General features: G+C 50.3%; 1 protein-coding gene across 3 annotated transcripts; it reads left to right on the top strand.

Moving 5' to 3' along the window:
• Positions 1–11,945: 11,945 nt before the first annotated feature.
• fnbp4 (formin binding protein 4) lies at positions 11,946–67,978 on the top strand. Of its 3 annotated transcripts, none has more exons than XM_086007489.1 (17): positions 11,946–12,316; positions 26,824–26,919; positions 27,741–27,871; positions 31,188–31,410; positions 42,609–42,753; positions 48,413–48,518; positions 48,708–49,043; positions 50,150–50,384; positions 51,736–51,857; positions 52,070–52,174; positions 52,849–52,982; positions 53,948–54,126; positions 56,423–56,682; positions 57,515–57,674; positions 58,484–58,719; positions 60,582–60,742; positions 67,583–67,978. In XM_086007489.1, the coding sequence occupies exons 1-17, from the start codon at positions 12,214–12,216 to the stop codon at positions 67,671–67,673; spliced, it is 2,823 nt and encodes a 940-aa protein (XP_085863615.1). In that variant the 5' UTR covers positions 11,946–12,213; the 3' UTR covers positions 67,674–67,978. The 3 variants fall into 3 exon arrangements, with proteins under 3 accessions (XP_085863615.1, XP_085863613.1, XP_085863616.1); XM_086007487.1 differs by having other exon boundaries at positions 56,354–56,682; XM_086007490.1 differs by lacking the exons at positions 11,946–12,316; positions 26,824–26,919; positions 27,741–27,871 and adding an exon at positions 29,465–29,942 and having other exon boundaries at positions 56,354–56,682.
• The last annotated feature ends 3,784 nt before the right edge of the window (positions 67,979–71,762 follow it).

Raw genomic sequence — 71,762 nt, 5'->3', positions numbered from 1 at the left:
CCATGATCTGCTTCACTAAACCTTTGGTTGCAGGCCAGCTTATAAGCTGCCTTTACTTCCCTAACCCTTACCTCCTGCTCTGTAACCTCTGAGATGAGGTGGACATTCTCTTCCCGCAGTCTCATCTCGCTATCTCTGACCTCAGTGACTTCCTGCACAAGGCGCTCTATCTCTGCCTGGAATTTTGTGACCTCTAGTGTGAGGCGTGCATTTTCTTCCCGCATCCTCATCCCACTATCTCTGGCCTCATCTACCTCCGCCTGGCATTTTCCAAACTCGGACTCCCGATTCTCGGCCTCTTTAACCTGGCCACCTATACTATAATAGGCCAGCTTACACACTGCCGCTAACATCTGCAGGGCTACCCACAGACTGAAAGCAAGAAAGGCAAGAGCGGATGCTTTCTCCAGATCCAGACCACTTATCATATCAAGAACTGCCTCCAGTCCTGCCGCAGTCGCCAATGTGTAGGGGGGCATCTTTTTCGGGGTTTACGGTAATTTACCTTCCTTTACCTGGTTTACGGTAATTTACCTGGTCAAGCAGCCTTTTGCCACTGCACCTCTGACCAATCCCAAACAGCGGTTTCGAATTGCTACACCCCACCTTCCAGTTCTGACTGAAGGACTTATAATTAATGATATATTAAAAACGGACAACTGATCTGGATGTGAGAAAGTCAAACTTTTATTAAACTAAAGAAACTATAATCAAATTTAAACTATGCCACACAAACACAGTAGTTACAGTAAATTGCTTAACAGGGGAAGGCAGACGGCAAAAATGAGGGATAAATGTCTACAATGTTAATTAAACAATCTTAGCAATTTCCCCTAAATTACCACCCCCTAACTAGGTTGCCTCGCTGAGGAGTCAGAAACCTGCTCACCTGGGGTCCAAGGAAGTAAGAGAGAGATAGCTTCTCAAGAGCTACCTTTATATCCTGTCAGCTCCTGCTGTTTGGCGCTGAAAAGGTCTGTGTGCAAAATTCACGCCCAAAGTCCGAATACACAAGAGAAAGGCTGTGATTGGCTGATTCAAAGTGGTTGGAGTGGTTTGGATGTGTCTACCTTCTGGGGCCGAAGTGTACCCGCCCACATCTGGAGTTCACCTGGGCTAAAACAAAAGGGAATCCAACTGCCCTATTGTCCAGTGATGGGTGATTCAAAAACCCATTCAATCCAAACTGTTCTCTTTCAAAAGTCCTTTTCCGGAGTTTCATTGTGTCTCAATGTGTGTAAGGGCTTTGAATAGGGCTGGATTACTGTGTAAACAGAAACCGATTGTTCTGCGGTTACTGCTCAAGTGGATAATCCCTTAAGTCAATAAACAAACATCGATTGCTTCTGAGAAGGGAAACTCCCTTTGATTGGCAGGTCTGACTGCCACTGCTTGATCCTCCCACTTACACAGACATCCACGAGCTGCAAGCTGCTTTTGTCTTTTGGCCATGCTTTCTGACACCCATTTTTTAAACCCCTTTACAATTACCAAATTCCAGGAAACAATTTTATTAATAAAGTGTACTGTCTTAAAGTGTGCGACTTTTTCCTCGAAGTTCCTCGATTCTGGTGTTGTCCAGCTGCTGTCCATCTCAACACAGCCTTTTTCAGTTCTGGGTATGCTTTTTAAAACATTTTCCAACCCAGAGACAATTCACATGACACAATTCTTCGTCCACGATGTGGACCAATATTTTCCGATCTTCAGGGATTTAGGGGATTCTGCGAACCCCTACAGGGGACACAGTCCACCATTGACCGAGCTGGCCAAGCCTGTAACAACATAGCTGCCAGTCTAGGCTTGTAGCAGGTGGTGAGAGAACCAACACGAGAGAATAACCTATTTGGCTTTGTTCTCACCAAGCTACCTGTTGCAGATGCATTTGTCCATGACGGCATTGGTAGGAGCGACAGTCCTTGTGGAGACCAAGCCCATCTTCACACTGAGGTACACTCCATTGTGTCATGTGGCACTACCACTGTGCTTAGTCAGATCGCTGAAGAACAGATCTAGCAGCTCAAAAGTGGGCATATCAGAGGCGCTGTGGGTCATCAACAGCAGAAGAATTGTATTCCACCACAATCTGTAACCTCATGGCCCAGCATATCCCTCACTCCTCCATCACCATCAAGTCAGGTAACCAACCCTGTTTCAATGAGGACTGTAGATGAGCATACTAGGAGCAGCACCAGGTGTACCTGAAAATGAGGTGCCAACATAGTGAAGCTACAACACAGGACTACGTGCATGCTAAACAGCAGAAACTGCATGCTATAGACAGAGCTAAGCGATCCCACATCCAACAGATCAGGTTAAAGCTCTGCAGTCCTTTAGCTCCATTTGCAGTTCCTCAGATAATGAGGCAGTTCGTGCAGCAAGACCTGGACACATCTAGGTTTGGGCTGATAAGTAGCAAGTAACATTTGCGTCACACAAGTGTCAGTCTATGACCATCTCCAACAAGAGCGAGCATAACCATCTCCCTATGACATTCAATGGCATTAACATCTCCGAATCCACCACCATCAACATCCTGGGAGTTCACCATTAACCAGAAACTCAACTGGATAAATCACATAAGTGCTTGACTACTAGAGCAGGTAAGAGGCTGGGTATTCTGTAGCGAGTGGTTCATCTCCTGACTCCCCAGTGCATCTCCACTACCTGCAAGGCACAAGCCAACACTCAAAAAGCTCGACACTATCCAGGAAAAAGCAGCCCGCTTGATCAGCACCCCATCCACCACCTTAAACACCCACTCCTTCCATCTCCGGAGTACCTTGGCTGCAGTGAGTACCATCTACAAGATTTCACTGCAGCACTTCGACAGCAAATCCCAAACCCACGACCTCTACAACCTCCCAAACCCGCGACCTCTACCACCTCCCAAACCCGCGACCTCTACCACCTCCCAAACCCGTGACCTCTACCATCTCCCAAACCCGCGACCTCTACCACCTCCCAAACCCACGACCTCTACCACCTCCCAAACCCACGACCTCTACCACCTCCCAAATCCACGATTTCTACCACCTCCCAAACCCACGACCTCTACAACCTCCCAAACCCGCAACCTCTACCACCTCCCAAACCCACGACCTCTACCACCTCCCAAACCCACGACCTCTACAACCTCCCAAACCCGCAACCTCTACCACCTCCCAAACCCACGACCTCTACCATCTCCCAAACCCACGACCTCTACAACCTCCCAAACCCGCAACCTCTACCACCTCCCAAACCCACGACCTCTACCATCTCCCAAACCCGCGACCTCTACCACCTCCCAAACCCACGACCTCTACCACCTCCCAAACCCACGACCTCTACCACCTCCCAAACCCGCAACCTCTACCACCTCCCAAACCCACGACCTCTACCACCTCCCAAACCCACGACCTCTACCACCTCCCAAACCCACGACCTCTACCACCTCCCAAACCCACGACCTCTACCACCTCCCAAACCCACGACCTCTACCACCTCCCAAACCCACGACCTCTACCACCTCCCAAACCCACGACCTCTACCACCTCCCAAACCCATGACCTCTACCACCTAGAAGGACAAGGACAGCTGGTGTATGGGAACACCATTACCTCCAAATTCTGCTATAAGTCACAATAAATATCGACCTTGCTAGTGGCACCTATATCCCAAGAACAAATGAAAAAGTAGGATGACAAGTTCTGTCTATATTGGGTGTAATGGTCTTCTCTGTGGATTGATACACCTGTCTAGGGGAATAATGCACACCTGTCCAGTGATGGGGAATTCACACCTGTCTGGGCAGGTGATATAAACCTGTTGGGAACGATATGATTCACACCTGTCTGGGGGGGTGACATACACCTACTGGGGAGGATGAATCATACCTGTCTTGGGGGCAATATACACCTGCCTGGGAGGAGGTTGATACACACCTATCTTGGGGGGGAGGGGGTGATACACACCTGTCTGAGTGATTCCTACTCACCTGTCTGAGTAGGTGATACACACCCATTTAGGGGGTGACAAACATCTGTGTGCGGGGGATGATACACACCTGTCTGGGAGGGCTGATAATAGCCTATCTGAGGGGGGAAATGATACACACCTGTCTGGGGTACACATCTGTCAGGAGTGTCACACACCTGCCTGGGGGGGGTGATACACACCTGTCTGTGGGGTGATTGACACCTGTCTAGTGGGGGTGATACATACCTGTCTGTGGGGTGATGCACACCTGTCTGGGCAGGTGATACACACCTGTCTAGGGGGGTGATACACACCTGTCTAGTGGGGGTGAAACACACCTGTCTAACACACCTGTCTAGGGGGGCGATACACACCTGTCTAGGGAGGGCGACACACACCTGTCTGGGGGGTGGGTGATACACATCTGTCTAGGGGGGAGATACACACCTGTCTAGGGGGGAGATACACACCTGTCTAGGGGGGAGATACACACCTGTCTAGGGGGTGATACACACCTGTCTAGGGGGGAGGTACACACCTGTCTAGGGGGTGATACACACCTCTCTAGGGGGGGTGATACACACCTGTCTAGGGGGGGAGATACACACCTGTCTAGGGGGTGATACACACCTGTCTAGCGGGGGTGATGCACACCTGTCTAGGGAGGGTGATACACACCTGTCTAGGGGGGGAGGTGATACACACCTGTCTAGCGAGGTGATACACACCTGTCTAGTGGGGGTGAAACACACCTGTCTAACACACCTGTCTAGGGGGGTGATACACACCTGTCTAGGGAGGGCGACACACACCTGTCTGGGGGGTGGGTGATACACATCTGTCTAGGGGGGAGATACACACCTGTCTAGGGGGGGAGATACACACCTGTCTAGGGGGGAGATACACACCTGTCTAGGGGGTGATACACACCTGTCTGGGGGGAGATACACACCTGTCTAGGGGGTGATACACACCTCTCTAGGGGGGGTGATACACACCTGTCTAGGGGGTGATACACACCTGTCTAAGGGGGTGATACACACCTGTCTAGGGGGTGATACACACCTGTCTAGGGGGGGAGGTGATACACACCTGTCTAGGGGGGGAGGTGATACACACCTGTCTAGCGAGGTGATACACACCTGTCTAGGGGGCTGATACACATCTGTCTAGGGGGGTGATACACATCCATCTAGGGGGGATACACACCTGTCTAGGGGGGTGATACACACCTGTCTAGGGGGGTGATACACACCAGTCTAGGGGGTGATACACACCTGTCTAGGGGGGTGATACACACCTGTCTAGGGGGAAATACACACCTGTCTAGGGGGGTGATACAAACCTGTCTAGGGGGGGAGATACACACCTGTCTAGGGGGGAGATACACACCTGTCTAGGGGGAGATACACACCTGTCTAGGGGGGTGATACAATCCTGTCTAGAGGGCGGTACACACCTGTCTAGGATGGGTGTAACACATCTGTCTAGGGGGATGATACACACCTGTCTAGGGGGGTAATACACACCTGTCTAGCGGGGAGATACACACCTGTCTGGGGGGAGATGCACACCTGTCTAGGGGGGGTGATACACACCTGTCTAGCAGGGAGATACACACCTGTCTAGGAGGGGTTATACATACCTGTCTAGGGGGGTGATAGACACCTGTCTATGGGGGAGATACACACCTGACTAGGGAGGTGATACACACCTGTCTAGGGAGGTGATACACACCTGTTTAGGGAGGTGATACACACCTGTCTAGGGGGGGTGATACACTCCTGCTTAGGGGGGTGATACACACCTGTCTGGGGGGGGGTGATACACACCTCTCTGGGGGGTGATACACACCTGTTTAGGGGAATGATACACACCTGTCTAGGGGAGGTGATAGACACCTGTCTAGGGAGGGTGAAACATACCTGTCAAGCGGGGGGTTGATACACACCTGTCTAGGGGGGCAGGTGATACACACCTGTCTAGGGAGTGATACACACCTGTCTAGATGGGTGATACACACCTGTCTAGAAGGGTGATACACACCTGTCTCGGAAAGGTAATTCACACCTGTCTAGGGAGGCTGAAACATACCTGTCAAAGGGGGGGGGGAGAGAGATACACACCTGTCTATGGTGGTGATACACACCTGTCTTTCAGGGGTGATACACACCTGTCTATGGTGGTGATACACACCTGTCTAGGGGGGCTGATACACACCTGTCTGTGGGGGGAGATACACACCAGCCCGGGGGATAGATTAAAACCTGTCTATGGGGGGTGATACACACCTGTCTGTGGGTGGTGATACATACCAGTCCGAGTGTGGAGGTGACAGACGCCTGTCTGGGATTTTGATAAACACCTGTTGTGGAGGGGTGATACACACTATGTCTGGGGGCTGGGGGGCATACACACCCACCTGGGGGGTTGAATCACACCTGTTTTGAGGGGTGATACGCAGCTTTATTGGGGGGAGGGTGATACACACCTGCCTGGGGGAGGTGATACACACTGGTCTGGGGGGGGAGATACATACCTGTCTAGGGGGGGTGATACACATCTGTCTAGGGGGGGTGATACACACCTGTCTGGGGGGGTTGATACACACCTGTCTAGGGGGGGAGATACACACCTGTCTAGGGGGGTGATACACACCTGTCTAGGGGGATGATACACACCTGTCTGGGGGGGTGATACACACCTGTCTAGGGGGTGATACACACCTGTCTGGGGGGAGATACACACCTGTCTAGGGGGTGATACACACCTCTCTAGGGGGGGTGATACACACCTGTCTAGGGGGTGATACACACCTGTCTAAGGGGGTGATACACACCTGTCTAGGGGGTGATACACACCTGTCTAGGGGGGGAGATACACACCTGTCTAGGGGGTGATACACACCTGTCTAGCGGGGGTGATGCACACCTGTCTAGGGAGGGTGATACACACCTGTCTAGGGGGGGAGGTGATACACACCTGTCTAGCGAGGTGATACACACCTGTCTAGGGGGCTGATACACATCTGTCTAGGGGGGTGATACACATCCATCTAGGGGGGATACACACCTGTCTAGGGGGGTGATACACACCTGTCTAGGGGGGTGATACACACCAGTCTAGGGGGTGATACACACCTGTCTAGGGGGCTGATACACACCTGTCTAGGGGGAGATACACACCTGTCTAGGGGGGTGATACAAACCTGTCTGGGGGGGAGATACACACCTGTCTAGGGGGGAGATACACACCTGTCTAGGGGGAGATACACACCTGTCTAGGGGGGTGATACAATCCTGTCTAGAGGGTGGTACACACCTGTCTAGGATGGGTGTAACACATCTGTCTAGGGGGATGATACACACCTGTCTAGGGGGGTGATACACACCTGTCTAGCGGGGAGATACACACCTGTCTGGGGGGAGATGCACACCTGTCTAGGGGGGGTGATACACACCTGTCTAGCAGGGAGATACACACCTGACTAGGGAGGTGATACACACCTGTCTAGGGAGGTGATACACACCTGTTTAGGGAGGTGATACACACCTGTCTAGGGGGGGTGATACACTCCTGCTTAGGGGGGTGATACACACCTGTCTAGGGGGGGGGTGGTGATACACACCTCTCTGGGGGGTGATACACACCTGTTTAGGGGAATGATACACACCTGTCTAGGGGAGGTGATAGACACCTGTCTAGGGAGGGTGAAACATACCTGTCAAGCGGGGGGTTGATACACACCTGTCTAGGGGGGCAGGTGATACACACCTGTCTAGGGAGTGATACACACCTGTCTAGATGGGTGATACACACCTGTCTAGAAGGGTGATACACACCTGTCTCGAAAGGTAATTCACACCTGTCTAGGGAGGCTGAAACATACCTGTCAAAGGGGGGGGGAGAGAGATACACACCTGTCTATGGTGGTGATACACACCTGTCTTTCAGGGGTGATACACACCTGTCTATGGTGGTGATACACACCTGTCTAGGGGGGCTGATACACACCTGTCTGTGGGGGGAGATACACACCAGCCCGGGGGTAGATTAAAACCTGTCTATGGGGGGTGATACACACCTGTCTGTGGGTGGTGATACATACCAGTCCGAGTGTGGAGGTGACAGACGCCTGTCTGGGATTTTGATAAACACCTGTTGTGGAGGGGTGATACACACTATGTCTGGGGGCTGGGGGGCATACACACCCACCTGGGGGGTTGAATCACACCTGTTTTGAGGGGTGATACGCAGCTTTATTGGGGGGAGGGTGATACACACCTGCCTGGGGGAGGTGATACACACTGGTCTGGGGGGGGAGATACATACCTGTCTAGGGGGGGTGATACACATCTGTCTAGGGGGGGTGATACACACCTGTCTGGGGGGGTTGATACACACCTGTCTAGGGGGGGAGATACACACCTGTCCAGGGGGGGTGATACACACCTGTCTAGGGGAGGGGAGATACACACCTGTCTAGGGGGGTGATACACACCTGTCTGGGGGGGTGATACACACCTGTCTAGGGGGTTACACACCTGTCTAGGGGGTAATACATACCTGTCTAGGGGGGTGATACACACCTGTCTAGGGGGTGATACATACCTGTCTTGGGGGGTGATACACACCTGTCTAGGGGTGGTGGTACACACCTGTCATGGGGGCTAATACACACCTGTCCGGGGAGGGGGTGAAACACACCTGTCAATGTTGGGGGGGGAAACGCATCTGTCTAGGGGAGGTTATACACACCTGTCTTGGGGGAGACACACACCTATCTCGGGGGAGATACACACCTGTCTAGAGGGGGGGTGATACACACCTGTCTAGTGGGGGAGATACACACCTGTCTTGGGGGATAGATTAAAACCTGTCAGGGGACGGTGATATGCACCTGTCTTGGGGGGGGAGCGGTGATACACAGCTCTCGGGGGGGGGGGGGGCTGAGAGACACCTGTTAGGCGGGGGTGGTTTATACAGACCTGTATTTGCTGGGGTGATACACACAAGGCTTGGTTGGTAATACACACTTGTCGGGGGAGGGTGTTAAGCACCTGTCTTGGGGGTGGGTGGGGGGGCTGATACACACCAGTCTGGGGGATAGATTAATACGTGTCGGGGGGGCTGATACACACCTGTCTGGGAGGGTGATGCACACCGGTCTGGGGTGTTGATAATCACCTGTTGGTGAGGGGTGATATACACCTGTCTGAGGGGGTGATATGCAGTTTTATTGGGGGGGTTGATACACACCTGTCTAGGGGGGTGATACACACCTGTCTAGGGGGGAGATACACACCTGTCTTGGGGGGGTGATACACACCTGTCTAGGGGGGTTGATACACACCTGTCTAGGGGGGGTGAATCACACCTGTCTAGGGGGGTTAATACACACCTGTCTAGGGGTGTGATACACACCTGTCTAGGGGGGTGATACACACCTGTCTAGGGGGGGTGATACACACCTGTCTAGGGGGGGTGATACACACCTGTCTAGGGGGGGTGGTACACATCTGTCTTGGCGGGATGATACACACCTGTCTAGTGGAGTTGATATACACCTGTCATGGGGGGTGATACACACCTGTCATGGGGGGTGATACACACCTGTCATGGGGGGTGATACACACCTGTCTGGGGGGGGGGGTGAATCACACCTGTCTAGGGGGGGAGATACATACCTGTCTGGGGGGGTGAAACATACCTGTCTAGGGGGTGATACACATGTGTCTGGGAAGCTTATACACACACCTGTCCATGGGGGATGACACAACACCTGGAGGGGTGGGGGTGATACACACCCGTCCGGGAGACTTACACGCACCTGTCTTGGGGGTATGATACAACATATGTTTGGGGCGGTTGATATACACCTGTCTGGGAAGTTTTTTTTATTCGTTTATGGGATGTGGGCGTTATTGCCCAACTCTAATTGTCCTTGAGAAGGTGGCAGTGAGCTGCCTTTTTGAACCGCTGCAGTCCGTGTGGTGAAGGTACTCCCACAGTGCTGTTAGGTAGGGAGTTCCAGGATTTTGACCCAGTGACGATGAAGGATCGGCGATATATTTCCAAGTCAGCATGGTGTGTTACTTGGAGGGGAACTTGGAGGTGGTGGTGTTCCCATGTGCCTGCTGCCCTTGTCCTTCTAGGTGGAAGAGGTCGCGGGTTTGGAAGGTGCTGCCGAAGAAGCCTTGGCTGCAGTGCATCTTGTAGATGGTACACACTGCAGCCATGGTACGCTGGTGGTGGAGGGAGTGAATGTTTAGGCTGGTGGATGGGGTGCCAATCAAGCGGGCTGCTTTGTCCTGGATGGTGTCGAGCTTCTTGAGTGTTGTTGGAGCTGCACTCATCCAGGCAAGTGGAGAGTATTGCATCACACTCCTTACTTGTGCCTTGTAGATAGTGGAAAGGCTTGTACACACCTGTCCGGGGAGGAGTGGGGGGGGGGGGGAGTGGTACACACCTGTCGTGGGGAATGATACACACCTGTCCCGGGGGGCTTAAACACACCTGTGTGGAGGGGTATGATGCACATCTGTCATAGGAACAGAAGTGGGCCATTCAGCCCCTTGAGCCTGCTCTGCCAGTCAATCAGATGATGGTTGATCTGTACCTCAACTCCATTAATAGAGCTTTAGCTCCATATCCCTTGATACCCTTACCTAACAAAAATATATTGATCTGTCTTGAACGCTCCAAATAGTCCCTTTTTTAACCTATATTGAATCCTCTCCTTTATTTATTTTTAGTTTCCCTTGTATCACTGGTATTTTATCCTCTTCCTCTCCTGTGAAAACGGATACAAAGTACTCAATCAATAAATGTGCCATTAACTTATCTACAACCAGATCACCTGAATCTGTCTTTAATGGGCCCACAGCTCTCTTATAAATTTATTAAAACTTTAGTTATTAGCCATTCTATTACTTGCAAGTTTTTCGGTATTCCCTTTTTGCGGCTCTTGATATTTTCTTTGTGTCGCTTTGTTTTCTCTATTTCTTGCCCTTTGAGTGTGGGGCAGAATGGCTCCGAGACACCCTAGTCCACTCCTCTATCACCCCAAACAGCCCTTCCCCTTCGCCTGGCACCTTCCCGTGCAAGCGGAGGAGGTGTAACACCTGCCCCTATACCTCCCCCCTCCCCACTGTCCAGGGCCCCAAACACCCCTTCCAGGTGAAACAGCGATTTACTTGTACTTCTCGCAATCTAGTATACTGTATTCGCTGCTCACGATGCGGTCTCCTCTACATTGGGGAGACTAAACGCAGATTGGGTGACCGCTTTGCGGAACACCTCCGTTCAGTCCGTAAGGGTGACCCCGAGCTTCCGGTCGCCTGCCATTTCAATTCACCGCTCCATTCCCACTCGGACCTCACCGTCCTTGGCCTCTTGTACTGTTCCACGGAAGCTCAACGTAAACTCGAGGAACAGCACCTCATCTTCCGATTAGGCACTCTGCAGCCTTCCGGTCTCAATATCGAGTTCAACAATTTCAGATCATAACCTCGGCCCCTATTTCATTTTTACTTATATTTTTCCACTCCTTTCCTCCCCCCCCCTTTCCTTTTGTTTCTCTCTCACACCTGGCAGCTATCTTTTGCCCTGCCAGTACACTTTACACCTAATCCCAGCCTATTACCATCTCGTCTAGCTTCTAATCTCTTTTACTTCTTTTGGTTCTTTTATTCTTTTGTCCGATCGCAGCCCTGCCTTCGATCTAGTTCCTTTTCTCTCCAGTTTTGAAGAAGGGTCAAACCCGAAACGTCAACTCAAATTTCTCTCCACGGATGTTGCCTGACCTGCTGAGTTTTTCCAGCATTTTCTGTTGTTATTTCAGACCTGAGGACAGGCCTCACAGGCCGGTATCCAAGGGCCTGACGTATGACGCACTGACGTGCGGCCAGCGCGCGCAGCTCAACCCCTGACGCGTTGGACGTGATGATCTCATCCATATTTAAATTTAATTACGCACTGACGTCATGCCGCAACCCGCTCCCGTTGGAACTGGTGGCGTCAATCCGGATTCCGAGCGGCGGCCTAGTCCGGAGCCCCAGTAGCGGCGGCTTAGTGTAGGAGCAAGAGACCGAGCAGCGGCGGCCTAGTCCGGAGCAAGAGCCCGAGCGGCGGCCTAGTCGAAAGTCCGTGTGAAGGAGCCCGAGTGGCGGCCTGGTCCGAGCTCGTGTGAAACAGGCCGAGCGGCGGCCTAGTCCGCGGCCCGAGCGGCGGCCTGGTTCGGAGGCCGGTCCGATGGGGAAGAAGACGCGGATCAACCTGCAGCAGAGTCGGCGGCGGCCCATCCTGCAGCTGGAGTCCGGCCATAAGAAGGAGGAGCGGGGCTCGGGCTCAGAGGGTGAGTTGGCCGGGCCGGGCCGGGCCGGGGAGGGGGAAGCGGTGGGCGCGGACGGTGACATCGCGGCTGAGGTTGGCGGGTGGAGGGGGACCGGCCACGGACAGAGCCGGAGTGCGAGCACTTGTAGTTATAGTAACAGCAGGAGGCCGTTCAGCCCCTCGATCCTGCTTCGCCATTCAGCTAGACCATGGCTGATCTGCAACCCCGCCTTTGCTCCATATCCCGTGATACCTATAACTAACAACCTGTTGATCTCAATTTGGAAAGCTTCAATTGCTCCCCAGGGTCCCTCGTATCTCTGTTGGGTGTCGGGCCTGTGGCTTTAGTTAGTACAGAATAAAGCTCCTTCTACACTGTCCCATCAAACACTCCCAGGACAGATATAGCACGGGGTACATACAGTGTACAGTACTGAAACAGCCCTTATCAAATTCACAAGTGACATTCTATGTGACTGACCATGGTAAATGATCTCTCCTCATGCTTCTCACTGTCTGCAGCCTCTGACACAGTTGACCACACCTTCCTCCTCCAATGCCTCTCCACCTTGGTCCAGCTAGGTGGGACTGCACTCACCTGGTTCCATTCTTATCTAAAGCAAAATACTGCAGATGCTGGAAATTGGAAATAAAAACAGAAAAGGCTGGAAATACTCAGCAAGTTAGGCAGCATCTGTGGAGAGAGCTGAGTATTTCCAGCCTTTTCTGTTTTTATTCCATTCTTGTCTATCCAGTTATAGCCAGAGAATCATCCGTAATGGCTTCTCTTCCTGCACCATGACATCTGGAGACCCTCAATGATTTATCCTTCGGGGGGCCCCCTCCAATTTCACATCTACATCATGTGAAAACACGACGTCAGGTTGCACGGGCACACTGACGCCCAGCTCCATCTCACCACCACCTCTCTCGACCACTCCACTGTCTGATTTGTCACACTGCTTGTCCAATGAGCAGGAATTTCCTCCAACTAAATACTGGGAAGACCAAAGCCATTATCTTTGGTCCCACAAACTCGGTTCCCTCGCCACCGACTCCATCCCTCTCCCTGGCACTGAGATCTGACGAAAGGTCATCGACCTGAAACGCTAACTCTGTTTCTGTCTCCACAGATGCTGTCTGACCTGAGTATTTCCAGCATTTTCTGTTTTTATTTCAGACCTTTCACAACCTTTGTGTCGTATTTGACCCCGAGATGAGCTTCTGACCGCATACATAATAAATAACAGAAAATGCTGGAAACACTCAGCAGGTCAGGCAGCATCATAGAGAGAGAAACAGAGGTAACGTTTCAGGTCGATGGCCCTTCGTCAGAACTGGAAAAGGTTAGAGAAGCAACAGATTTTTAAGCAAGTGTGGGGCAAAGAGGGGAGGAAAGAACCAAGGGAAAGTCTGTGATAGGCTGGAAGGCAGGAGAGATTAAAAGACAAAAGGAGATGGTAATGGGACAAGTTAAGAAACAAAAGATGACTGAGGTGTAAATGGCAATGGCAGAATGATCAACAGCTGCCATGTGAGATAAAAAACGGGGGGAATATAGAGGGGCCAAAGTTAGCCTGAAATTGTTGATCTCGATGTTGAGTCCAGAAGGTTGTAAAGTGCCTAATTGAAAGATGAGGTGCTGTTCCTCGAGCTTACGTTGAGCTTCATTGGAACAGTGTAATAGGCCGAGGACAGAGAGATCAGAGTGGGAGTGAAGCAGTGAATTAAAGTGACAGGCGACCGGAAGCTCGGGGTCACACTTATGGACTGAACGGAGGTGTTCTGCAAAGTGGTCGCCCAATCTGCGTTTGGTCTCTCCAATGTAGAGGAGACCGCATCGTGAGCAGCGAATACAGTATACTAGATTGCTAGAAACATAAAAGATCGGAGCAGGAGTAGGCCATTCGGCCCCTCGAGCCTGCTCCGCCATTCAATGAGATCATGGCTGATCATCCAAATTCAGTACCCTGTCCCTGCCTTCTCCCCATATCCCTTGATCCTTTTAGCATTAAGAAATATATCCAACTCCTTCTTGAATATATTTAATGAATTGGCCTCCGCTGCCTTCTGTGGCAGAGAATTCCACAGGTTCACCACTCTCTGGGTGAAGAAATTCCTCCTCATCTCAGTCCTAAATGGCTTCCCCCTTAATCCTTAGACTATGACCCCTAGTTCTGGACTCCCGGCCATCGGGAACATCCTTCCTGCATCTAGTCTGTCCAGGCCTGACAGAATTTTATAGGTTTCGATGAGATCCCCTCTAAATCTTCTAAATTCCAGTGAGTACAAGCCCAATCGACCCAATCTCTCCTCATCCGTCATTTCTGCCATCCCAGGTATCAGCCTGGTGAATCTTTGCTGCACTCCTTCCATGGCAAGAACATCCTTCCTCAGATAAGGTGACCAAAACTGCACACAATACTCAAGGTGCGGTCTCACCAAGGCCCTGTACAACTGCAGCAAGACATCCTTGTTCCTGTACTCGAACCCTCTTGCTACGAAGGCCAACATACCATTTGCCTTCTTAACCGCCTGCTGCACCTGCATGCTTACCTTCAGCGACTGGTGCACAAGAACACCCAGGTCTCTTTGCACTTCCCCTTCTCCCAATCTATTGCCATTCAAATAATCTGCCTTCCTGTTTTTGCCACCAAAGTGGATAACCTCATATTTATCCACATTATAGTGCATTGGGCAGAAACATGGCAAATCACCCAACCTGTCCAAATCGTACTGGAGTTTCACGACATCCTCCTCACAGCACACACGCCCACCCAGCATTGTGTCGTCTGCAAATTTGGAGATATTATATCCAATTCCCTCGTCCCGATCATTAATATATATTGTGAACAGCTGGGGTCCTAGGACCGATCCTTGCGGTACCCCACTAGTCACTGCCTGCCACTCGGAAAATGACCCGTTTATTCCAACTCTTTGCTTTCTATCCAAGTCAATACCTTGCCCCCAATCCCATGTGCCTTAATTTTGCAAGCTAATCTCTTATGCGGGACCTTATCGAAAGCCTTCTGAAAGTCCAAATACACCACATCCACTGGTTCTCCCTTATCTATTTTACCAGTTACATCCTCAAAAAATTCCAGTAGATTAGTCAAGCACGATTTACCTTTTGTAAATCCATGTTGACTTTGTGCGATCCTGCCACTGTTTTCCAAGTGCTCTGCTATTACATCTTTTATAATGGACTCTCGCATTTTCCCCACTACCAATGTCAGGCTTACCGGTCTATAATTCCCCGCTTTTTCTCTACCACCTTTTTTGAATAGTGGGGTAACATTATGGGAACTGTTCCAGAGTCGATCGAGTTCTGGAAGATGACCAGCAATGCATCTACTATTTCTAGGGTCACTTCCTTAAGTACCCTAAGATGTAGATTATCAGGCCCTGGGGATTTATTGGCCTTCAATCCCGTCAATTTTCCTAACACCATTTCCCTACAAATACTGATTTCTTTCAGTTCCTCCCTCTCATTAGTCCCTATGTTCCCCGACATCTCTGGGAGGTTATTTGTGTCTTCCTTTGTGAAGACAGAACCAAAATATGTATTTAATTGGTCTGCCATTTCTTTGTTCCCCATTATAAATTCCCCTGATTCTGACTGCAAGGGACCTACGCTTGACTTCACCAATCTTTTTCTCTTCACATATCTATAAAAGGTTTTACAGTCAGTCTTTATGTTCCCTGCAAGCTTACTCTCATATTCTATTTCCCCCTCTTAATTAATCCCTTTGTCCTCCTTTGCTGAACCCTAAACTGCTCCCAATCCTCAAGTAGTACAAGTAAATCGCTGTTTCACCTGGAAGGAGTGTTTGGGGCCCTGGACAGGGGGGGAGGTAAAAGGTAACAATCTTTTGGATGAGACATTTAACCGAGGCCCCCTCAGATGGATGTAAAGATCCCATGGCACTACTTCGAAGAGTCCTCCCCGGTTTTCTGGCCAATATTTAACCCTCGGCAATCATCACTAAAAAGAAAAACCGGGAGTTCTCCTTGTGTCCTGGCCAACATTATCCCCCAACCTTACTGTGCTGTCATGTTCCTTACATTACAACAGTAACTACACTTCAAAGGTATTTCATTGGCTGTAAAGCACGCTAGCATGTCCCGAGGGCTGAAAGTCACTGTATAAATGCACGTTCTTTCCTTAAACGGTAAACACTGCCCAACAAATCTTTTCTGTGAATTTCCTTGGGCCAGTCAGGCTCCAACAATCACCATGGCGTTAGTCTTGCACACCAGTGGTGAACCAAAGCCCATGCATCATCTTTTCTGAAGACTGGGAGTATGTTACTTGGGAGTTTAAATGAAGCCTGAGACAGGGAGATTTATTCCGTTAGAGCAGAGAAGGTTAAGGGGAGACCTAATCGAGGTATTCAAAATTATGAGGGGTTTTGATGGAGCAAGTAGGGAGGAACAGTTTCTTCTGGCAAGTGGATCGGTAAGCAGAGGTCATTGATTTAAAATAATTGGCAAAAGTAGAGGAGAAATGAGAATTTTTTCTCCACATGGAGGAGGGTTATGATCTGGAACGCACTACATGAAAGCATGGCGGAAGCAGATTCCATAGGAAATTTCGAAAGGCAATTGGACATGTCCTTGAAGAGGACTAATTTGCAGGATTATGGGGGGAAAACTGGTGTATGGAACTAAATCGGGCAGCTCTTGCAAAGATCTGGCACAGGCTGGATGGCCACCTTCTGTGCTGTAAGATTCTATAACTTACCTGAAGCTGTGAATGTACCTGGCATCAGGCACAGAGGAGTCATTTGAAATACTGAACTGGAGTTTGAATGCAGTTGCGTTCACTCCCTCATTATTGGATGGCAGCATTCTAAGATGAGGATAGATAGCCTCAATCATTTGATGTGAATTGACAGCATAAAAATAGCCACAAGTCAGCACCGAATGGGGTGACACTCTGACACAATGAGGAGCAGTCTTCTGAGATTGGAGATATTGGGTGAGGCAGAGTTGGGGGCTTTACAAGCTTAACCTGCCATGGGAGTGTTTGATGGGACAGTGTAGAGGAACATTTGACATCAAACCACACAGAGATGTTAAGACAGAAAGAGGTAGATGACGTGTCACCCTGCAGTAGGTGCTGAAGTCTCTGGAGTGGCTACACGGGTTGCAGTAAATGTATATGGGACCATTCTGAAACTGTTTACAGTCTGGGAGAAAATCTTTGGCTGGGGTTCTGAACTTAGACTGACTGACTCCCTCTGGTACCCAATGTAATCTTTCCAGTGGATATCATCAGGGAATTGCTCGACGATAGTATCACATGAGAACATAAGAAGTAGGAGCGGGGGTAGGCTATTCAGCCCCTCAAGCCTATTCCGCCATTCAATAAGATCATGGCTGATCTTCTATCACAGTGCCAGAGGTAAGCAGTGTTCCACTCGGGTATAGTGGACAGGGGCTGGTTTCCTTGTAAGCGGCGACATCCTCCAACCTGCAGTGATGGTATCTGAGTCACTAACCCCTCAGCGAGGACACATTGTGTACTGACGCAGGGGTCCCTCACTGATTTATGCGATGACCGGCCCCTGAAATTGGCAGGAAAATGAACCCATCCATAGTATATTCAGAACAACTAGGAGTTATTTTAAGGCTGTAAGTTGTGACTGACCATGGTAGATTATCTCTCCACAACCTCCAGCAGCTTTCCTGCTCCATTGGATTCTCCTGGCGTGCTTGCAGTCATGCAAGCCCAGACACGGCCAGTAGATCTCCAGCAGTGGCTGCTCTCTCTGTCACCACACCATCACCCTGGAATCTCTCGTCAGCCCCTTCCTCTTTGTCTACATGCTGCACCTTGGTGATGTAATTTGCAGGCATAGGGGGCCGATGATGATTCACTCCTCTCGCTCCATCAATTCTCTCAACTGCCTCTTTGCTGTCAGACTGCCCATCCAGTATCAGGTCCCAGATAAGTTAAAATTTGCAGCTCTTAACTGGGAAGCCCAAAGCCGCTCCCTTGTCCCACTCCCTTGTCCCACTCCCCCGTCACACAGCCAAGGCTATGGACCAAGAGCTGGAAAGTGGGATTAGGCTGGATCGCTCTCTTAAGCCGGCACAGACACGATGGGTCGAATGGCCGCCTCCTGTGTGGTAAATGTTTGATTCTATGATTCACACTCATGGCCTGAACCAGGCCATTCATGATTTTGGTGCCACATTCGACCCAGAGCTAACTTTAACCCTACATCCTATCCATCACCAATATTGCTTATTGCGCCTCCACAATGTTGCTCACCTCTTCTCTCCTTGCTGACTTTCCGTCCTCCATGAGATCTGATGTATCCTTCCCCACACCACGTCCAGTTGTTCATCACCAAAAGAAGCTCCTTTCCCTGTCTCAAGCACTCCCTCCATATCCTCTTCCCCACCCTATCTCTGCAGTCTCCTCCAGCTCTATATTGCTTCCCAAATGCTCTGTCTCGTTCCAGCCTTCTATGCACCATTCCCTCCCTTCACCATTAGGCTGCTGATGCACTATCAATTGCTACAAAAGACTGGAGATTGAGAAAGTAATAAACAGGCTTTTATTACCAAAGAACAGAGCATGCCTCTTGTGGTTGCCTGGTATCCAAAAGGGCTGGAGGCTTCTGAGCAGCGACCTTTATACCCAGCCATGAGGGTGGAGCCAGGGGCGGAGTCAGCTGAGGCATGCACAGACAAGTACAACAATATGCAAGAGTGAACAACAGTACTAACAGTGAACAACAATACTAACAACAGTGGTTTACCACATTCACCCCTTGTTTAGAATTGAGTCCGGCGGGGTGAAGTGCACTAAAAATTCGTGTACTGAAGTCTATCAGGAGGCCTTGTAAGCCGTCCTGAGCGTCGCAGCAGCGGCGGTGATGGTGCAGCATCCAATGGTGAACCCGGTGTCTCGTTCAGAGGAGGTGTAGCAGGTGGCGGACCCTGGGGCTGCTGCATGCCGTCTACAGGGGTCAGAGCATGGGTAATGGGAGGTAGCAATGGTGGTCTCTCAGAGGCACCCGAAGGTGCGAGGTCTCGTGCGGGGACTGTGTCCTGGGGGTAGGCAGGAGTAGCGGTGGGTGGCGAAGAGGGTGTTTCAGGAGCACCTGCAGGTGCGAGGTCTCGAATGGAGACTGTGTCCTCCCGCCCGTCCGGGTACACCACGTAAGCATACTGCGGGTTGGCGTGGAGGAGGCTCACCCTCTCGACCAGGGGGTCCGCCTTATGGGTCCTCACGTGCTTCCGCAGTAGGACGGGACCTGGAGAAGTCAGCCATGTTGGTAGCGAAATCCCCGACGTGGACTTCCTGGGGAAGGAGAACATTCTCTCGTGAGGAGTGGCATTGGTGGGTGTACAGAGCAGCGACCGAATGGAATGGAGCGCCGCAGGGAGGACCTCCTGCCAGCGGGAGGTCGGAAGGCCCTTAGATTTTAAGTTTAAAAGGACTGCCTTCCAGACTGTCGCATTCTCCCTTTCCACCTGGCCGTTACCCCGGGGGTTGTAGCTGGTGGTCCTGCTTGTAGCAATGCCTCTCGCGAGCAGGTACTGCCGAAGTTCGTCGCTCATAAAAGATGAGCCCCTGTCGCTATGGATATAGCTAGGGAAACCGAACAAGGCGAAGAGGTCATTCAGACATTTAATGACCGTGGTACTGGTCATGTCCGAGCAAGGGATGGCAAACGGGAAACGGGAGTACTCATCAATTATATTGAGGAAGTACACATTGCGGTCAGAGGAGGGGAGGGGCCCTTTAAAATCGATGCTCAGCCGCTCGAAGGGGCGCGTGGCTTTGATCAGGCTCGCTCTGTCTGGCCTATAAAAATGCGGCTTGCACTCGGCACAGATCTGGCAGTTCCTGGTCATGGTCCTGACCTCCTCGATGGAGTAGGGCAGGTTACGGGATTTGATAAAATGGAAGAACCTGGTGACCCCCGGGTGGCAGAGGTCATTGTGGAGGGTCTGTAGCCTATCAACCTGCGCGTTGGCGCACGTACCACGTGATAGGGCATCTGGGGGCTCATTGAGTTTCCCGGGCCGGTACAAGATATCGTAATTGTAGGTGGAGAGTTCGATTCTCCACCTTAAGATCTTGTCATTCTTGATTTTGCCCCGCTGCTTATTATGAAACATAAAAGCCACTGAACGCTGGTCAGTGAGCAGGGTAAATCGTTTTCCGGCCAGGTAATGCCGCCAATGTCGCACGGCTTCCACAATGGCCTGGGCCTCCTTTTCGACAGAGGAGTGTCGAATCTCGGGGCCCTGGAGGGTCCTTGAGAAAAAGGCCACGGGTCTCCCCGCCTGGTTAAGGGTTGCAGCTAGGGCAAAGTCGGATGCGTCGCTCTCCACTTGAAAAGGAAGGGACTCATCCACAGCGTGCATTGTGGCCTTCGCAATGTCTCCTTTTATGAGAGTGAAGGCTGCACAGGCCTCTGCTGTCAGGGGGAAGGAGGCGGACTTGATGAGGGGTCGGGCTTTATCCGCATAGTTGGGCACCCACTGAGCATAGTAAGAGAAAAACCCCAGGCATCTCTTCAGTGCTTTCTGGCAGTGGGGGAGGGGGAGCTCCATAAGGGGGCGCATTCTATCGGGGTCTGGGCCGATGACTCCGTTCTCCACTACGCAGCCAAGAATAGCGAGGCGCGTAGTACGAAACATACATTTGTCTTTGTTGTATGTGAGATTCAGCCGCTGGGCCGTCCGGAGGAATTTCTCTAGATTAACGTCGTGGCCGCAGATGGTGACGTTGTCTAGATATGGGAAAGTGGCCTGGAGCGCGTTCTGGTCAACCATCCGGTCCATCTCCCGTTGGAAGACAGAAACTCCGTTGGTGACGCCGAAGGGAACTCTGAGAAAGTGATAGAGCCGACCGTCAGCTTCAAAAGCTGTGTACTGGCGGTCCTCAGCCCTGATGGGGAGCTGGTGGTATGCCGACTTCAGATCAATCGTCGAGAACACCCGGTATTGTGCTATCTGATTGACCATGTCAGATATGCGGGGGAGTGGGTATGCATCTAGTTGGGTGTAGCGATTGATCGTCTGGCTGTAGTCAATAACTAGGCGCTGTTTTTCGCCAGTCTTCACTACCACCACTTGTGCTCGCCATGGGCTGGTGCTACTTTCAATAATCCCTTCCTTCAGGAGTCTCGCTACCTCGGATTTAATGAAGCTCCTATCCCCAACACTGTAACGCCTGCTTTTGGTAGCGATGGGCTTACAGTCGCGGGTGAGGTTAGCGAACAAGGAGGGGGGGGGAACTTTAAGGGTGGAGAGGCTGCAAATGGTGCACGGCGGGCGATTTAAAAGCTGCTGGCTGCAGACTGTGAGTGGGGGGAGGGGTCCGTCATACGCTAATGTGACACTCTTAAGGTGGCACTGAAAATCCAACCCCAGTAGAACGGCAGCGCAGAGATGGGGCAGGACCAGAAGTTTAAAATTTTTGTATTCTGTGCCCCTTACTGAAAGGGTCACTACACAGTAGCCACCGACGTCCGCTGACTGGGCTTTGGAAGCCAAAGAGATCCGATGGCGCGTCGGCAGGACCGGGAGAGAGTAACTGCGCACCGTGTCGGGGTGGATAAAGCTCTCCGTGCTCCCGCTGTCAAAAAGGCAGGTAGTGGCGCGGCCGTTTACCGTAATATCCATCATGGACCTGGACAGTTGATGAGGGAGAGATTGGTCCAGCGTCACGGAGGCCAGCGTATGGTCGAGCGAGTCGATGTGGTCGTCAGATGAGGCGGTGGTTGAGTCCGGCTCCCCCGTGGTTGAAGTCGGAGGCGTCCAAGATGGCGGACAAAATGGCGGCGCCCACGGTCCCGATCCCCACGCGGCTGGGGGAGCCCAAGATGGCGGACAAGATGGCTGCGCCCACGGTTCGCACGCAGCGCTGCTGGCGTTAGCGGTCTTCCCTTTGCAGGCGCTAACGTAGTGACCTTTCTTCCCGCAGCCGGAGCAGGTAGCATTCTTCGCGGGGCAGCGTGCTCTAGGGTGTTTAGCTTGGCCACAAAAATAGCATTTTTGTGCCTTGGACATCGCTGCAGCAGTCGGAGGTGGCGGTCCCATGGCCCAAGATTGCGGCGTCCACGGCGCGGGGCGATGAGGGGAGAAAGCGTCCATATTTCTGTGGGCCGCGTCGAGCGAGAGCGCGAGGGACACTGCCTTTGTCAGGTCTATTTCACCCTTCTCCAGCAGCCTCTGCCGGGAGTAGTCGGACCTTAGACCCGCAACGAAAGCGTCTCGTATCAATCCCTCCGCATGTGCCGCGGCCGATACTTCCTTGCAGTCGCAGCCGCGTCCGAGTACCCGCAGTGCCCGTAGGAAGGCTTCCACCGATTCCCCGGGCTGCTGTCTGCGAGATCTTAAAAGGTGCCTGGCATAGACCGTGTTAACCGGGCGTGCATACTGCCCTTTCAGTAGGTCGATAGCCGCCGCGTAGGTCGGCGCATCTTGGATTAAAGTATAGACTTGGTGGCTCACCTTCGAGGCCAGGATTTTCAGTTTATTTTCATCAAGAGTCACGGTCGAGGCTTCCAGATACGCCTCAAAGCAACGCAGCCATTGTGCGAATTTAGTCGACGAACCCGCTTCTTGGGGGTCTAGGTCCAGGCATGTTGGTCTGAGGGCTCGCAGCAGCGCCTGCTGCTCAGCGTTTTGCGCCATCGGTTGATCGGCATCCGCAGCCAACATTTAACTTTGGTAATAAAATTGATGCACTATCAATTGCTACAAAAGACTGGAGATTGAGAAAGTAATAAACAGGCTTTTATTACCAAAGAACAGAGCATGCCTCTTGTGGTTGCCTGGTATCCAAAAGGGCTGGAGGCTTCTGAGCAGCGACCTTTATACCCAGCCATGAGGGTGGAGCCAGGGGCGGAGTCAGCTGAGGCATGCACAGACAAGTACAACAATATGCAAGAGTGAACAACAGTACTAACAGTGAACAACAATACTAACAACAGTGGTTTACCACAGCTGCTTTGCACCTAATCTTTAGAACTCCATCCCCAAACCCCTCTCCACCATTTTAAAAACTCCTTATCAAACCAAGCTTTGTTCACTCATTCTAACCCCTCTCTATGCATCAGTATCCATTCATTACTCCTATCGGTAGAACCATGGAATGGTTACAGCACAGAACGAGGCTATTCAGCCCATTGAGCCGGTGCCAGCTCTCTGCAAGAGCACTTCAGCTAGTCCCACTCCCCCACCCTTTTCCTGTAGCCCTACAAAAATGTTTTCCTTCAGGTAATTATCCAATTCCCTTTGGAAAGCTACGATTGAATCTGCCTCCACCACCCTTTCAGGCAGTACATTCCACATCCCAACTACTCGCTGTGTGAAAACGTTTTCCTCATGTCGCCTTTGGTTCTTCTGCCAATCACCTTAAATCTGTGTCCTCTGGTTCTCAACCCTTCTGCCAATGGGAACAGTTTCTCTCTATCTACTCTGTCTGGACCCCTCATGATTTTGAACACCTCCATCAAATCTCTTCTCAACCTTCTGTGCTCTAAGGAGAACAACCCCAGCTTCTCCAGTCTATCCACATAACTGAAGTCCCTCATCCCTGGAACCATCCTTGTAAATCTTTTCTGCATCCTCTCTAAGGCCTTCACATCCTTCCTAAAGTTCGGTGCCCAGAATTGGACACAATACTCCAGTTGAGGCCGAACCAGTGTTTTATAAAGGTTCATCATAACTTCCTTGCTTCTGTACTCTATGCCTCTATTTATGAAGTCCAGGATCCCGTATGCTTTTTTAACTGCTTTCTCAACCTGCCCTGCCACCTTCAACGATTTGTGCACATATAGCCCCAGGTCTCTCTGTTCATGCACCCCCTTTAGGATTGTACCCTTTAGTTTATATTGCCTCTCCTCATTCTTCCTACTGAAATGTATCAATTTACACTTTTCTGTGTTAAATTTAATCTGCCACGTGTCCACCCATTCCACCAGTCTGTCTAGCCTCTTGAAGTCTATCACTATCCTCCTCACTGTTCACTATATTTCCAAGTTTTGTGTCATCTGCAAATTTTGAAATTGTGCCCTGTACACCCAAGTCCAAGTCATTAATATATCGAGAAAAGCAGTGGTCCTAGTACCGACCCCTGGGGAACACCACCATGTACCTTCCTCCAGTCCGAAAAACAACCGTTCACCACTACTCTCTGTTTCCTGTCACTTACCCAATTCCGTACCCATGCTGCCACTGTCCCTTTTATTCCATGGGCTTCAACTTTGCTGGCAAGCCCATTATGTGGCACTTTATCAAATGCCTTTTGGAAATCCATGTACATCACATCAACTGCATTGCCCTCATTAACCCTCTCTGTTACCTCATTAAAAAACTCAATCAGGTTAGTTAAACACGATTTGCCTTTAACAAATCCATGCTGGCTTTCTTTAATTAATCCACACTTGTCCAAGTGACTGCTAATTTTGTCTCTGATTATTGTTTCTAAAAGCTTCCCCACTACTGAGGTTAAACTGACCGGCCTGTAGTTGCTGGGTTTAATCTTTACACCCTTTTGAACAAGGGTGAAACATTTACAATTCTCCAGTCCTCTGGCACCACTCCCATATCTAAGGAGGATTGGAAGATTATGGCCAGTACCTCCGCGATTTCCACCCTTGCCTCCCTCCGCATCCTAGGATACATCCTATCTGGTCCTGCTAACTTATCTACTTTAAGTATAGCCAACCTTTCTAGTACCTCCTCTCCAATTTTTATCCCATCCAGTATCTCCACTGCCTCCTCTTTCACTATGACTTTGGCAGCACCTTCTTCCTTGGTGAAGACAGATGCAAAGTACTCATTTAGTACCTCAGCCTCCATGCGTAGGTCTGCTTTTTGGTCCCAATCGGCCCCACCCCTGCTCTTACTACCCGTTTACTATTTATATGCCTGTAGAAGACTTTTGGATTATCTTTTATGTTAGCTGCCATTCTATTCTCATACCCTCTCTGCCCCTCTTATTTTCTTTTTCCCTTCCCCTCTGAACTTTCTGTATTCAGCCTGGTTCTCACTTGTATTCTCAACCTGACATCTGTCATATGCCCCCTGTTTCTGCTTCATCTTACTCTCTTTAATCATCCAGGGAGCTCTGGCTTTGATTGCCCTACCTCTTTCCCCCCCCTTGTGAGAATGTACCTCGACTGTATCCGAACCATCTCCTCTTGACAGGCAGCCCACTTTGCGATTACAGTTTTGCCTGCCAATCTTTGATTTGAATTTACCCTGGCCAGATCCGTTCTCAACCCGCTGAAATTGGCCCTCCTCCAATGAAGTATTTTTACTCTAGATTGCTCTGTGACACACTGTGGGGTGTTTTTGTTACATTAAAAGTGCTATATAAATGCATGTTGGTCAGTTCATTGGTAATTTATTTAGCCATTTTAAGCTCCTTGCGCATTGTTTAATCGTGCCCAAGTACACACAATGTCTAAGGCCTTCAGATTCTAGTCTAGCCTATAATTCACTACTATTCTATGTACAAACCCACCTAAACTCCTTGATTATATTCCAGTAACTCACTCTTGGGTATCTGTTCGATATAAAATGCATGCATATGGTGTGAGTTTTCACTGGTTTATTGTTACCTTGTAGTAGTCCAGATCCCATCGTTGCTGTTCCTTAAATTGATATCTTTTGTTCGTGCTCCCAGCTTTTATCTCTCCCAGAAGTGACTGATGTTAGCATTTGCTGGAGCATCCTCCTGTTCCTATATGGCCCCGCACTGCTGATGGTGCAGGGGGGAATTGTTCTGGTAGTGCTGTGATTGATGGACTCCTGGCAGCTGAGCAACCTAAAGCTAAGCTGTGGCCCATGTATACATGAGAGCATCATGGGTTTCTCTTCCCCTTTGGTCCCTGGGCTGTGTGACAACTCCCGAGGCGAGACTGAACCCCGGTGGGACTGGTAGTTACAATCTCACATTGCTGCCAGTTATTCATTTCAAGTGTATTTGCTTTACAAACAATTGTCTCTGCCCCATGTTTGAGTACTTGTGTTAATACCCAGTATCAAATTGTGAGAGTCTGAACTGGTTTCACTGACAGATGATCAAAATCAACAGACATGGTTCTGTGTGCCCCTTGAGAGAACAGTCCAAGTTTCAGGGAAAGGCTGCTGGGTTGCAGCTTTTGGTTTGCCCACGTTTCTAAAGCCCCCAATCGTGTGTGCCTCTCCTTGCTGACTTTATATCAACTCTGTGCCCATGTCATACTGTTCTGCACCTGTATTCTCATGAATGGCAGGTAGTGACCTTGTGTGTTGGTGAACATATGCTGGATCTGCACTCTTTGTGCTTCTGTTCCATGATTGTTTGATTCTCCCCCAGTTCCACCCTTCACCGAAGCATCTGGACATGGAGCCGGGTGGGGTGGGGGCGATTCGGGATCATGACGGGTGGGAGCGATAAGCAAACCGATTTAATTATCATGTGTTCTGGAGCCATTCTGTTTCTCGATTTTAGTACTGTGACTCCCTTGTAGTTGTTTATTATACATACTTCCTTCTCTGCAGATGAGCAGGAGGATGGATCCGATCAATTGTTTGTTAATTCAACTTCGAACAGTACAAACAATGGGACAGCAAAGGAATCTACAGTCCGGACTACAGGTAACTGCTTCCTGATTTCACTCCTGAACAGCCTCGCTCTAATTTTAAGATTGTGCAACCTTGTTCTATATTCCTCCACTAAAGGAAATTGTTTCTCTCTCTCTACCGTATTAAATTATTTTTAGCCTATAATCATCTTAAACACCTCGATCAGATCACCCCTCAATCTTCTGTACTCAAGGGAATACAAGCCAGGTTTATGCAACATGTCCTCATAATTTAACCCTTTTAGCCCTGTTAGCATTCTGGTGAATCTGCACTGCACCCCCTCCAAGAGCAATACATCCTTCGAGATGTAGTGTCCAAAACTGAATGCAGTACTCTTGATGGGGCCTGACCCAGGCTCTATACAACTGAAGCATAACTTCCACCCCTTTTGTATTCCAGCCTCCTTGAGGTAAAGGCCAACATTCCTTTGTAATTACTTTTTGTACCTGTTTGTGGCTTCCGTACATGGACATCTAAATCCCCCACAGCTTCTGGCCTCTCGCCATTGAGAAAATGCTTGGATTTATCTTTCTTAGGTCCAAACTGGATGAGCTCACATGCCCACATTGAACTCCATTTTTCTGCAGTTTTGACCACTCACTCAATCGATCAGTGTCCGTTGCAACTTTCTGCTCCCATCCACACAACTTGCTGTCCCTCCGAACTCGGCGGGGGGGCGGTGAGCTGCTTGGTATGAGCTGTTGGCAGGGCGTTGTTGCCGAGTTATTTTGAGCAGGGGTGAAGTGCAGGTGGTATCACTGCTGGGGGATGTGAGAGGAGGAGGAGCGGGATGACAGCTGTTTAATGAGTTATCATGACTTGCACTCTTGCAGGTGGGCTGGGCTTACTGGGAGCTTACACAGACAGCGATGATGAGGACAGCCCTGACGCTGAGCCACAGGAGGCAGAGCCACAGCCCAGCAAGCCTGCAGACATCGACAGCACGTTGGCCAACTTCATGGCGGTGAGGATTAGATTGGCCTTATCTCCCCTTCCTCTCCCCATCCCCCAGCGCTGCCCGCGCCTCCCCTTCCCCCACCCCCAGCACTGACCGCGCCTCCCCTTCCTCTCCCCATCCCCCACCCCCAGCGCCGCCTGCGCCTCCCCTTCTCCCCATCCCCCACCCCCAGCACGGCCCGCACCTCCCCTTCCTTCCTCTCCCCATCCCCATCCCCCAGCACTGCCCGCGTCGCCCCTTCCTCTCCCCATCCCCCAGCACTGCCCGCGTCGCCCCATCCCCCACCCCAGCGCTGCCCGCGCCTCCCCTTCCCATCCCCCACCCCAGCGCTGCCCGTGCCTCCCCTTCCTCTCCCCATCCCAGCGCTGCCCGTGCCTCCCCTTCCCATCCCCCACCCCAGCGCTGCCCGCGCCTCCCCTTCCTCTCCCCATCCCAGCGCTGCCCGCGCCTCCCCTTCCTCTCCCCATCCCCCACGCCCAGCGCTGCCCGCGCCTCCCCATCCCCCAGCGCCGCCCGCGCCTCCCCTTCCTCTCCCCATCCCCCCACCCAGCGCCGCCCGCGCCTCCCCTCCCCTCCCCACCCCAGCACCGCCCGCGCCTCCCCTTCCTCTCCCCATCCCCCCACCCAGCGCTGCCCGCGCCTCTCCTTCCCCTCCCCATCCCCCACCCCCAGCGCCTCCCCTTCCTCTCCGCATCCCCCACGCCCAGCGCTGCCCGCGCCTCCCCTTCCTCTCCGCATCCCCCACGCCCAGCGCTGCCCGCGCCTCCCCTTCCTCTCCCCACCCCCACCCCCAGCGCCTCCCCTTCCTCTCCCCATCCCCCAGCACCGCCCGCGCCTCCCCTTCCTCGCCCCATCCCCCACCCCCAGCGCCTCCCCTTCCTCTCCCCATCCCCCACCCCCAGCGCCGCCCGCGCCTCCCCTTCCTCTCCCCATCCCCCACCCCCAGCGCCTCCCCTTCCTCTCCCCATCCCCCACCCCCAGCGCCTCCCCTTCCTCTCCCCATCCCCCACCCCCAGCGCCGCCCGCGCCTCCCCTTCCTCTCCCCATCCCCCAGCGCCGCCCGCGCCTCCCCTTCCTCTCCCCATCCCCCACCCCCAGCGCCGCCCGCGCCTCCCCTTCCTCTCCCCATCCCCCACCCCCAGCGCCTCCCCTTCCTCGCCCCATCCCCCACCCCCAGCGCTGCCCGCGCTTCCCCTTCATCTCCCCATCCCCCACCCCCAGCACGGCCCGCGCCTCCCCTTCCTTCCTCTCCCCATCCCCCAGCACTGCCCGCGTCGCCCCTTCCTCTCCCCATCCCCCAGCACTGCCCGCGTCGCCCCATCCCCCACCCCCAGCACTGCCCGCGCCTCCCCTTCCTCTCCCCGCCTGCCCTTCCTCTCCCCATCCCCCCACCCAGCGCTGCCCGCGCTTCCTCTCCCCATCCCCCACCCCAGCGCCGCCCGCGCCTCCCCTTCTTCTCCCCATCCCCCGCCGCCCGCGCCTCCCCTTCCTTTCCCCATCCCCCACCCCCAGCGCTGCCCGCGCCTCCCCTTCTTCTCCCCATCCCCCGCCGCCCGCGCCTCCCCTTCCTTTCCCCATCCCCCACCCCCAGCGCTGCCCGCGCCTCCCCTTCCTCTCTCCACCCCCCACGCCCCGCACTGCCCACAGCTGCCCTTCCTTTCTCCATCACCCATCACCACCATGCTGCCCCTGACGACGACTCTCTCCCTTTCCCCTCCCGTGCTGTCCGGGGCTCTCCCCTCCCACAATTCTGGAGATTGCCTGCTCCAGGTAGATTTTATGCCTTCTATAATGAGAGAACTATGTACAGGCAAATGAGTCACTGTTTGTTGTAAACCCTTGACCGTGTGCACACCAATTCATTAGATTGCTAATTATATACCACTGTCTGTGATTCTTCAATTACTTTTGTACTCCGCCAGTGCAGGAATCTGGTCATTGTCTTGTAACAGTCGGCCCTGGAACAAAGTCGCCTCTGTGCTAAACACCTGGCCGGTTTACATTTGTGCCAGAGGCTTGCGAATGGATGTGAAAGAAATGCCTCTGGTGGTTTTTCTGTAATTTAGCCCACACGAAGGTAAGGGATATTGCTGTTGGCAGGTAGAGGAGGTGGTTTACGTTTACCTGGGGTCCTCCATCAGTAACCATCGCACCCCACACCAGGTTGGAGTATCATGTGATGGGTTCACCCACCGTTCCAGCATTTCCCGTTACTTCAGATTCCTGGCATTCGTCGTCTTCCTTTTGATCTGGTAAATCTGTGCTTTCTGGATCCTCCGCACATCCTGGTCACAAATCACCCACCAGAGCAGTTTCAATAAATCTGCACATTGAGCCAAGTCTGTGTGTTGAAATGTGGTCTTTAGGGTTACTTGAAGTATCGGCTCCTCTGGTTTGCACAGGAGGTCTCTTGAATGTGCAGGGTGGTGCTATCAGGCCTGGCTCCCTGCTTGACCCCTTGGGCACTGTTCTACGACGCATTGTGTGATTTAAGAACTTGTTAACTCTCAAATTGGTAAAATGTATTTGGGAGCGACAAGCATGCCCTGCGGATGAATGCGCGGGAAGGGAGTGGGTAAAAGAAATGATTAATGCAAATGACACTTTCTCTTGTCTGTTGGCCATAGTGCCCCTTGGCTAGTGAAAGGAAAATATCCCGGGTTCCTAATCCTGCTTGCTATCTAGTGACTCCTTTACATAGCATTGTGAGCTTCTCACTCTATTCTTGGTGACCCTATCACTTGTGCATTCATTGTTCCCTCGTGTGCCTCGGCTGTCCTGTGGAGTTGGAATGTATACCCTAGGTTAAATTGTTTTTGTATTTATGACTCCTTATCGCATCTCCCAAACATCTGGCAGCGCTTCATATCCAGTGAATTACTTAGAAACGCAGCAGCTGGTCTGTAGTTGAAAGTGGCCGTCACCTTGGGTCATCAGTTAAACTTTGTTTTTTGGTGTTGTGAGGGTAGAGTTTTGGCCATCCTGCTCTACGAATAGTGCAGCTCTCTGAGTACTTGTGAAGCATCGGCTTAAACTGGAACTCAAACCCTCGGCCTTCAAGACCAGAACTGCAAGTGTGGCTGACTGACTCTGGCTGTATCGCCCATGCATAAACCAACCTTCTCAATTTGTACACTGACTCCTGGTTATGCTGCAGCTCCCAGGTCAGGGCACCAGGATTCTCTATACAGGCCTGTGTGGTCTGGTTGTTGGGTGCAGATTGAACAGTTTGTGTGATTGAGTCCTCAAGGCATCACTGGCTTATACATGAGCTCAATCTATGCTCGGTCTAAGTGCCATGTTTGTGTTCCTTTAAACACAGGAGATAGATGCAATTACAGCGCCCTTGCCCGTTTCTGAATCCATGGCTACTCCCACTCAGTCACCAGTGCCGGCACCCACACCTCCGCGGCCAGAACCCAAACCGGTGCCAAATGCTCAGAAACTTGCAAACAACCACAACGGCACTGAGGTGAATGCCACAATGGAGGGCGGTACCATGGCAGCTGATTGGCACTACGATACACAGTACTCACTGGCTGGAGGTATGTGTTTGATTGGTACTATATATGGTACTCACTGGAGGTGTGATAGATTGGTACTATGTGCAGTACTCACTAGCTGTAGCTATGTGTTCATCATAGAATCGTACAGCACAGAAAGAAGCCATTTGGCCCATTGTAGCTTTGCCGGCTCTTTGAAAGAGCTCTCCAATTTAGTCCCACACCCCAGCTCTCCCCCCCCATAACCCTGCAGATAAGTCCTCTTCAAGTACGTGTCCAATTGCCTTCTGAAAGTTCTTATGGAAATCGAGTCCACCACCCTTTCAGGCAGTGCAATATGATCTGAGCAACCATGTGGAAAAAAAAATTCTCCTCATTTCCCCTCTAGTTCTTTTGCCAATTATTTTAAATCTGTGACCTCTGGTTACCGACCCGCTTCCCAGAGGAAACAGTTGCTCCCTACTTGCTCTCTCAAAACCCTTCATAATTTTGAATTCCTCTATTAGGTCTCCCCTTAAACTTCCCTGCTCTAAGAGCAATCCCAGCTTCTCCAATCTCTCTACATAACTGAAGTCCCTCACGAGGCCTAACCAATGATTTGCAAAGGTTTAGCATGGCTGCCTTGTTTTTGTATTCAGTGTCCCTATTCACAGAACCAAGTATCCCATATGCTTTCTTAACCGCCTTAAGAACTTACCCAGTCATTTTCAAAGATTTGTGAATATGCACTTCTAGGTCCCTCCGGTTTTTGCACCCCTCAAAATAGTCCCATTTAGATTATACTGTACCTCCCAAAGTGCATCACTTCACACTTATCCACATTAAATTGGATTTGCCATGTGTCTGCCCATTTCACCAGTCTGTCGATGTCCTCCTGAAGCCTGCTACTATCCTGCTCACTATTTACTACATTGTCAAGTTTTATGTCATCCACAAACTTTGCAATTGTACTCCCTATACCCATGTCCAGGCCATTTACATATAACAAGAAAAGCAATGGCCCGAATACCGACCCGTGAGAACCCCACTGCATACTAATCTCCAGTCAGAAAAACATCCGTTCACCACTACTGTCTGCCTCCTATCTCTTAGCCAATTACTTACCAAGTTACCACCATCCTTTTAATACCATGTGCTTCTGTTTTCCGAATAAGTCTGTTGTGTAGTTCTTTATCCAATGCCTTTTGAAAGTCCATTCATAGAACATCTACTGCACTACCTTCATCAATCCTCTCTCTTACTTCATCAAAGAACTAGGTCTGATTAGTCACACGATTTGCCAACAAATCCATACTGTCTGTTCTTATTAACCCATGCTTTTCCAAGTGATAATTAATTTTGTCCTTGACCGTGGCCTATTAGTTTTCCCACCACTGACGTTAAGACTAATTGGCTTGTAGTTACCAGGTTTATCCCCCCCTCATTTTTTGAACAGTCCTCGGGCACCACTCCCACATCCAAGTAGGATTGAAAGGTTGTGGTCAAAGCATCTGCTATTTCAACCCTAGCTTCCATCAGCAACCTAGGGTGCCTCCCATCTAGACCGGGTCACTTTGAGTGATGCCAACCTATTTAGCACCTCCTTTCTATCTATTTTTATCCTATCCAATATCTTTACTCCCCCCCCCCCCCACAATCTACTGCGACATTAATTTTATCCTCCTCTTCAGTGAAGACAGATGCAAAATACTTAATTTCGTAGCTCAGACATGCCCTCAGCCGCCACAAGAAGATTTCCTTTTTTTGTCCCTACCCATTGTTCCTTTAACTATCCTTTTTACTTTTTATGTTTATAAGCAATTTTTGGGTTCTCTCTTATGTTACTCGCTAATCATTTTTCATGGTCTCTTTTTGCCCTCCTTATATCCTTTTTACCCCTGCAATTTTTGTATTCTACCTGGTTTTTGACTGTATTCTGATCTGACATTTGTCTCAGATCTTTTCCTGTTTTATTTTAACCTCTATTTCCTGTGTCATTCAGGAAGCTCTAGCTTTGGATGCCCCATCTTTTCTCCTTTTGATAATATGCTTGGTTTTTACCCACCTTGAAGGCCTGTCATTGCCCATTAATTACACAAATTAGGATTGTATTCCCATGAATTTAGAAGGTGAAATTTAAGGGGTGACCTGATCGAAGTTTTCAAGATATTAAGGGGAACAGATAGGGTAGATAGAGAGAAACTATTTCCGCTGGTTGGGGATTCTAGGACTAGGGGACATCGTCTAAAAATTAGAGCCAGACCTTTCAGGAGTGAAATTAGGAAACACTTCTCCACACAAAGGGTGGTAGAAGTTTGGAACTCTCTTCCGCAAACGGCAATTGATGCTTGATCAATTGTTAATTTTAAATCTGAGATTGAGAGCTTTTTAGTACCAAAGGTATTAAGGGATATGGGCCAAAGGTGGGTATATGGGGTTAGGCCACAGATCAGCCATGATCTCATTGATGGGGCATCCAAAGCTAGAGCTTCCTGAATGACTGACAAAGGAAATGGAGATTAAAATAAAACAGGAAAAGATTTATGACAAATGTCAGATCAGAATACAGTCGAAAACCAGGCAGAATAGGCTCGAGGGGCTGAATGGCCTACTCCTGTTCCTATGTCATTGCCCATTGCCAATCTTTGTTTCCAGTCCACCTTGCTCTATCCCTTCTCAAATCACTGAAATCGGCTCTTTTCCAGTTTGGTATTTTCACCTTTGGTTTTTCTTTGTCCCTTTCCATAACTACTTTAAACGTAATTATATTATCATTATTACCGAGATGTGTTCTCCACTTGCCCTACTTTATGCCCCAGAACTAGATCCAGCACTGCTTCCTTCCTCATTGGGCTAGAAACGTAATGATTAAGAACATAAGAATTAGGAGCAAGAGCAGGTCATACGGCCCTTTGAGTCTGCTCTGCCATTCAGTAAGATCAGGGCTGATCTTCGACCTCAACTCCACCTTCCCACCTGATCCCCATATCCCTTGATTCCCCTACAGTCTAAAAATCTCTTGTTATTCATTCACAGGATGTGTCATTGCTCTCGGGGCTGCTCTCTCGCCACTTTATACTCTCGGGGCCGCATGCACTCGCCGCTTTATACTCGGGGCAGCTCACTCGCGCTCTCGCCGCTTTATACTCTCGGGGCAGCTCACTGGCTCTCTCGCCGCTTTACACTCTCTGGGCCGCTCGCTCTCTCGCCGTTTTATACTCTCGGGCCGCTCGCTCGCTCTCTCCGCTTTATACTTTCGTGCCTCTCACCGCTTTATACTCTCGGGCAAGCTCACTGGCTCTCTCGCCGCTTTATACTCTCGCACTCTCGCCGCTTTAAAATCTCAGGGCCGCTCGCTCGCTCTCGCCGCTTTATACTCTCGGGACCGCTCGCTCGCTCTCGCCGCTTTATACTCTCAGGACCGCTCGCTCGCTCTCGCCGCTTTATACTCTCGGGGCCGCTCGCTCGCTCTCGCCGCTTTATACTCTCGGGGCCGCTCGCTCGCTCTCGCCGCTTTATACACTCTGGGCCGCTCGCTCGCTCTCGCCGCTTTATACTCTCGGGGCCGCTCGCTCGCTCTCGCCGCTTTATACTCTCGGGGCCGCTCGCTCGCTCTCGCCGCTTTATACTCTCGGGGCCGCTCGCTCGCTCTCGCCGCTTTATACTCTCGGGGCCGCTCGCTCGCTCTCGCCGCTTTATACTCTCGGGGCCGCTCGCTCGCTCTCGCCGCTTTATACTCTCGGGGCCGCTCGCTCGCTCTCGCCGCTTTATACTCGGGGCCGCTCGCTCGCTCTCGCCGCTTTATACTCTCGGGGCCGCTCGTGCTCTCGCCGCTTTATACTCTCGGGCCGCTCGCTCTCGCCGCTTTATACTCTCGGGGCCGCTCGCGCTCTCGCCGCTTTATACTCTCGGGGGCCGCTCGCGCTCTCGCCGCTTTATACTCTGGGTCGCTCGCGCTCTCGCCGCTTTATACTCTCGGGGCCGCTCGCGCTCCCGCCGCTTTATACTCTGTCCGTTCGCGCTCTCGCCGCTTTATACTCTGGGGCCGCTTGCGCTCCCGCCGCTTTATGCTCCCGGGGCCGCTCGCGCTCTCGCCGCTCTATACTCTCGGGCCGCTCACGCTCTCGCCGCTTTATACTCCCGGGGCCGCTCGCGCTCTCGCCGCTTTATACTCCCGGGGCCGCTCGCGCTCTCGCCGCTTTATACTCTCGGGCCGCTCACGCTCTCGCCGCTTTATACTCTCGGGGCCGCTCGCGCTCTCGCCGCTCTATACTCTCGGGCCGCTCACGCTCTCACCGCTTTATACTCCCGGGGCCGCTCGCGCTCTCGCCGCTTTATATTCTCGGGGCCGCTCGCGCTCTCGCCGCTCTATACTCTCGGGCCGCTCACGCTCTCACCGCTTTATACTCCCGGGGCCGCTCGCGCTCTCGCCGCTTTATATTCTCGGGGCCGCTCGCGCTCTCGCCGCTTTATACTCTCGGGCCGCTCACGCTCTCACCGCTTTATACTCTCGGGGCCGCTCGCGCTCTCGCCGCTTTATACTCTCGGGGCCGCTCGCGCTCTCGCCGCTTTATACTCTGGGGCCGCTCGCGCTCTCGCCGCTTTATACTCTCGGGGCCGCTCGCGCTCTCGCCGCTTTATACTCTCGGGCCGCTCGCGCTCTCGCCGCTTTATACTCTCGGGGCCGCTCGCGCTCTCGCCGCTTTATACTCTCGGGGCCGCTCGCGCTCCCGCCGCTTTATACTCTCGGGGCCGCTCGCGCTCCCACCGCTTTATACTCTCGGGGCTGCTCGCGCTCTCGCCGCTTTATACTCTCGGGGCCGCTCGCGCTCTCGCCGCTTTATACTCTGGCCGTTCGCGCTCTCGCCGCTTTATACTCTCGGGGCCGCTCGCGCTCCCGCCGCTTTATACTCTGGCCGTTCGCGCTCTCGCCGCTTTATACTCTCGGGGCCGCTCGCTCGCTCTCGCCGCTTTATACTCTCGGGGCCGCTCGCTCGCTCTCGCCGCTTTATACTCGGGGCCGCTCGCTCGCTCTCGCCGCTTTATACTCTCGGGCCGCTCACGCTCTCACCGCTTTATACTCTCGGGGCCGCTCGCGCTCTCGCCGCTTTATACTCTCGGGGCCGCTCGCGCTCTCGCCGCTTTATACTCTGGGGCCGCTCGCGCTCTCGCCGCTTTATACTCTCGGGGCCGCTCGCGCTCTCGCCGCTTTATACTCTCGGGCCGCTCGCGCTCTCGCCGCTTTATACTCTCGGGGCCGCTCGCGCTCTCGCCGCTTTATACTCTCGGGGCCGCTCGCGCTCCCGCCGCTTTATACTCTCGGGGCCGCTCGCGCTCCCACCGCTTTATACTCTCGGGGCTGCTCGCGCTCTCGCCGCTTTATACTCTCGGGGCCGCTCGCGCTCTCGCCGCTTTATACTCTGGCCGTTCGCGCTCTCGCCGCTTTATACTCTCGGGGCCGCTCGCGCTCCCGCCGCTTTATACTCTGGCCGTTCGCGCTCTCGCCGCTTTATACTCTGGGGCCGCTCGCGCTCCCGCTGCTTTATACTCTCGGGGCCGCTCGCGCTCTCGCCGCTTTATACTCTGGCCGTTCGCGCTCTCGCCGCTTTATACTCTCGGGGCCGCTCGCGCTCCCGCCGCTTTATACTCCCGGGGCCGCTCGAGCTCTCGCCGCTTTATACTCTCAGGGCCGCTCGCGCTCTCGCCGCTTTATACTCTCGGGGCCGCTCGCGCTCTCGCCGCTTTATACTCTGGCCGGTCGTGCTCTCGCCGCTTTATACTCTCGGGGCCGCTCGCGCTCCCGCCGCTTTATACTCTGGCCGTTCGCGCTCTCGCCGCTTTATACTCTGGGGCCGCTCGCGCTCCCGCCGCTTTATACTCTCGGGGCCGCTCGCGCTCTCGCCGCTTTATACTCTGGCCGTTCGCGCTCTCGCCGCTTTATACTCTCGGGGCCGCTCGCGCTCCCGCCGCTTTATACTCCCGGGGCCGCTCGAGCTCTCGCCGCTTTATACTCTCAGGGCCGCTCGCTCGCTCTCTCGCCGCTTTATACTCTCGGGCCGTTCGCGCTCTCGCCGCTTTATACTCTCGGCCGTTCGCGCTCTCGCCGCTTTATACTCTCGGGGCCGCTCTCGCCGCTTTATACTCTCGGGCCGTTCGCGCTCTCGCCGCTTTATACTCTCGGCCGTTCGCGCTCTCGCCGCTTTATACTCTCGGGCCGTTCGCGCTCTTGCCGCTTTATACTCTCAGCCGTTCGCGCTCTCGCCGCTTTATACTCTCGGCCGTTCGCGCTCTCGCCGCTTTATACTCTCGGGGCCGCTCGCTCGCTCTCTCGCTGCTTTATATTCTCGGGGCCGCTCTCTCGCTGCTTTATACACTCGGGGCCGCTCGCTCGCACTCTCGCTGCTTTATACTCTCGGGGCCGCTCGCTCTCTCGCTGCTTTATACTCTCGGGGTCGCTCGCGCTCTCGCTGCTTTATACTCTCTGGGCCGCTCGCTCGTGCTCTCGCTGCTTTCTACTCTCGGGGCCGCTCGCTCGTGCTCTCGCTGCTTTATACACTCTGGGCCGCTCGCTCGTGCTCTCGCTGCTTTATACACTCGGGGCCGCTCGCTCGTGCTCTCGCTGCTTTATACTCTCGGGGCCGCTCGCTCGCTCTCGCTGCTTTATACTCTCGGGGCCGCTCGCTCGCTGCTTTATACTCTCGGGGCCGCTCGCGCGCGCTCTCGCTGCTTTATACTCTCGGGGCCGCTCGCTCGCTCTCTCGCTGCTTTATACTCTCGGGGCCGCTCGCTCGCTCTCTCGCTGCTTTATACTCTCGGGGCCGCTCGCGCGCGCTCTCGCTGCTTTATACTCTCGGGGCCGCTTGCTCGCTCTCTCGCTGCTTTATACTCTCGGGGCCGCTCGCTCGCGCTCTCGCTGCTTTATACTCTCGGGGCCGCTCGCTCGCGCTCTCGCTGCTTTATACTCTCGGGGCCGCTCGCTCGCTCTCTCGCTGCTTTATACTCTCGGGGCCGCTCGCTCGCGCTCTCGCTGCTTTATACTCTCGGGGCCGCTCGCTCGTGCTCTCGCTGCTTTATACTCTCGGGGCCGCTCGCTCGCTCTCTCGCTGCTTTATACTCTCGGGGCCGCTCTCTCGCTCCCTCGCTGCTTTATACTCTCGGGGCCGCTCTCTCGCTGCTTTATACTCTCTGGGCCGCTCGCTCGCTCTCTCGCTGCTTTATACTCTCGGGGCCGCCCGCTCGCGCTCTCGCTGCTTTATACTCTCGGGGCCGCCCGCTCGCTCTCTCGCTGCTTTATACTCTCGGGGCCGCTCGCTCGCTCTCGCTGCTTTATACTCTCGGGGCCGCTCGCTTGCTCTCTCGCTGCTTTATACTCTCGGGGCCGCCCGCTCGCTCTCTCGCTGCTTTATACTCTCGGGGCCGCCCGCTCGCTCTCTCGCTGCTTTATACTCTCGGGGCCGCCCGCTCGCTCTCTCGCTGCTTTATACTCTCGGGGCCGCTTGCTCGCTCTCGCTGCTTTATACTCTCGGGGCCGCTCGCTTGCTCTCGCTGCTTTATACTCTCGGGGCCGCTCGCGCGCGCTCTCGCTGCTTTATACTCTCGGGGCCGCTCGCTCGCTCTCTCGCTGCTTTATACTCTCGGGGCCGCTCGCTCGCTCTCTCGCTGCTTTATACTCTCGGGGCCGCTCGCGCGCGCTCTCGCTGCTTTATACTCTCGGGGCCGCTTGCTCGCTCTCTCGCTGCTTTATACTCTCGGGGCCGCTCGCTCGCGCTCTCGCTGCTTTATACTCTCGGGGCCGCTCGCTCGCGCTCTTGCTGCTTTATACTCTCGGGGCCGCTCGCTCGCTCTCTCGCTGCTTTATACTCTCGGGGCCGCTCGCTCGCGCTCTCGCTGCTTTATACTCTCGGGGCCGCTCGCTCGTGCTCTCGCTGCTTTATACTCTCGGGGCCGCTCGCTCGCTCTCTCGCTGCTTTATACTCTCGGGGCCGCTCTCTCGCTCCCTCGCTGCTTTATACTCTCGGGGCCGCTCGCTCGCTCTCTCGCTGCTTTATACTCTCTGGGCCGCTCGCTCGCTCTCTCGCTGCTTTATACTCTCGGGGCCGCCCGCTCGCTCTCTCGCTGCTTTATACTCTCGGGGCCGCCCGCTCGCTCTCTCGCTGCTTTATACTCTCGGGGCCGCCCGCTCGCTCTCTCGCTGCTTTATACTCTCGGGGCCGCTCGCTCGCTCTCGCTGCTTTATACTCTCGGGGCCGCTCGCTTGCTCTCGCTGCTTTATACTCTCGGGGCCTCTCGCTCGCTCTCTCGCTGCTTTTATACTCTCGGGGCCGCCCGCTCGCGCTCTCGCTGCTTTATACTCTCGGGGCCGCTCGCTCGCGCTCTCGCTGCTTTATACTCTCGGGGCCGCTCGCTCTCGCTGCTTTATACTCTCGGGGCCGCTCGCTCGCTCTCGCTGCTTTATACTCTCGGGGCCGCTCGCTCGCTCTCGCTGCTTTATACTCTCGGGGCCGCCCGCTCGCTCTCTCGCTGCTTTATACTCTCGGGGCCGCCCGCTCGCTCTCTCGCTGCTTTATACTCGGGGCCGCCCGCTCGCTCTCTCGCTGCTTTATACTCTCGGGGCCGCCCGCTCGCGCTCTCGCTGCTTTATACTCTCGGGGCCGCCCGCTCGCTCTCTCGCTGCTTTATACTCTCGGGGCCGCCCGCTCGCGCTCTCGCTGCTTTATACTCTCGGGGCCGCTCGCTTGCGCTCTCGCTGCTTTATACTCTCGGGGCCGCTCGCGCGCTCTCTCGCTGCTTTATACTCTCGGGGCCGCTCGCTCGCTCTCTCGCTGCTTTATACTCTCGGGGCCGCCCGCTCGCGCTCTCGCTGCTTTATACTCTCGGGGCCGCCCGCTCGCTCTCTCGCTGCTTTATACTCTCGGGGCCGCTCGCTCTCTCGCTGCTTTATACTCTCGGGGCCGCTCGCTCGCTGCTTTATACTCTCTGACCAGCAAAAGTGAAATTTAGCCCACTAACGGGAACAGTGTGGCATATTTATTAGTTACGCAGAGAGATGCAGAATCAAGTCAAAGTTTGGCGAACGTCGCACATCAACAGCCGTGGTGCTTGTAGATTAAAAGGGGGCAATCTCTGGGTAACCTAATGGATAACTGCAGCTCTCATTGTGGTACTGTGCTGTAGTTCCTGTGTTCGATTCTTGGTCTATACTGGGTTAGCCGGGGCAGGACTGGGTGGACACTAATTGCCACAATATGCCCCTTGGCTAGAGAGAGAGAGAAAAGAGGGGAAAAATATTAGTCAGGGTTCCTGCTCTTGATCCATGTCCAGTGCCTCCTGCCAAAAAGTACCTGTATGTATGGACAGGGCTGGTGTTAACGATTTCACATGTCCACTAGATCGTTTGTTGGGTTCAGTATCATTGGTCACTCCCATAAGTGGAACTCGCAACCCCTCCCATCTGGAGAGCACCTTTACAGCCCAGTGACCCAAGGATTGTAACAATTGACCGCCTGTGTCTACTGGATACTATAATCTTGCATGTGACACCACACGCATTCTCATTTTCAGAAGCTGCACTGAAAAGGGCCAAGCTGAGACCAGATTTGTGAACCAACAAACCAGTTTATTTTACCTGAAGTATACAAACGAACAAAACCGCTTTCTGTTTCCTACCACAAATACAAAAGCAAAATATTGCGGATGCTGGAAATCTGAAATAAAAACAGAAAATGCTGGCAATACTCAGCAGATATTCCACAGATGCTGCCTGACCTGCTGAGTATTTCCAGCATTTTGTTTTTATTTCTGTTTCCTACTGCTCCAAACACCATAACCAAACAACAAATATGCAGCTGTGCCCCAAGCAAGCCAGCAGTCCCTGAACTAACTGGCACCTTTTCTCTTGCCCATTGTCTCAAAGCTAATAGGATATATAAAAGTAAACAGTGTTTGATGGCTATAATGGTTGGTCCATCTGATGTTCCCTGTGAAATGTCAAAACAGGCTTAGCCTCTGAGTTATTCCCTTTTGACCAAACCTGAATTTGATATAAACTAAACTAAAATCACATCCAGGCCCCACAGGCAAAATGTTGGAGTTGGACTTGGACATGATGCCCATCATGGGTGAACAGCTTCCCAACACTCAGTCTAGATTCACATAATGAATGCCCACTTGGATAAAGGCCCCAGAGGGCTATAGGGTCCCATTAAGACGCAGCTCCTTTGGGAGAGATGGGGAAAAACATAGGAACAGGAGTAGGCCATTCAGCCCCTTGAGCCAGTTCCGCCATTCAATTAGATCATAGCTAATCCGTATCTCGATTCCAACTACCCACCTTGGTTCTGTAACCCTTAATACCCTTGTCTAACAAAAATGATCAATTTTGGATTTTAAATTTTCAATTGATCCCTAGTCTCGACTGCTTTTTGGGGAAGAGAGTCCCAGATTTCCATTACTCTGTGTGTGAAGTGCTTCCTGACACCACCCCTGAACAGCTGAGCTCTTTTAAGGTTATGGCCCCTTGTTCTGGACTCTCACCAGAGGAAATAGCTGCTTCTCTATCTACCCTATCAAATCCTTTAATCATCTTAAACGTCTCATTAGTCTTCTTTACTTGAGAGAATACAAGCCTAGTCTATGCAGCCTGTCCTCATAATTTAACCCTTTTAGCCTGGAATCATTCCGGTGGATCTGTGCTGCACCCCTCCAAGGCCACATATCCTTCCTGATGTGCGGTGTTCTCCAGATGGGGTCTAATGGAGCTCTGTACAACTGAATATAACTTCCACCCCTTGAGAGAAAGGCCAGTATTCCAGGAGCATTTACATAGTTTTTGTACCTATCCACTAGTTTTTAGTGATTTCTGTACATGGACCTCTAAATATCTCTGATCATCCACAGTTCCGAGCTTCTCCCCATTTAGAAAATACTCCGATCTGCTCCCATCTACACTAACTGCCACCTAACTAGGTGTTGTCAGTAAACTTGGGTATACAGCTCTCTATTCTTTCATCTAAGTCGTTGATAAATATAGTGAAAAGCTGGGCCCCAGTGCAGATTCCTGGGGAACGCCACTAATCATCTCCTGCCAATTGGAGTACATACCTATTTTCCCATCTGTCTCCTACCTCTTAACCAATCCCTACCCACGGGTTAGACCAGCTTCCCCTACCCGCTGGAGGACTGTGTGTGCTGGGGGTGGGTGGGCTTTGTCCTTGACATGAGTGTGAGTGTAACGAATGCGGTCCTTGTCTCTCATTGTACAGTTAACGTGGAGATGGGCGACTGGCAGGAGGTGTGGGACGAGAACACCGGCTGCTACTATTACTGGAGCATTCAAACCAACGAAGTGACGTGGGAGCTGCCCCAGTACCTGGCCACTCAGCTTCAAGGACTGCAATACCAGGACAGGTGGGTGCTCAACCACAGCGGCTCGAGACACACTCTCTCCGAGCACACCTGTTAATACGCGTTCTGGTGCTGTCTTGTGCAGTGATACTTGTTGACACAAGCGGGTGGTTTTTGATTGCCGGTTGGTTTGCATTATATAAAATTGCATTCATTTAAAAAAAAAATGAAAATAAAAGATAAACTTGAAAATTGGAACTTGCTGTAAGTTCAGTTTCCTCGCCCTCCCCAACTGCACCCACCTTGGTGAGATTAACCAAGGGAGACAGAGCCTGGTTGCACACCAGAGTATTTAGGATTATTTGAGACATCTCAATGGTACGGGCTTGTCCTTGCAGGGTGGGGCAAACTGCAGACATTGCATGAGTTAACGCCAAGCTCCAGGAGTGTAATTGTGTGATGTTTGAGCCCATACAGTACTTGGGCACGTGCTGTGATTTGAATGCGCATGGCCTCGGTCAGAATCCAATGTTTCAGTTGTGTGGAATGCATGGAAATGCACACTTGACAGTTGTTGTTTACATCCGTTTATATCTTCCATGAGAGAAAGTTAAAACCATATTAATGGAGAAGACCCAGCAGTGGCAAAACCGTGGCCCAAGTTGAGGCCGTTGAAACTAAAGGACAGAGGGAGTCAAGCATGCGAGTACGTGCAAGAGGAGTGAGGTATCTGGGCCGGGCAGGGGCTGTGCCTCCTCGGCTCAGCTGTTGGTGTCAGGAGTCTCTGAAATATAGTGCTGATTTTACACAGTGATTCTAACCAAACAAACCGTCTGCGATGTCTCCAATCCTAGTAAAGTGTGAAAAGCGAAGGGCTGTCACGTCAGAGGTCCGACACCTCGATTTGCACGAGCAGGGGGTGATACGGCCAGTGACTCGTCGCTGGGTAGTGCAAGTGGTGATCTTACACCTACCTGTGTCATTTCCTGTACCTGTTTACTGTTGAGAGCATGCAAAAGGTAACGGATTGGTGTTCTGACATTATACACACAGGTTTTTAATTAAGTATTGCAACACGATATAATTTTTAGGCGATTTATAATTTTGTTACAATGCTGGAGTCACCGAGCCTGGGAATTGGTTTGGCTCCATTTAACACGGAAGTGGATCATTCCATTCCCCCCCCCCCCCCCCGACTCCAGTGTCAATTTGGGGGGAGGTGGACGGATGGATGGCAATAGTATGAGGTAGAAACTTGGAGGAGATTGGAGTACCAGTGCGCTCAACTGGCCTGTTAAATCTGGCACTGGTATAAACATAGCTCAGGATCTCCTCCACGGAGCAGACCCCTAAGTGCTGATGTAAAGGGGAGCAGTATCAAGGATACTCTTAGATTAGCATGTTAATAGAGGTATTCAGAGTACTAGAACTAGAACATTACAGGACAATTCTTCAACTTGGTACATCAACGTTGAGATATTTGACCCTGGTATTCCAGTGACACAGGTTTATATTTCCTATACAATTTAGCATTTATATTTCCCACTTTCCCCCATTTAAAAGTAAGCCACTCACTAATGTACTGATTTTGCTATTTTCTTTTAAACACTGATCCTGACTACCTGTTTGCCCCAGAGGAGAGTGTGTAGAAAGGTTATGTCCAATTTTACACAGTAATCTAAGATTAGCCATTCTATATATGCACTGTACAGGAGTAATGGATAGCGTGGAGAGGGTCTCAAGACAGTGACACGAGGAGAGGGGCTCACATTTGAACCTGCAGTGTAAAATGCTCCTAGTAATACATATCATCTATTATCTGAGCTAACAGAGAAGAGAAGGCTGAGGGGTGATCTGATGGGGGTCTTTAAAATTATGAAGTGGTTTGATTGGGTAGATGTAGAGACGATGTTTCCAGTTGTGGGGATGACCAAAACTAGGGACCATAATTATGAGAGTCACTAATAAATCCAAAAAAGAATTCAGGAGAAACGTCTTTACCCAGAGAGTGGTTAAAATGTGGAACTTGCTACCACATGGAGTATTTGAGGTGAGTCACAGCGAGAGAGTCATGAAAGAGGCCCATCGCGTCCGCGCCGGCCATCAAGCCCTGTCTAATCTAATCCCATTTTCCAGCATTTGGTCCGTAGCCTTGTATGCTATGGCATTTCAAGTGCTCATCCAAATGCTTCTTGAATGTTGAGGGTTCCTGCCTCTACCACCCTTTCAGGCAATGAGTTCCAGATTCCAACCACCCTCTGGATGAAAAAGTTTTTCCTCAAATCCCCTCTAAACCTCCTGCCCCTTACCTTGAATCTATGCCCCCTTGTTATTGACCCCTCTACTAAGGGGAAAAGTTCCTTTCTATCTACCCTATCTATGCCCCTCATAATTTTGTACACCTCAATCAGGTCCCCCCTCAGCCTTCTCTGCTCCAAGGAAAACAACCCCAGCCTGTCCAGTCTTTCTTCATAGCTGAAGCGCTCCAGCCCAGGTAACATCCTGGTGAATCTCCTCTGCACCCTCTCCAAAGCAATCACATTCTTCCTATAGTGTGGCGACCAGAACTGCACACAGTATTCCAGCTGTGGCCTAACCAGCGTTTTGTACAGCTCCATCATAACCTCCCTGCTCTTGCCTTCATTAGCCGAGGCATAGAATATAAGTATCCCATATGCCTTTTTAACCACCACATCCACCTGTTCTGCCTTCAGGGATCTATGTACATGCACACCAAGGTCCCTCTGATCCTCTGTCTTTCCTAGGGTCTTACCATTCATTGTGTATTCCCTTGCCTTGTTAGTCCTCCCAAAATGCATCACCTCACACTTTTTTAATGCATTTAAGGGAAAGCTAGATAAGTACATGAGGGAGCTAGGAATAGACAGATATGCTCATTCGTTAAGGTGCCGCATAAGAGGTTGCTACACAAGATTAGGGCTCATGGGATTGGGTGTAATAGCATAGATTGGTTAACGGACAGAAAACACAGCGTAGGAATAAATGGGTCATTTTTGGGTTGGCAGGCTGTAACTGGTGGAGTGCCGCAAGGATCAGTGCTTGGGCCTCTGCTATTCACAATCTAGATCAACTATGAGGGGATAAAGTGTAATGTATCCAAGTTTGCTGACGATACAAAGCTAGGTGAAAAAGTGAGCTGTTAGGATGTAAAGTGGCTGCAAAGGGATATAGACAGGTTAAGTGGTTGGGCAAGAAGGTGGCAGATGGAGTAAAATATGGGGAAGTGTGAAATTATTCACTTTGGTAGGATTAATTAATGGAAAAGCAGAATTTTTTTTAAATGTGAGACTAGTAACAGGGATCTGGGTGTCCTTGTACACAAATCACAAAGTTAACAATCGGGTGCAGCAATAATTCGGAAGGCAAATAGTATGTTAGCCTTTATTGCAAGGGGGTTGGAGTATAAGAGTAAGGAAGTCTTGCTACAATTATACAGGGCCTTGGTGAGAGCACACCTGGAGTACTGGGTGCAGGTTTGGTCTCCTTACCCAAGGAAGGATGTACTCGCCTCAGAGGCGGTGCAACAAACATTCACTAGATTGATTCCTGGGATAAGATGATGTCCTATGAAGAGAGATTGAGTAGAATGGCCCTATATTCTCTGGCGGGGTTGGCCATTTAGGACTGGGATGAGGAGAAATTTCTTCACTCAGAGGGTGGTGAATCTTTGGACTTCTCTACACCAGAGCGCTGTGGAGGCTCAGTCGATGAGTATATTCAAGACTCAGATCGATAGATTTTTGGGTACTGAGGGAATCAAGAGATAGGGCAGGAAAGTGGAGTTGGTGTAGAAATTCAGCCATGATCTTATTGAATGGCAGAGCTGGCTCGAAGGACCGTATAGTCTACTCCTCCTATTTCTCATGTTCTAATAGGTTAGGTGAAGTAGAGTGGGCTAGGCGCGTGTGGAGCATAAACACCATCGTGGGCCGAATGGCCTGTTTCTGTGCTGTAAATTTTATGTAGCACATGGGAGCAGAGAGATCCTGGGTATAATCCCGATTCACACAGATGAACCGTATGGGTCTACAGTGTCCCTTCAAGTGAGAGCTGCCGTTTGATTGAAGTAGAGAGGCAACACTCTGTACGTGTTGTGTAGAGATTCCAGATAGTGGGGTTTGAAGTTAAGGCAATTATCTCATTGCGCGTGCAGGTTGGAGGGTCTTTGCCTGAGCTCTGAAATAAGATAACCGCCTGCGACATTGCCTTCGGCTAAGTGTATTTTCTTTGTACATAATGTGGGACAGCTGTGCAGTTTCTAAAGGACACGTGCTGAGACTTTATGCTCACCACTGTTAACGCTGTAGGGTTAGTTTAACAGCTGATTTCTGGGAAATCGCTATATCCCTGTGTACATTAATCAAAATATTACAGGGCAAGAGGGAAATGAGAATTGGAGATATGAGTACAATTGTTTTAATTTTAAAGTGTTGGAGTAGGGGGAATAAACCCAAAAAGCAAAGAACGAGGATAACCAAAACCTTGGGGACGCTGTTTAAAAAGATCGTCAGGAGATGAGGTTTAAGGTCAATGGTGGGAGTCGCAGTAGCTTTAAGTGTGCCTTAACTAGGCCCACAGTCAGCTTACAGCTCCAGTGCCTCGTGTGCTGCAGTACCTCCCATCATACAGCTCCATATTAAGTTTCCTGTTCTGTGTTGGAGCAGCGTGCGGGCTGGTGTGTGGTAGGATTTATTTACAGTGAGGGCCTCGTGTAATGTCAGGATGCTCCTTTGTAGCTGTGGGGCTCCCTGGAACGAGTGGTGCCACGGGATCTTTGACAGTTTCCACTCATGAGAACATAAGAACGGGAGTAAACCATTCAGCCCCTCGAGCCTTTTTCTGCCATGGCTGATCTATATCTTAACTCCATCTACCCGCCCTTGCTCCATGTCCCTTAATACCCTTGCCTAACAAAAATGTATCACTCAATTTTAAATTTTTCAATTGACCCACAGCCTCAACAGCTTTTTGTGGTGGAGGGGTGCGGGTAAGGAAAGAGTTCCAGATTTCTACTACCCTTTGTATGAAGTGCTTTCTGACATCACCACTGAATAACCTAGCTCTAACCATTCAAGACTGAGATCGATGGACATGGGGAATTGAGGAATATGGGGATAGGGTGGGAGAGTGGAGTTGCTGTAGAAGTTCAGCCATGATCTTATTGAATGGCAGAGCAGGCCAGAAGGGTTGTATGGCCTACTCCTGCTCAAGGTTGTGCCCCCTTGTTCTGGATTCCCCCACCAGAGGAATCGTTTCTCTCTATCAACCCGATCAACTCCTTTGATCATCTTAAACACCTCAATTAGCTCACCCCTTAATCCCCTACATTCAAGGGAGTACAAGCCTAATCTATGCAACCTGTATTCATAATTAGTCCCTTTCAGCCGCACTATCATTCTGGTGATTCTGCGATGCACCCCCTCCAAGGCCAATATATTCTTCCTTGAGTGCAGTACTCCAGATGAGGTCTGACCAGAGCTTTAAATAACTAACATAACTTCCACACTTGAAAGCAGAAACTGAGCTGTGTGGGGCTTTGCCTACACCATGTATAGGGAACAATCTAGTCCCTTCAACTGTCATGTAAAACACATCGTGCGGGGGGGGGCGGGAAGGCCATTCAGTTTTGGGAACGCGCGTTGCTGCAGAGCCTTTGACCAGCCCAGGGAGGAGACGCATGTTACTGTGTGTTGTCTTTCAGCTCCGTGACCCTGTCCGCTGGCGAGGTGGAGAGTAGCTATCAGCACACGGGCGTCTATCACCATGACCAAACTGTGGCAAAGCCAGACAGCAGAAACCTGAAGAAGGTAGGGGTGAAATAAGGTGATATCTGTTGCTTTTCTGCCGGGAAAAGGGGCAACAAAAATAAAATTCTTGTGTGGAAGACTGCATTTATTTCAATGGGGGCCGCTGATGTACAGGTAACTTTGATTCGCGGCCGTGCCGGCTCCTGTGGGTGTCATGTCTCTCTAACCTGCTCTTTTCTGCTTCTGAAGGAAGTTAACGAGAGTGTGTTTGCACTGGCCTGCGAGAAGGAGGAACGCTCGGGTGTTGCCGCGTCTCTGCTGGCTCCGCTCATCCCCGAGGAGGTGAAGAAAGCAGAGGAAAAGTGGCGAAAGAAGTTGATTTGCCAGGAAGAACAGGAGGAGGCGGGTGAGGAGGACGACGGCGGGAACAGCAGCAGTGTGCACGTGGAGGAAACGCCACAAGAGGATCGCCAGAGCTTGAACCTTTCCCAGGAGAGCGCGGAGGACGAGGAAGAGGAGGGGGTGGAGAAAGAAGAAGAGGAGGAGTATACGCGGGAACTGGAGCTGGTGCTAGAGAGAAAGAAGGTGAGATTATAACTGGGAGCGGATTGTCTCCTTCAACTAGTGCAGTGCTCTCGTAAGTGCTTGAGGGTTTTGCTTCGGATAAACCTTGTGACCATCGCACTTCATGGATGCAAAACCCTCTAGAAAAAGAGAGAGAGACTGGGTGCTTGTGATCAGCAGCACTAAACTTACATTTCTAGTTTGCACAGTTCCCTCACAAAGCAATTGGGTGATAATCTGAGACTGTGCTTACTTAACAACAAATTACCCCCCAGTGACAGCATTGTGCATCTTGGCACGCGCTCCTATCCTTGCAGGAAGAAGGGTCACCCGAGTTACAATTCGCAATGCCGCGAAGGATCCGCTAGCAATACTTTTTTAATTTTTGGGGGAGCAGAATGATTTGAACAATACAATGTGTGCTATAAGCTGGCCGCTGGAACCAAGGATAATGAACGGCTGAGAAGGACCAAATGCGCAGTTGTGCCGTGTTGGTGTTTATTCAGTGTATTGGTAACCCATACACTGGGCAAAATCACACTTGTGCTGATTCAGCCCCAGCATAAAGCTGCTCTGAGCTGGTGCTCACACCAAGGCCCAGAACGCCTGGGGTGGGAAGTGACGCCGAAGAAGATCCTTCACTTTGGTAACTACAAAATACACCCGGGGGGGGAAAAAGCAAATAAAGAGGCAGTGGCACTCTTGTGTAATACAGGAAACTTTGATTTATCCGGAGGTTGTATGTCCGGAAACCTCGATCTAACGGCAGAAATCAGCAGCCGTTTTGGTTAGGTTTTTTTTCTTCTAGCATTTTTTTTTTTTTTTTTTTTTAAACAGTCAGGCTCTGGAAAGCGTCTCTAGCTTAGCAACAGCTTCAGAGATGCTTCCAAGGTACGGGCCGAGTGTTTACAAGCTGTTGCTAAGCAACAGTGTTTGTCATCAGATACGGAGATGAAATCCTCTGTATCCTTCAACATTAGCGCTGGTCTATCCGGAAGTTTTGATAGATCGGCAGCAGCTCGGTCCCGTCGGTGCCGGATATCGCGAAGTTTCCTGTACTGTTTTATCTGCTGTTTATATCCACGCCGCTTTGTGTTACGATGCTGACTCGGTCCGTGTGTTCACAGGCAGAGCTGCGTGCGCTGGAGGAGGGCGATGCCAGCTTGGCTGGGTCTAGTCCACGCTCTGATTGCAGCCAGACTTTAGTGCAGGAGGGGCAGGTGTCTGAGAGCAGCAAGCACATCCACAGGAAAGGGAAGTGGCAGGCACTGGCTCGCACATTCAGTCCTGAGCCTGCCGGCCGCGCTTCAGATAACCCGGAGCGTGACACCGCCCCGGAGGGAGTGCTCTGTGCTGAAACTGGTAAGTGATTGGAGAAGCTTCATCTCGAGGGTCTTGTCCCTGTCCAGACTATCAATCTTTGTTTTTTGCATCCGGGAAGTGTGCGGCACTGGTAAGGCCGCATTCGTACCCCCTCCCTAGTTGCCCTGAGAAGATGATGGGCCTTCATTTGTTTGTACATATACGTGTCTTCTTGGGCCTCTCCAGAGGCATTAAGACTGGACTGGCTAGCCGTGGCAAGTACAGACATTCGAGAACCAGCTCAGTTTTATGCTCGTCTGGCAGCTTTTATGGTCAAGTTCACAACCCATGACCCTGGGATTGCTTGTCTGGTACCAGAACCACGACACTACCGTATCCATAATGTGCAAGCCGAACATGTTCTGAGAGGCTAAATGGCTTGTAGTGAAGAAAACACATTGTGTTCACAATGTGTGAAGCTTCCTCTACACTGTCCCATCAAACACTCCCAGGACAGGTACAGCACGGGTTAGATACAGAGTAAAGCTCCCTCTACACTGTCCCCATCAAACACTCCCAGGACAGGTACAGCACGGGTTAGATACAGAGTAAAGCTCCCTCTACACTGTCCCATCAAACGCTCCCAGGACAAGTACAGCACGGGTTAGATAGATACACCGTCCCATCAAACACTCCCAGGGCAGGTACAGCACGGGTTAGATACAGAGTAAAGCTCCCTCTACACTGTCCCATCAAACGCTCCCAGGACAGGTACAGCACAGGTTAGATAGATACACCGTCCCATCAAACACTCCCAGGACAGGTACAGCATGGGTTAGATACAGAGTAAAGCTCCCTCTACTTTGTCCCATCAAACACTCCCAGGACAGGTACAGAACGGGTTAGATACAGAGTAAAGCTCCCTCGACACTGTCCCATCAAATACTCCCAGGGCAGGTACGCCATGGGTTAGATATGGAGTAAAGATGAGTACATTGGATGCTCTAATGCCATATTTACATTCTTCACACCAGCTTTCGTAGCTATCGTGAGTGAGACTGACTATTTGTACCAAGTAAAAAGCATTTCCGTCCTGCCCAAGAGAACTAGGCTGAAGTCACCCAATCTTGCTTCACTCAGCTCCTGCAGCCAGCAGGGAATTGCACAGGAACCACAATGTAGTAAATTATTTTGACAACTATGGTTTACAGTTAAATACAGAGGGAAATTGTTGCAAGTTGGGCCAGGACAACTTGAGATTGAGAGTAAATGTTGAGTGTCATGTGTGACTGTCGTAACCGGGTGTTGTATAATTTCAGTCACCCGCTTTATTTTCCTATTCTACCTCACCCATCCCAAGGAAGAGTTCGGATAATTTCAACCTTGCATTGTAAATCATTTTTCTTTGCAGCTCCTGAAAAGCCGATCATTGATCCTGAGGAAAGTGACATGGATCTTGAAGGGTCTACGGAAAAGCAAACGGCTGCACCAAAACATCCTCCAGAAGAAAAGGATGACCGTGGTGAACTGAAGGTGGGAAGGCCATTGTCCAGGCTGTGCTGGCATTTCTGTCTTGTTTTGCAATGTTGAGCATGCACTGGAACGTTTTCTAGGAATAGCATGGCTCGGTATGCTAGGACATTTTCGGTGAGCGCTGTGGGGGTGGGATGGTCTTGGGGAGGGGGGATGCGGTTTTGGGTGCACAGTCATTTGAACATTGATGCTGACTCCAAATCTTCTATCAGTTTCAGATTGCTGAACTGGCAAACACTCTCTCCAGTAAACTGGAATTCCTGGGAATTAGCAGACAGTCTATCTCCAACTTCCACTTCCTGCTGCTCCAGATCGAGGTTTGAGACTGACTCATTTCATTCCACACTAAGTCTGTAGTGATGTTTGAGGACTGGGAGGGAGAGCTTTGTCTTTAATCGCTATGATATTGGACAGGTTTCGTTTTTGAGCCTCTTTTCCTATCCACGTTACTGTCTGCACTGTCGCCATCCAGAGCTGCCTCTGCGCCCTTATTGCTATGTCTGCCAGCAGGTCTAAATGGGGCCTTATGCCCCTGCCGCTATGTCAAATGATAGGCCCACCCTCGCGTCGGGACAATGGGCCTACCAGCTCACCCGCTCACATCCCTACGCCCAGTTTAGACAATGGGCCTACCCACCCGCCCCGTGTTGGACTATGAGCCTACTTGCCCACCTCTTCTCCATGTCGGATGATGGGCCTACCTGCCCCCTCTGTCTGCTGGTGGACCCACCGGGCCCCCCGTGTCCTTGTTCCATCTGCCAATGGGTCTCCCTGGCACTCCACGGCCTCAGAGCAGTGTGCATGTTGAGTCAGTGACATGCCTCAGGACTGATTGAGCATCTCCTACTCAAGGGGTGAGTTTTTACCAAAAGGTGGGTGATTTTGGCTGTGATCTTTTTTCCTTTACACAAACTTGTGTTGTAGTGACTCTAGGTGCTCTGTTCAGTTTAGTGGCCTTCCATCCTTTAATAACATCTCTCTTGGGTTTCAGACTCGAATATCAGACTGGCGAGAAGGAGCACTGAATGGCCAATACCTCAAACGCAAACTGCAGGAAGCTGATTTACAGATTAAACACTATGAATCTAATGCATCCCCAAAAGGCTGGTCCTGCCATTGGGACAGGTACGCACTCTTCTACTTTTTCACCTTTCACCTTTGACACGTGACAACCGAACTGTGACCCCCCCCCCTCCCCATCTCCACATGACGACGTGGCAACAGTAGTTGCAGACTGCCAGCTCACTAAACTGCTAATTTGGTAACACTCCTCCCGCATGTGTTCAAATCCCAAAAGCAAAACAGAAATCATTGGACCAGCCTAAAATGTAACCCACAAAATTTGGCAATTTCTCATGCTGAGGTTTGAGTGTTGGAGTTGAACAGATAGACTACTCATATAATTGTGCTGAGTAAGGGAGTAACGATAAAAGGGGAAAGGGGCGGGAGAGAGAGAGAGAGTGCGCATGCAAGAAATGTCTGCGCTTTGCTGGAAATTTCTGGGATGGAATTCCTGAACCGACCACACAAGAGAAAGAGGGAAGGTGCCTCCTGCAGCAGCTGCGAGAGAAGACGAAGGTTATTGCCGGAAGCACAGGTCAGAATTATTTTATTTTCTCTCTTATTACAGTTTACTGCATCTATAAAATATGTAAATGTGTTTTCATATATTTTTTTTAAAAATTACTGTTTTATTTTTCAGCTTGAAGAATATTTTTGCACTAATTCCTTCCTTGTTTGCTTCTAGATTAAAAGGGATGTCTGAGTTGCCGTCAGATACCCTGCTCAGTGCCACCGTTGTTATCGGGCAGCCGTTTTCACCCACCGAAAACAATGATAATTGGGCCAAAATTTGTAACACTTTCGTTTTTAAAAGGCACGATATATAAAACAAAACAAACAAAAATCCAAACCAAAATTGAATCATGAGGTTTTCTGTTTGACCTCTGCTTTCCTAGACTGCTAGGAGCAGGAGGTGCCAAACCTCCTGTCGGCAAAAAAAAGCTCACCTGTTTTTTTTTTCGCCTCTGGCAGGGTCCACCTGCTGCCGCCCCCCCTGTACTAAGTGTCTCCTTTCTGTCACGCCGTAGGGAGCACCGGCGCTATTTCTATCTCAATGAGCAGACGGGCCAGTCGCAGTGGGAGTTCCCGGACGTGGACGAGGAGGAGGAAGCGGCCGAGTGCGCCTCGAGGCTGAATGTTGGCAAGAGTGTGTTCTCCGCCAGTGCTCCAGTGAAAGAGAGCGCGGGCGCCCCGAGTGATCCTGCAGGTGAGGGGTTTTGCTGCTGGCTCTGTCTGTACCTGTGGAGCAGCAATCCACGTTCCTTTCAAACTTCTGGGCCTTAGTCACCTGTCGGTTCCCGCTCCTGTGGAGTTGGCGGTGGATTGCAGGTTACCCCAGGTTGGGAGCGATGGGCTGACTGCAGTAGGTGATATTCTTCAGTATCTGGCTCTGGAATCGTTCTCCATACGTCAAGTGATCAGCTGGTTTAGAAAGAATCGCTTGAGTGGTGTCGGTTGAGCAGGCGTGGGAGGGGTGTGGCTTTAGACTTCGGTCTAGATTCCTCTGTTTAAAGAGCAGGCTGGGTTTCCTGGGTGGGTGCTGTATAAGTGCAGGTAGTTTGGGGGAGGAGAGCCTCTGGGAGGAGCAAGAAAATTCAGGCTTCTCCTTTAAGACACTGCTTAAAGTCTACCTATTTGACCAACCTTTGACCTGTCCTAATGTCTCCTTTGGCTTGCTGTCAGTTTTTTGTCTGACTCCTGTGGAAGCGCCTTGGGGTGTTCTACTGCGAGAAAGGCTCAATATAAATGCAAATTGTTGAACAGATTAATGAGCTACATGAGCCTCTTTAAAAACTCTCAAACACTCTAAAGCCCACCTAGCTACCAGCCAGATAACGAGCAGCAAGTCCCAGAAGACGACTGTAGCCTAAGCCCCTCATGTAAGCATGCAGGTGCAGCAGGCGGTTAAGAAGGCAAATGGTATGTTGGCCTTCGTAGCAAGAGGGTTTGAGTACAGGAACAAGGATGTCTTGCTGCAGTTGTACAGGGCCTTGGTGAGACCGCACCTTGAGTATTGTGTGCAGTTTTGGTCACCATACCTGAGGAAGGACGTTCTTGCCATGGAGGGAGTGCAGCGAAGATTCACCAGGCTGATACCTGGGATGGCAGGAATGACGTATGAGGAGAGATTGTGTCGATTGGGCTTATACTCACTGGAGTTTAGAAGATTGAGGGGGGATCTCATCGAGACCTATAAAATTCTGTCAGGTCTGGACAGACTAGATGCAGGAAGGATGTTTCTGATGGCCGGGGAGTCCAGAACCAGGGGTCATAGTCTAAGGATAAGGGGTAAGCCATTTAGGACTGAAATGAGGAGGAATTTCTTCACCCAGAGAGTGGTGAACCTGTGGAATTCTCTGCCACAGAGGGCGGTGGAGGCCAGTTCATTAAGTATATTCAAGAAAGAGTTGGATATGTTTCTTGAGGCTGAAGGGATCAAGGGATATGGGGAAAAGGCAGGGATATGGGGAAAAGGCGGGGACAGGGTACTGAGTTTGGATGATCAGCCATGATCACATTGAATGGCGGAGCAGGCTCGAAGGGCTGAATGGCCTACTCCTGCTCCTATCTTCTATGTTTCTATGTAGTGGCAGTCTTGAGTTTTTTCCCCTATCGAATCTCTGCATTTATTCTGTCCTTTTATTCGGCCTCTCAAAACATCCCAAACCACTTCCCAGGTGATGCATTACTCTCCAGTGCAGGGACTGTCACACAGCCCAAATATAAGAGCCATTTTCCTTCAGGTCTGTTTCAGTGGACTCGCAGGTGTCTGGTAAAGGGAGTCTCCCTGCAACGGTAGACTGTGCATTCTGTGTCTGTCGCTTTCTCTGTGTTGCTCGCTCGGTCTCTGTGTCTGTAAGCGGTCCAATCCCTTGTGTGGTGCTTTGCACAAGGCTCTGAAAAGCACAGCATGGCACCCGCAAGATGGGAGCTGGAGCTCGCCCCAAATTTTACAATAAATTACATTTTAAATGAGACAATTCTTCTGTCCCTGCCATCTCCCCAAGTGAAGGCAAGTCACTCATGCAGTGCCCAGATCTGAACACCAGAAACATTGAGTTAGAGGCATGTGTGGCAGTGGGAAGCGATGGTGTTTGAGGGATTACAGTGACATGCTGAATTTAGTATACAGGGGTATGGGATGTTCAGGCAGGGCGGGAATCGGTGGAGAGGATGGGGAAACTGGGTTAAGCAGACTTGGAGCCCTCAAGGGGACAGAATGGCCTTTCTGTTGCTTCTCAGGAATTCCTGGAAAGTATGTATGTGAATGGTTGCTGAACAATGCTTGTCATTCCTACTGTGGACATTGGGCTGTTGCCACCCAAGCCCAGTTGGGTCGCCAGTGTGGCAGTAACTCGCATTGTATGCACTAACACTCTTTCATTTCAGTTCATTCTGTGTAATATTACTCTGCCTGTTCTGCTTACAATCAGGTCCCGTGCATATGGAGCTATGTACTAGCCAAGCTTCTGTTCTTCAGCCAATCAATGTTGCTTCTGTAGGAAACAGTGCCCAGCCTCCCCTCCCCCCTCAACCCCCCCTCCCACTGGACCTTCCTCCCCCGCCCCCACCCCCACCTTCCTCCCCCCCTCCCCCGCCCCCGCCTCCTCCCCCTCCAAATGATGACGGAGACATACAGGAAGTGGAGATGGAAGTGGAGAGCAAGGAGCCGCCAGCGCCAGGGACTGAAGAGGATTGTTTGGAAAGAGCCCTTCTCCCCATCATCCCAGTTACAACAGTCCCGCCCCCAGCAGTAAAGAAGGTGAGATTGGAGCGGTGGTACCGTTTTTTTTTTTTTTTAAAAAGGAAAGCCGTACCCCTCCCTACCAAGGCTCAGCTGGTCATGGCAGTGAGTGGCTGAAACGTATAGGCGGTCTTTTATATGGACGGATGCTATAGCAGTGAGCTCTTTCGACAGGCACCAGAGAATAGATTACTGCCTTGTACAGCATCGTGTTACTGAGTGATCACAGATCCTGATTTCAAAGCCCAGCTCCAATTGGCTTTCCAATTTGGTATGGGTCAGTTTCTGAAGAGGCTGGAGCAGCTCTCGGGCATCTGATCCCTGTTCTGTGGTGAGTTGGCTAATCTCAGTTGGCCTGGTGAATAGGGCGCTGCAATTGGATCGCGTGCAGTATGTTAGCAAACACTACTGAGATGGCCTGAGTAGGGTCGTGCAGCGCACCACAGACTGTGTGCTATCCTGTGCACAACCCATTGCACGCCAAGGAACGCAGCACGGGCCATGCACTGTCCTATACATAAGCCAAGGAGCTCCGCACAGCCTGTGTGCTATCCTGTGCACAACCCATTGCATGCCAAGGAACACAGCATGGGCCATGCACTGTCCTGCATATAACCTTGTCTGGCTAAAGAAGCTGTTATATGCACAGGATATGAGCGTGAAACATACACTGGACTCTTGTGTTCTGTTACTTCCTAGGAATGTGTTTTGGAATCCCCCATGCATGTTGAGCACCATTGGTGCGGATGGGCTCCATAGAGCAGTTGTCACTCAGTAATGATTGTGTGTGTAAATTAGATGGACAAGGTCTTTCTGGAATGCCTACAAAACAGAACTGGTTATCTTTCAGAGTAACTCTGCTTCAGCTGCACCTCTGAACACGTCAGCCCCAAGTCAGACTGCCAAAACCAGCAAGAGGAAGGCAGCAGTGCTGGCGTCTGCACCAATGCCACGCACCGTCACCATTGGGAGCAGTCCTGTCCTCTACACTCAGTCAGCCATGATTCCAGGTAAAAGGGATGCATGGTGGCATCTGGTGTTTATTGAAGGATGGCACATGGGGCACTCTGGCAGTGGGACTGAATGGGCGGGGCTTTACAACAACAACTGCTCTAGTAATTTTCAGGCCGTATAGTGCTTTGGCACGTCACAAGGTTGTGAAAGCTGCTATATAAATGCATGATTGTTATTTAAACTGCGCATCTAAATGAGAGAGAGGTTCAGGTGGGAAACGAGAGTCAGAGTGTGATTGGTTGTTTTGCTAGGTTTGCGAATTTATCTGTACTTTGTACACTGGCAGAACCGAGACCGAGAAGAGTGTTGCATGGACTCTGCCTTCTACTCTGCTACTAGGAGTCTGTGTGGGTGGATGTGTGTCTGTCCCGCTGCGCGTGCACCCCCACCCCTCTGCCAGCCCCGCTCGCCCCGACCCCTCAATTGTGTTGTGGCCTTTGCGTAGGGTTCTCGGAGGGCCCTGGGGCTGTCTGCGGCACCAGGTGGGAGGGGTGCTTCATGCCATTTGAACTTTGGGTGAATTTCTACCGTTCTCATTCGTGTATCTGTTTAACTGTGGTGTGTACTACAAGAACGGGAACTGCTCAAATAAGAACCTGTCTTGTATGCGTGGCCTGTTTTGTCCACATAGGAGGTATTGCATCACGTGATGGGTGCCCTCTGTATAAGCATGGGGCTGTAATTTAATCCCACTTTGGGTGGCACTCATTAACCATGCGCACTTTGCTCTCGGGGTTAGCGGTGACCTTTGATCTATAGTGAACGAGGCTAACTGAATGCTCTTTCCCCTTTTGTCGAGCTGCAGGTCCCCAGATGCTGGCCACGATGGTACCCGTTCCTCCCATACACCAGGCTGTGCCTGCACCGACACCCCCTCTGCTGCCCACGCCAGCCAACGCAGTGCAGGCACCATACGCTATTCCACAACACCAAGTGCCAGTCGCCCAAGCAAACCCACCACCCCTTAACATGCCGGAGATACTGCCGACTGGCACGGCGGCCCAAGCAGTGGAGAAGAGCAAGAGAGTGAAGAAAGACAAGGTAGAGTGTGGCTCGCTGTGTGTGTCTGTCTCTGGGTTCTTGCCATGTGTGTGTCTCTATATCTATATATTCTGCCTCTGGCAAATATATTTCTGCTGAGCTGGGACCCAGGTTGACACTGCCCAGCGACCATGCTCCTGAGGCGTTTGTACCTAAGTGCCTTGGGTGGCAGTCCGCAGCCACCTCCCATTCCGATCGCTCCCAGCTCTTAGGAGTTGCACTTTCCGTGTGCTTTCATTTCTTCTGGGGTGTGTGCTGGGAGCTGTGATGAGATGGTGACTTGGGGAACGGGCCACTTCCAGTTGGGGGCCTCTTCACAATTCCTGTGAATTACTGACCCCAGGGATTGGTGACTGATAGTGGAGGTGATTTCTGTCTCTATATTGGCTGGCTGGCTCCATTTGCAGAAAACTAAGCAAGCTCTTATTTCTCCACCACCCCCCGGACTGGTGCTTTAGCATGCGCTCAGATTTTCCAGCAGCCATAATTGCTGGTGGCCAGGAGCCCCAGGAATGCATGCAAATAAGGGTCAGGTGGCATCATTTAGACTCTGCCCCCATCCCCCCCTGACTGCTGCCAGTTCATACTCACACCCACCTCCATGGGTGGTACTAGTTTGGAGGCAGCCATTTGGTGCAATATTTAATGGGAAACCCAGCTGGTGTTGGGAACTTTTGGAGACATTTTTCTTGCTGTACCTTTTGAGGGTTTTTTTCCCCACAGTGAAGGATTTGAAAGGACTTGTCATTGCTGCTGCAGGTTCTAAACTCGCGTTGATTGCTGCCCCAGTGTTGCTTCTCTCTGCCGCACACAAAATGGACCTTCCCTTTAAGCTGTCGCTGCATGCCCTTCAAATATGGCCACGCCACCCATTTTCCTGCACCTAAACCAGCAAGCTGCCCAAGAAACGGGTTTTGCGCCGGCAGCTCACCGACCGCAGCTTAACAAAGTTTCTGGAATTGGCATACTAATTGTTTCCAAGTTCCTCCGGTAAATTGGATTGGTGTCCTATTCTCCCCCCATCCCCCACAGCTGCCGTTTACTGCTCTGGCATCAAAACCACCCCCATTGGTGCGTCATGGCACATGTTGTATTTGCTGATGGTTCTGAACCACTGCACTGGAGCCTGGAATATCCCAACTGCAGAAAATGTTCTCCCTGCCAACCGGAATAGAAATGCTGTCATTTAACTAAAGTTGAAATATCTAATGGTAAAAGTACTCTTGTCATCCCCCAATGCCTGCCTGTTTATCCACTGAGTAACAAGACCAGGATGGTCCCGGGCTCTGCGCCTCATTGACTCTGGGCAGCAGTAGGTGATACAGTTGCCCTTGGCATCACTTAGAGGGAAGAAATCAGTACAGAGAGAGTAACTATTACTGATTCCTACCTACAGTCCTCCCCACCTGGGAGTATAATAACACTTTAGTCCTGATCCTTAGCCACAGTTCTTCCTGCCGAGCATAGTAACTGTGTTAGAGGATTTAACGTGAGGAGACGTATGCCACTGATCATCTATCTGTACCAGCAGTGCTATGTTGACCATTTTTCAAGTAATTAAGAGTATGGTTTGGTGAGATCAGTGAGCTAGATTGTACAGTAGTCTCTTCCTTTTCACCCTTCCAACTATCACATTTTCTAGGCCAATCTTGTTCACATCCTTGTTTGCCCCTATTGTATTATTTAATCGAAATGGCACACCCACGGTAATGGTTGCCATTTTCAGTGAGTGGCCTTGTAGCACTGGGTGCTGACACTTGCTTTTTGCCTCTGATCAGGGATAGCTCCATCATATGGCTGTGTTCAGGGCCGGGGTTCTGTGTTCAGGGTGCCTTATCTTCTAAACACTCTTTCTCTTTCAGAATAAGAAGAGTAAAACAAAGATGCCATCACTGGTGAAAAAGTGGCAGAGCATTCAGCGGGAGTTGGACGAGGATGAACACTCCAGCTCCAGCGAAGATGAACAGAGGGGGATTTTGGCACACAAACGGATTGAGGAGTGGAAGCAGCAACAGTTGGTCAGGTGAGCACACCGCTCTTAGGGACTCTGGAACCCGCACCCAGTTTGAAAGACTTTATACACCATTGGTCACAAGTAGTGCAGGACACATCTGGGGAGCAGAGCAGTCATGGAAACAGGAATTAGAATCATAGAATGGTTACAGCACAGAAGGAGGCCATTCGGTCCGTTGAGCCCATGCTGTCTCTCTACAAGAGCACTTCAGCTAGTCCCACTCCCCTGCCCTTTCCCCGTAGCCCTGCAATTTTTTTTCCTTCAGGTACTTATCCAATTCCCTTTTGAAAGCCACGATTGAGTCTGCCTCGACCACCCTTTCAGGCAGTGCATTCCAGATCCTAACCACTCGCTGCGTAAAAAAAGTTTTTCCTCATGTTACCTTTGGTTCTTCTGCCAATCACCTTAAATCTGTGTCCTCTGGTTCTCGACCCTTCCGCCAATGGGAACAGTTTCTCTCTCTCTACTCTGTCTGGACCTCTCATGATTTTCAACACCTCTATCAAATCTCCTCTCAACCTTCCCTGCTCTAAGGAGAACAACCCCAGCGTCTCGTCTAGCCACGTAACTGAAGTCCCTCATCCCTGGAACCATTCTTGTAAATCTTTTCTGTATACTCTCTAAAGGCCTTCACATCCTTCCTGAAGTGTGGCGCCCAGAATTGGGGACAATCCTCCAGTTGAGGTCGGACCAGTGTTTTATAAAGGTTTATCGTAACTTCCTTGCTTTTGTACTCTATGCCTCTATTTATGAAGCCCACGGTGGCCAGTCACTCAGAGGCTGTCCACTCGGCCTTCAGTGCTTCGACTACCTTGCAGTTGAATCCCTCCAGAATTTGGGCATGGAAGGAAAACATCTCGGCATTTACAACACACAAAGTATTCCGTCCTCATGCAACTTCAAATTTTTAAAACTTCAAACTACTACAAAAGTTTCTCTGAGTTGTTTGAAAGTCTCTAAGTTGGTTAAACGTTAGAAATGTATAAACATTTCAAAGCTGTTGAAAAGTTTCTCCGAGCTGACTTAAAAAAAATTGTGCATTGTTTAAAAATTGCTCTGATTTGGTCCAGGCTTCTCAGAGTTGAAACATTTCTGAATTGATTGCAAACTTTGATTTGGTTACAAGTTTCTGGGTTATTTAACAGTCAGGTGGGAAAGTGGGCATGGGGCCAAAGGGGATCAACTTCCAGTCGACTGGCTTAGCTGCATTGCAAGAGAGTGTGTGCCGCCTTCGATAGTAGCCCAGTAGCATCGAGACATACGGCCGCTGAAGAATGAGAAATGGGCAGCATTGGGAGCGGTCATTATTTGAAGATCTGGCACAGGAGAATTTAAAGGGGCAACGTCTGAGCTAAGTGAAATGAAAAGGGAAGCACCATAGTTAGAGCGTTGTAAAGAGGGAGAGGGAGTCAAATGATACCAAGAATGAAAGAAGGCACAAGAAATTGGTGCTTCGTCACTGGAACAGAAGGCTGGGGAAGAGCTAATAGAGTATACACACAAACTAAAGAGTGAAAGATTGGTTCCACTTGTTGGTGAATCGGTAACATAAGAACTAGGAGCAGGAGTAAGCCAATTGGCCCCTCGAGCCTGCTCCGCCATTCAATAAGATCATGGCTGATCTGATCCTAACCGCCAATCTACTATCACAGAACCATCTCCTGAATCTAACAGAATTAGACACACGAAATAGGAGCAGGATCAGGTTACACGGCCCCTGGGCCCGCTCCGCTACCCGCAGGGCCATGACCGATCTGAACCTAGACTCATGTCCAAATTCCTGCCTGCTCCCCGTAACCCTTAATTCCCTTTACTTCTAGGAAACTGTCTATTTCTGTTTTAAATTTATGTAATGATGTAGCTTCTACAGCTTTTTGGGGCAGCATATTCCATGGACCTACCACCCTCTGAGTGAAGTAGTTCCTCCTCATCTCAGTTTTGAAAGAGCAGCCCCTTATTCTAAGACTATGCCCCCTAGTTCTAGTTTCACCCATCATCGGGAACATCCTCCCCGCATCCACCCGATCCAACCCCTTCACAATCTTATGTTTCAATAAGATCGCCTCTCATTCTTCTGAACTCCAATGAGTAGAGTCCCAATCTTCTCAACCTCTCCTCATATGTCCATCCCCTCATCCCCGGGATTAACCGAGTGAACCTTCTTTGTACTGACTCGAGAGCAAGTATGTCTTTTCTTAAGTATGGACACCAAAACTATATGCAGTATTCCAGGTGCGGTCTCACCAATACCTTGTACAACTGAAGCAATACCTCCCTATTTTTATATTCTATCCCCCTAGCAATGAAAGCCAACATTCCATTGGCCTTCTTAATCACTTGCTGCACCTGCATACTAACCTTTTGAGTTTCGTGCACCAGGACCCCCTTTGTACTTCAGTACTTTCCAGTTTCTTGCCATTAAGATAATAACTTGCTCTACGATTTTTCCTGCCAAAGTGCATAACCTCACACTTTCCAGTATTGTATTCCATCTGCCAAATCTCTGCCCACTTACTTAGCCTGTCTATATCCCCTTGCAGGTTTTTTATGTCCTCCTCACTCACTACTTTCCCTCCCATCTTAGTATCATCTGCAAACTTTGATATGTTACACTCGGTCCCCCCCCCTATAGCCGCCTGTTTGTCCAGTGTTGGGATATTCTTCGTGTCCTCTACTGTAAAGACTGATACAAAATACTCATTCAGTGTTTTTGCCATCTCCATATTTCCCACCATTAATTTCCCGGTCTCATCCTCTAAGGGACCAACATTTACTTTAGCCACCCTTTTTTTCTTTTTATATAACTATGAAAACTCTTACTATCTGTTTTTATATTTTTTGCTAATTTACTTTCATAATCTATCTTCCCTTAATCAATCTTTTTGTTATTTTTTGCTGTCTTTTAAAGTTTTCCCAATCCTCTATCCTCCCACTAGATTTGGCTACCTTATATGCCCTTGTTTTTAGTCGAATACTATCCTTAATTTCTTTACTTAGCCACGGATGGCTGTCTTTTCTTTTACACCCTTCTCAGTGGAATATATATTTTTTGGAAGTTGTAAAATAACTCCTTAAATGTACACCACTGATCATGTATCGTCTTACCCTTTAATCTATTTTCCCAATCCACTCTACTCAATTCCCCTCTCATACCTTCATAGTCTCCTTTATTCAAGCTTAGCACGCTTGTTTGAGATCCAACCTTCTCACCCCCTAATTGACTATGGAATTCAACCATGTTATGGTCACTCATTCCAAGGGGATCCTTTACTAGGACATTTTTAATTAATCCTGTCTCGTTACACAGGACCAGATCTAAGGTTGCTTGCCCCCTGGTCGGTTCAGTTACATACTGCTCAAGAAACCCATCCCTAATACACTCAATGAACTCATCCTGAAGGCAGCCCTGCCCAATTTGATTTGTCCAATTAATATGATAGTTAAAATCCCCCATAATTATAGATGTTCCCTTATTACAAGCCTCAACTATTTCCTGATTGATACTCCGTCCAACAGAGTTGCAACTGTTCGGAGGCCTATAGACTACGCCCACTAGTGTTTTTTTCCCCTTATTATTCCTTACCTCCACCCAAACTGTTTCATTATCCTGATCGTTTGACCCAATATCATTTCTCTGTATTAGTGATTCCTTCCTTTATTAACATAGCCACCCCACCTCCCCTTCCTTCCTGCCTGTCCTTCCTGATCGTTAAATAACCTGGTATGTTTAATTCCCAGGCATTGTCACCCTGCAGCCATGTTTCTGTAATGGCCACAAGATCATACCCATATGTAGTTATTTGTGCCATTAACTCGTCTATTTTGTTACGAATGCTACGTGCATTCAGATAGAGAACTTTCAAATATGTTTTGTGACACTTAGTTCCTGCTTTTGCCCTTTTTATTACTTTACCTTTTACTCCATACCTTCTGCCCCTTCCTGACACGCTCTGGTTTTTAATTTTCCCCACTGCTACCTAAGTCTATGACCTTCTCTGTTGTCATTTTTATTATTTGCTCTCTAGGAACCTCCCCCCCCCCCGCCACTAGTTAGTTTAAAGCCCTCTCTACAGCCCTAGTTATATGATCCGCCAGGACTCTAGTCCCAGCACTGGCCAAGTGAAGCCTGTCCCAACGGAACAGCTCCCTCCTGCCCCAGTACTGGTGCCAGTGTCCCAGGAAGCAAAACCCATTTCTCCCACACCAGTCTTTGAGCCACGCATTTAACTCTCTAATTTTATTTGTCCTAGCCAAATTCGCTCGTGGCTCAGGTAATAATTCAGAGATTATTACCCTTGAGGTTCTGTTTTTTAATTTGACCCCTAGCTGCTCATACTCCTTTAACAGAACCGGCTTCCTTGTCCTATCTACGTCGTTTGTACCAACATGGACCACGACAACTGGATCCACCCCCTCCCACTGCAAGTTTCTTTCCAGCCCAGAGGAGATGTCCTTAACCCTGGCACCGTGTAGGCAACACAGCCTTCGGGACTCTCGCTCTCTGCTGCAGAGAACTCTATCTACCCCCCTAATAATAATATCCCCTACCACTACAACATTTTTATTTACTCCCCCCTCTTGAATGGCCCCCCGTTCCATGGTGCTGTGGCCAGGTTGCTCATCCTCCCTGCAGTCCCTGCTCCTGTCCCCACAGGGAGTAAGAACCTCGAACCTGTTGGACAAGAGCAAGGGCTGCGGCTCCTACAGCTCTACCTCCTGGATCCCCGTACCTGCCTCACTCGTAGTCACACCGTCCTCACAGAAACCCCACAGTGCAGATAGAGGCCATTTCGGCCCATCAAGCCTGCACCGACACATATCCCACCCGATCCCCGTAACCCCTACACCAACACATGTCCCACCCTAGCCCCACGTCTTTAATCCCCCTAACACTAAGGGTCAATTTATCATAGCCAATCAACCTAACCGCACATCTTTGGACTGTGGGAGGAAACCGGAGCACCCGGAGGAAACCCACGCAAACACGGGGAGAATGCGCTAACTCCACACAGACGGTCACCCGAGGCCGGATTCGAACCCGGGTCCCTGGCGCTGTGAGGCAACAGTGCTAACCACTATGCCACCGTGCTGTCCCTGACCATGGGCTACATCTGAATTAATTAACTTCATAGGTGTGACCACCTCCTTATACAGAGTCCAGGTACTTCTCCCCCTCCCTGATGTGTTGCAGTGTCTGAAGCTCAGACTCCAGCTCATCAACACGGAGCTGGAGTTCCTGTAGCAGCAGACACTTGTCACAGACGTAATCACCGTGAGCCTCAATGGGGTTCACCGGCTCCCACATCTCGCAACAGTAACACATCACCTGCTCCATTCTATGTAATTAATTACATTTTTTATTGTTAGTTATGGACGCCCTCTGCCCGATTTTAGATGCTAGTATCCCCTTTAATTAATTGGATTTAAATTAAATCAATCCCTCTAGTTACAACAGTTAAATGGTTTACCAACAGTCGCTCTGCACCAGAAAGGCTTTATTAACTACAACCCACAGAGTTAAAGTTTGAAAAGAGCACCTAACACCCCACTTACCCTAACTCACACTTACCCAAACTCACAGCACTCTTTGATGACTCTCACTAGGACTGGTCTTTTTATACTGTTTGTTTGTTTACAGCCAAATGAGTCACCCCTGCTGATTGGTTAGAAAACTGGTTTCCACTGCCTGCTGTGCCAATTTACTCCTACTGCAGTGTAACCTTGTTTTACTCTTAAACCAACAGAATCCCAAATATTTAACTTTACTTAAACTGCTTAAGCAATCTTATCAAGAATGATTTAAAGAGAAATAACAATTTAAGAACTCTCACACTTACCCAAACTCTCAGCACGCTTTGATGACTCGCACTCAGTCGCACAAGGGGATGTTCAGTCAGGATTTTCACTAGAAGAATGGAGAGGGTAACGGAGGATATTAAAATGGAATGCCTTACCACAAAGCACTATTGAGGCAGAGATTGGAACATCATCTAAATATGAAGAGGATAAGTGTTTGAAAAGGAAGAATATAAAAGGACATTTGGGGGAGGGCACGGAAACAGGATTAGAGGAGGCGGCTATTATCCCTGCCCTGCGCCTGCATTCAGGTCTTGGTCCATTATATTGCCCAGTAACCCTGCCCTGTGTGTATTGTTCCTGATCCATTATATTACCCAGCAACCCTGCCCTGTGTCTCTATTGTTCCTGGTCCATTATATTGCCCAGTAACCCTGCCCTGCGTCTGTGTATTGTTCCTGGTCCATTATATTGCCCAGTAATCCTGCCCTGAGTCTGTGTATTGTTCTTGGTCCATTATATTGCCCAGTAACCCTGCCCTGTGTCTGTGTATTGTTCCTGGTCCATTATATTGCCCAGTAACCCTGCCCTGTGTGTATTGTTCCTGATCCATTATATTGCCCAGTAATCCTGCCCTGAGTCTGTGTATTGTTCTTGGTCCATTATATTGCCCAGTAACCCTGCCCTGCGTCTGTGTATTGTTCCTGGTCCATTATATTGCCCAGTAACCCTGCCCTGCGTCTGTGTATTGTTCCTGGTCCATTATATTGCCCAGTAACCCTGCCCTGCGTCTGTGTATTGTTCCTGGTCCATTATATTGCCCAGTAACCCTGCCCTGAGTCTGTGTATTGTTCTTGGTCCATTATATTGCCCAGTAACCCTGCCCTGTGTCTGTGTATTGTTCCTGGTCCATTATATTGCCCAGTAACCCTGCCCTGTGTCTCTCTTGTTCCTGGTCCATTATATTGCCCAGTAACCCTGCCCTGTGTGTCTCTTGTTCCTGATCCATTATATTGCCCAGTAACCCTGCCCTGTGCCTGTTCACTCCTACAGTGGCCAGGCTGAGAAGAATGCCAACTTTGAAGCACTGCCAGAAGACTGGCGAGAGAGACTGAAGAGGAGGAAAATGACTTCAAACTCCTAATGTTTTATGAGTTTTATACTGTTTGTGTAAACTATTTTTCTACGTTTCTATAGAGAACTGTTTATATTTGTGTAAATCACTGTGACTGAGTTAGGTAGTGGGTCTGTGAGCAGCTTGGTGCATGAGCAGTAGATTTAGTGGACTGTATCCTGCTTTCATTACTTTTTTTAAATATTTGAGCTACAAAAAAATCCATGTATTAAAATGACGTGCACCCGGGCTGTGAACTAATGGTGCCCATTTGCAGTTTCATATCTGTGCTGTACATTTGTATATAACATCAATAAAACCTTTTTTTTACAATGGTTTGGGGTCTCCTTTGTCCAAACTCATGGTGCATTTTGTTTGTCCACCACACACTCCATTGTGTTCCTAATACCTGTTCCCAGAGGACTTGTGGACAGCTAATGTTATTACTATATTTAAAAGGGGCAATAGAACAAGTCCAGGGGGCAATAGTGTAGTGTATGTGCCTTTAAGAGCCCCATGTGTACTGTAATGCCGGTAATGGCCACTCGGGCTATATAAGCCTGTATATTGTGTTGTATCAGTTAGTTCCCCCTCCAAACTTTGTTTAGTAAACACCTGTGAAACCAACTCCTGTCTTCAGTGTCTCTATCAACACACAGACACAACAGTGTCGACGAATTGGAAACTGACACCTGCAATTCGGCAGCACCTCAAGGACATCGATTCCTCTGGCGTCCAAAGTTGAAAAGAAAAAGCTGTGGTTTCACCAGCTAGCCAAGCTGGTGGCAGGTACTGCAATAATCCTTCTTGGGCGTCGGGGTGGGGCTCCAGCGGCTGGCTCTGCAGCTAGGCCAAGCAGCGAAAGCGGAGGCAAGCAGTAACGGACGGGGAGGGAGCACTCGGGAGACGGCCAGCGCTGCAAGCAGGTTGGCGTTCAGACCTAGAGAGAGAGCCCGGCGGGAACAAGTCTCCAACTAAATAAATAAAAAGAACGGAAACCGCAGGAAACAGCGTTGTCATCGGCAGCAGCAGCGGGGAATCGCGGGAAGCGCCATTTTTTTTTCTAGGATGCCTAAGTCTGGCAATATTGATGCTTTTGATAAGATAGAGGATTGGACCACATATGTGGAAAGAGTGGAGGTATATTGCACCGCAAATGGAATAGAAGATGGGGAAAAAAAAGCTTCAGTACTTCTAAATCCAATGGGCGCAAAGACATATAAGCTGTTACGAAACTTAATCACTCCAGCCGAACCGGTGGACAAGAATTTTAAGGAGATTGTTGATTCGGGGCAGGACTGGCAGATTCTCTACGAGACAAATTCGTCTGCGGTTTCTGAGAAAGATTTGACACGACAAGGCTTTCGGTGCAAGAGGAGCTGCAGAAATACAGCAAAAGCCACAGGACTTCGGCACCCATGAAATGACACGGTGTTTCGAGAGATGTTATCGCTGCGACAGATCCACCCATGACCAGAGGGACTGCTGGTTCAAGGACAAAGCATGCAGGCAATGCGGAAAGATGGGACACATTACACGTGTATGCCGATCTGGAAACAAAAAATCCACTAACAGAAAAAAAATCAATAAGGAAAAGCACAGAAAGGTACAAATGATGACGGACAGTAGCTCCGAAGACCAGAAGAGCGATAGCGATTCCGGAAACAAGAGACTAAGCTCTCTCAAATTACATAATGTAATTGCCAAAGAAGATTACCAGACCATTTGGGTTAACCTCACGATAGCAGGGTCCCCAGTTAAAATGGAGCTCGATACAGGATCAGCTCTGACTGTCATAAATCGACGGGATTACGAGCGGCTATTTCCGCATATACCTTTAAAAGACATATCCATTATCTTGAAAACATATACGGGGCAGAAAGTATACCCCAAAGGAAAAATAAGGGTGCCCGTTGTATACAACGGCAAGGAAATACAGAAGTTGTATTTATATGTTCTACAAGATGGTGGTCCACCGCTGTTGGGACGTGAATGGATCAGGAAAATACGTTTAGACTGGCACTCCATTCAGGCACTGACGGTGACCAGTAAGGGAAAAACATGATGACATCATACCTGAATGATTAAAAGACATCTTGGCCAACGCCAAGGAAGTGTTTCAAGAGAAACTAGGAACCTTGAAAGGCATCACCGCCTCAATAAAAGTGGAAGATGCGGCAATTCCCAAGTTTTTTAAGGCAAGGCCGGTGCCATACGCAATTCGTCCAGCAGTCGAGCAGAGCTGGAAAATTTGGAAAAGGCAGGCGTATTATCCAAAATAGATTGGAGCGAGTGGGCAACACCCATCGTCCCGGTCACGAAGAAAACGTTGAATAATGATAAATCTGAAGAACCGAGATAAATTCGCATCTGTGGAGACTTCAAGGTGACTGTAAACCCGGTCCTTCACACGGTACAGTATCCTCTTCCGAGGATAGAAGATATTTTCGCCTCACTATCCGGAGGGGAACGTTTCACCAAAATTGACTTGGCACAGGCATATCTACAGATGGAGGTTGAAGAGGCCTCTAAAAAGTATCTCACGATAAATACACACAAAGGCCTATACCAGTACAATCGACTGGTTTTCGGAGTAGCATCCGCTCCAGCTATCTGGCAAAGAGCTATGGAGCAAGTCCTCCAAGGGATTCCGGGGACTCGATGCTACCTAGACGACATCCTTGTAACAGGAGAAACCGACAACGAGCACCTTGCCAATTTGGAGCAGGTGCTCACTACGAGCAAATCGCCTCAAGTGTGAATTTTTCCAGAATCAAATATCATATTGTGGCCACATAATTAATAAGGAAGGGTTGCATAAGTCACCTGAAAAAATTGAAGCGGTCATAAAAGCCCCAGCACCTGAAAATGTTTCACAATTAAGGTCGTTCCTGGGATTAATAAGTTCGGTAAAAAATTACTATCATAAATTATCAACTCTTCTACACCCTCTTAATGAACTGCTGCAAACAGGAGTAATTTGGAAATGGAGCGAAGACTGTAAACGTGCCTTCCATAAATGCAAAGACTTAATCACGTCCAAAGAAGTTTTGGCTCATTACAACCCATCACTGCCAATCAGACTGGCGTGCGATGCATCCCCTTACGGCGTAGGAGCAGTATTATCGCATAAATTCCCTGATGGCTCGGAACGACCAATAGCTTTTGCGTCACGCTCATTGAACTCAGCTGAGCGTAACTATGCCCAAATCGACAGGGAAGCACTCAGCCTGGTATGGGGGGTGAAGAAATTCAACCATTACCTACACGGACAAAAATTTACCTTGTTGACTGACCATCAACCACTCATCTCCATATTCAACCCTAAAAAGGGTGTTCCCATTATGACAGCGCAAAGGCTACAGAGGTGGTCCCTTTTTCTAGGGGCACACCAATACAACATAGAATACAAAGGATCAAAACAGCATGGGAATGCTGATGGGTTATCGCGCCTACCGTTGCCAACGGTAGAAGAAGCACCTACCGTAGACTCTGGAGATTTTCCACTCTACCATAGTCGAATGTCTACCAGTAACAAATTCTGCCATTGAAAGGGAAACTAGAAATGACCCGACTCCTCTCGAGTCTACGATTTAACAGTGAAGGGATGGCCAGCACATGGCGAACCACTGTTACCAGCATTCTCGCAAAGAAGAGAACAGTTGTCAGGGTGCCGAGGAACCCTGATGTGTGGATCCAGAGTGGTGATTCCACCCAAACTCCAGGATAAAGTGCTAAAGGAGCTTCACGAGGGGCAGCTGGGTGGAGTGAAAATGAAGAACCTAGCCAGGGCGTTTGTATGGTGGCCAGGTATCGATGGAGACATCGAAGAAATGACCAAGAGCTGCTTAGGATGCCACAAGCCCCTCTACATCCATGGGAGTGGCCCTCATCTCCCTGGCAAAGGGTACACATCGACTTTGCTGGTCCATTTATGGACTCAATGTTCTTAATCGCGGTTGATGCACACTCCAAGTGACCGGAGGTAATAAAGATGTCCTCCACCACCACAGAAAAAACCATCACAGTATTAAGGACCATATTTGCCAGGAATGGGCTGCCGGAACAGATCTGTTCTGATAATGGACCGCAATTTGTGTCCGAAGAATTCAGGAAGTT

The sequence above is a fragment of the Somniosus microcephalus genome, chromosome 15, assembly GCF_052327205.1.
Source record: "Somniosus microcephalus isolate GS21.2 chromosome 15, FLI_Smic_1.0, whole genome shotgun sequence".
NCBI classification, from domain to species: Eukaryota; Metazoa; Chordata; class Chondrichthyes; order Squaliformes; family Somniosidae; genus Somniosus; species Somniosus microcephalus.
Note: the sequence above shows the minus strand (reverse complement) of the source record. Positions and strands in the feature narration are given on the sequence as shown.

What these genes read in the sequence shown, in the direction of transcription:
- fnbp4 (XM_086007487.1), top strand. Translation starts at nt 12,214, where the DNA reads ATGGGGAAGAAGACGCGGATCAACCTGCAGCAGAGTCGGCGGCGGCCC. An exon ending in GCGGGGCTCGGGCTCAGAGG is followed by an intron (nt 12,317 to 26,823) that starts GTGAGTTGGCCG and finishes CCTTCTCTGCAG; the next exon opens with ATGAGCAGGAGGATGGATCC. An exon ending in CGCCCCCAGCAGTAAAGAAG is followed by an intron (nt 56,683 to 57,514) that starts GTGAGATTGGAG and finishes GTTATCTTTCAG; the next exon opens with AGTAACTCTGCTTCAGCTGC.